Source organism: Neomonachus schauinslandi, chromosome 7 (genome assembly GCF_002201575.2).
Source record: "Neomonachus schauinslandi chromosome 7, ASM220157v2, whole genome shotgun sequence".
Taxonomy (NCBI): Eukaryota; Metazoa; Chordata; class Mammalia; order Carnivora; family Phocidae; genus Neomonachus; species Neomonachus schauinslandi.
The window spans coordinates 92567002-92639090 of NC_058409.1; the positions used below are offsets into that span (position 1 = coordinate 92567002).

Consider the following 72089-nt stretch of genomic DNA (forward strand, 5'->3'; position numbering starts at 1 on the left):
GCTCAGCCATAAGTCTGGGGTAGGGAGGCAGAAGGACATGACAAAGAGGTAGTGGGAGGAACCACCTTTCCCTAAGGGAAGTGCAGGTTGAACAGGAAAGGGAGGTAAAAGCAATTCCTAACCTTTTCAGTCCTGGGGCTTGTGAGGAAAAGCAGAGAGATAGAGGGAGAGGGATCAAGGAGAGTCATCAATGTTGCCATTTCTTTTTTATTTTATTTTATTTTATTTTATTTTATTTATTTTATTTATTTTAAAGATTTTAATTATTTATTTGACAGAGAGAGAGACAGCGAGAGAGGGAACACAAGCAGGGGGAGTGGGAGAGGGAGAAGCAGGCTCCCCACTGAGGGAACCTGATACAGGGCTCAATACCAGGACCCTGGGATCACGACCTGAGCTGAGGCAGATGTTTAACCACTAAGCCACCCCGGCACCCCTGTTGCCATTTCTTAACAACCAAGAATTTGATGATGAATGCTTGGGAAGTGGGGATTTGATTCTATTCTGCTTCACATTTCAGACTCTGAGTATATCTATTTGCCTTCATCAACTTGAATAAATTAAGGTTCATGAACAAAAATTCCTACATTGTCTTTATATTTCTCATTACATTGCAGAGTGCAAGTATTTATCTGTGGACTAGCTTCTGGAGATCTCTGACCTACACTATCACCACGTATGTGTTTCAGTCTCCTTCTATTTGGATTTTAATTTGTTTGATTAATTAGATTTTAAGGAAAAGAGATCTCCTCAAGTTGCTTCAAATAAAAGAATGGTATTTTGAAGATAGAATGGTTCTGTTAAGGGCTAGAAATCTTGGACACCACAGCAGTCCCGCGAACTGACACTTCTCTTGGAAACTATACTTCTCTCTGTCCATCTCCTTCCTTTCCTGTGGACCCGCTCTGGTTATCTATTGCTGCCCAAGCCACTCTGAAACTCAGTGACTTAACACTCATCATTATTTTTCATAGTTCTGTGAATTGACTACACTCTATATTTCTCACCTGAGGTGTTTCATGTAGTTGCAATCAGAAGGCCGCTGGAGATAAAATGATCTAAAGGCTCAACTGGGCTGGACTTCTAAAATGTCTCTCTCAGATGGCTGGCACTTGATTCTGGCTGCTGCTGGCAGTTCAGCTGAGGCTGTTGCCCAGAGGAACTACATGTGGCCTCCCCATGTGGCTTGGATTTCTCTTTGCATGGCATCTGGGTTTCTAAGAGAGACCATTTCAAGAGCCAGCATTCCAAGAGACCTAGGTGGAAGCTGCAAGGCTTCTTGTGGTCTATCCTTGGAAACTTCACTCTCTCACTTTCACCATATGTGACTGGTTATAGGGTCAGGCCAGATTCAAAAGGAAAAGACTACAATGAAACATGAATACCAAGTTGATATTGGGGTTGACTGGAAGGGCCATTTTTGGAGACCAGTTACCATAGGACCATTTATTTGCTTACCCACAGTTTCTGCTCCCTCATAACTTTAGTTTGCATGTAATGCCTCCCAACTGCTGCCCCTGGCCTCTCTAGACTTTTTCTATGACATTCTTTCAAGTTCCCGTCCTTACTCTCATGGGCTTAATCACCTTGTTCACAAATTCCAAATTTTTTATAATGGTTTTGTATTTTGCTTTATAGTTACAACACATTTTTTTATATTACTTTTTTGAATTATTGAAGTATAGTTGACATACAATGTTATTTAAGTTTCAGGTGTACAACAGTGATTTGACAGTTATAAACATTACTCAGTGCCCACCACAATAAGTATAGTCACCATCTGTCACCATGTAACATTATTATAATATTATTGACTGTATTCCCTATGTTTTATATTTCATCCTCATGACTTATTTATTTTATAACTGGAGGTTTGTACCTCTTAATCCCTTCACTAGTTTCTGGCATCCCACACACCCCATATCCCACACATACATTTATCACATCTTCTTTATCCATTCATCTATCAGTGGAAACTTAGGCAGTTTCCATAACTTGGCTATTATAAATAATGCTACTGTAAACATAAGGATGCATATATCTTTTTGAATTAGCTTTCTTTTTCTTTGGGTAAGTAACCAGTAGTGCAATTACTGGATCATATGGTATTTCTATTTTTAGTTTTTTGAAGAAACTCCATACTATTTTCCATAGTAATTGCACCAATTTACATTCCCACCAACAGTCCACGAGGGTTCCCTTTTCTCCACATACTCACCAACACTTGTTACTTCTTGTCTTTTTGATTCTAGCCATTCTTATTGGTGTGAGGTGGTATCTCGTTGTTTTTATTTTCATTTCCCTGATGATTTGCTACATTGACAATTGCAAGTTCTTGATGGGGCACTCTCTTCATAGTATCCCTGGACAACCTATGGATTGCTTGTTCAATTCCTGCCCTATCAATTATAGCCAGCTTTGTGTGGGGCCCAGTGGCACTAACATAACAACCCAGATTTGCCTTCTCATTAGGGTTATGAGTGGGATAATCACTCTAGAAGACATGTCTTATACAAATTGTTTTTGCTTTTCCTTTGCTCATAGGATTTGATAATTAACTTCTGTAACTATAAAGAGACCAAGAGTCCAGAGAGGTCAGTTCCAGAGCCTCTGTCTTATGTCTGACATACAGGTTGCAGCTCTTAAATTCTGCCACATAATTCTATTAGGATAACATCTACAAATCCTGGCATTAAACCTTGGCCTTTTTTGTCCATGAGTCAGAGAATACACTTCAGTGTCTTAGTGCTTGAATAAAACGTGTGGGCCCCTCATTTTAGAGATGAGGAAATAGTGACTTCAGAAGCATATTGATTATAAATTACCTAAGAACATAAAGGCAGAAACAGACCAAACTCATTTCCCAAGACTCCAAAACCAGCCTCCCCAGTGTACTCTGGTGTTTCCCTAGGAGGAACAAGTAACTCAAGGGACCAGCAAAAGTAGATACATAGAACAAAAATGATAGCAGGTGGGGCCTGTGTTGATCTCATCAAGCCCCATTCAGACAGAAAATACTACTCACTTTCTCACAACCAGGTTTCTACTCCTTGGTCGGCTGCTGGCATTTGCAGGTCCAAATGACCCTCACTACAAGTCAGTATGCAAGTTTTGCTTAGCTCAACTCTCTACCCATCCCAGTGACCAGTATTGGCTCTGAATCTCCCATCCCCATCCCTGCTTCTCAAAGAGAAAGAGGTCAGCATCTTGGCACATCTCTGTAAAGCTATTTTCACGTGCCACTATAGGCTCTCTGGGGATTTTGATAATATTCTGGGCTCAGTAACTTCAGCCTGTATAAACTCATGGAGTATTTACTTATATGGGATTTTTCAACCCCACTTTCCACTCTGGGCTGAAGAATTAGGCAAAATGCCTTGAATTTATCCTGGGAATCATAAAATGGATTCTGCAGAGCGGTATTGGTTAAAAAATAGTTCTCCATATGGAACATAGAAGAGTGCTGGAGAACAACCTTCCTTGAAGATTTTTAAGATAAAAACAACAATGTTTATAGTTTAGGGATAAATTAGGTGACAGGAGGAGCAAGTTTGTCAAGATTCTTTCCAGGTGCAGCTCTTAGGAAGTAGTATTTTTCTTAAATATAGTAAAGAAGAGGAAGATACTACATTTCTCAATTTGATATATTTTTAAGTCCTCGAGGCAGAGCTGTGGCATTAGTCAGTCAACTTTAGGGTCTACTTAGACAAAACTGTGGATTCAACTAATCTACTATCCCACCATTCTTTTAGGCACATTTTCACTCCCATCATGGAAATCCTTTTCTCCCCCTTCCAGTGGAATTCCACTCCTTTACTATGTTATCAAAACCTGCTAAATATTAAGCATAACCTAGTGTATATTGAGTGGTGATCATCATCTAATATATCAATTAACTTAAGAGAGGGACTTCTCTGGTATTTCCAAAATTATGACAGGCAGAAAGTGTCTTCTTCCACCTTATTTATGCATTAACCCTGGAACTCTTTGCCTGGTATGGTATCATGGAAATAGCCAGGCAGACCTTGAGTGAGTTTGAGCAGTCATTCATTCTTAAGCCTCAGTTTTCTCCTTTGTAAAACAATAGCTATTAGGGTGAACTCTATGAAATTGTCAGGTTAGTATCCCTTGACCTGCCAGGTTAGTACCTGATATTTCTCAGGGTTGTCATGAGTTTTAAATGAGATAATGTACACAAAATGTGTAGCACATAGCCAGTCACATGTCAGATGCTCCTCTGGTGTTAGTTTATTCCCCTGGCTTATTGAGTCTGTTCCAATGCCATGACAACGGTATTACTCTCTTCCTTTCTGAAAATGAAAAACAGGTCCCACCAATTTTCTGGAGAAAGTCCTTTTTTCTTTCACTTCTGTTTGTGGTTTACATATTGAAACATTGCTCATCTAAATAACAGAGAGCTACCGGACTTATAGAATTTCCTTTTATCCAGAATTTTCTTATAGTAACTGATGGCCTCCTCCCCTCCCTCCTGCCTTTTTTTTTTTCCTGTGAAATATGCTTTGCCCCAGAAACTGGCTATTTACAATACGTATGTTCCAGAAATCCCTTGTAATGAACCATACAAATCTATTTGTCCTGCTGCTACTATAATTGCCTCTATCTTATTATAACTTAATATGTAACAGATTTTTTTTGGCGAGGCCAGAAGCAACTGAGCATTCACTGAAAACGCAGACACTGAGGGTTGTTGAGGAGCCAGTGAACCCACTAATTGGATGAAGGGGGGGATGGTGTGGAAATTTAATTAAACTGACATTTGCTCTAGCTGCTGAAAATATTAATCAGAAAATGAGTTTTGCACAAAAAAAGTAAAAGGTGGGGGTGAGGGGCAACATGGAAAATGCCATAGGTGCCATTCTTCCTGGCATTGATGAGAAAGTGATTTTTTTTTTTCCATGAGGTGTGGGTCATCTGTCCAGTGAGCTCTGCCTACAGCTTATTTGGGCAGAGATCACAAAGAAAGGCGCTTGGAAAGCTGTGAGTTGGGAGGAGGAGTGTGAGATTCTTGATTTGGGGACCAGATGCATCTCTTGGCAGTCCTTGATACAAACATAAAGATAAAATATGTGTCTGGAAAAAAAAAAAGAAAAAGAAGAAAAAAGCCAATTTCCTCTTTTCTTCTAAAGAAACACTCCTCCCAACAAGAGATGAGCTGAACATCTGCATCCATTCAAGCAATAATGCTTAAACAATTGTCAAATTTGAGAGGGGTGGATGAGGATTTTGAACCAGGCATTTAAATACATTCCATAACCCAGGAGCCATTGGAAAGACATTGCCCTCCCTAGGCTTGCAAACAAGAGTGGAGGAGGGCAAACACAGATGGGGACTCTTGTGTTTGGTTTAAGAGCTGCTCTTATAGGTTTGTGTAAGTGCTTTGAGTGGCCCAGACAGTTGTTCCCCTAGAGACCATTGCCCCATCTCCACTGGGGACAGCTGGGCCCTGCAGGAAACTCAGGGTTAATGGACTTAGCTAAAGAGCCTGGAAGGCAGAGGAAGATAATTCTTCACTCAGAAGGCTAAAGGCCTCAGAGTTTTCTCCTCGGGCTTGACCATTTAGACTTCAGCTTCCAGAAGAGCCTTTCTGGGCAATGGGTGCTTCAGCTTATGGTTTAACCTTGCTCTAGGAACACCTATTATATGAAAATGAGAAGGTACAAATGCCCAAGGTTCTTGCTGCTTTTTCATGGTTGCTTTTTAATTTTTTTAATCAATTGGTAAAACTCTGATGACCAAAGCTGATCTGAGACAAAATGTGTGGCAATACTTTTATATAAATTTTTGACTATTTCTTGAGTGACCCTGAGAACCACTGCCCTCAAATGAGCAACTGCTAAATGGGGCACACTCTCCTATAGCCTCCGATGTCCAGATCCTCTGTCACCTCCCCTGCTCTCTCTTTGGCCATGTAGTAAGACAGCAGAGCCAAAAACTAGAAGAGGAGATATTTTTCCTTGGCTTCTTTCAGTTCACCCAGAATAGTCTCTATTAGTTTCCTAAGGTTGCTGTAACAAAGTACCACAAACTGTGCAATTTAAAACAACAGAAATTTATTGTCTCACAGGTCTGGAGGCCGAAAGTCCCAAATTAAGCTGTTGACAGGGCCAAGCTCCCTTTGAAGTCTCTGGGGGCAAATCCTTCCTTGCCTCTTCCTAGTCTCTGGTGGTTCCTGGCAATCCTTGGCATTTCTTGGTCTGCTTCCATCTTCGCATGGCCATCTTCCTCTATGCTTGTTTCTGTCTCTGTACTGCTCTCCTTCCTCTCATAAAGATACCAATCAGTGTACTAGAGTCCACCCTAAGCCATTATGACCTCATCATTACTTCATTACATCTGTAAAACTATTTCCAAATAAAGTCATATTCATCTGCACTAGGAGTTGGGACTTCAACATATTTCTTTGGGCGACACAATTCAATCTACCACAGTCTTTACTGAAAACAAACAAACAAACAGTATTAATAGTTATATTGCCATTTGTGTCCTCATGCCTGTCTCAACCTGGATTTTAAATAAAGTCCATGATAAATTTAAAAAAATGAATGTTTGAGCTCTAAATTGTGTTCTGCTGGTGAATGTATTTTCCTAACTTGACCTAACTTGTACCAAAATGAATTACATGCAAAATAACACCACAAATTTAAAATGTATCCTTCAGTTCTTCAACCTTTAAAAGGTTTTAAAGAATCATTATATTGGTTTTTTTTAAAGATTTTATTTATTTATTTATTTGTAAGAGAGACAGAGACAGAGAGAGGGCACAAGCAGGGGGAGAGGCAGGCTCCCCGCTGAGCAAGGAGCCCTATTCGGCACTCGATCCCAGGACCCTGGGATCATGACCTGAGCCGAAGGCAGACACTTAAATCAACTGAGCCACCCAGGTGTCCCAAGAATCATTATATTGTACACCCAAGTCTCATATAACACTGTATGTTAATCATACTTAAAAAAAATAAATAAATACATAAGTAAAATTTGAAGTAAAAAAAAATCTATTTAAAAATCAGTATACTACTGCCAACTGTTATTTCTTAATTTTTTTGTGGGATTATGGCTTTCTTGCATTTTGCTGTTCAGATGTCCCTCCTATAATGAAGTAATGGTGATTCTAAATGGTATTTATTGGGACTCCTGGGTGGCTCAGTCGGTTAAGCATCTGCCTTTGGCTCAGATCATGATCCCAGGGTCCTGGGATCGAGTCCCTCATCAGACTCCTTGCTCAGTGGGGAGTCTGCTTCTCCCTCTGCCTGCTCTGCCTGCTGCTCCCCCCTGCTTGTGCGCGCGCTCTCTCTCTCTGACAAATAAATAAATAAATAATTCTTTAAAAAAATGGTATTTATTTAAAAAATTTTAATAATGTCCTAACTTGGCAAACTAAAGTTTTAACACTCCTGTCAATTCCTAAAATACTTTGGGCCATTTTGTTTTAAATATATATTTATTTACTTTTTAAATTCCAGTATAATTTACATATAATGTTATATTATTTTCAGGTGTACAATATTAACAATTCTATACATTACTCAGTACTCATGATGACAAGTGTATTCTTAATCTCCTTCACCTATTTCACCCGTTCCCCCCACCCACCTCTCCTTTGGCAATCACCAGTTCTCTATATTTAAGAGTCTGTTTTTTTATTTGTCTCTTTTCTTCTTTGTTTTGCTTCTTAAATCCCACATATGAGTGAAATCATGTGGTATATTTCTTTCTCTGATTGACTTATTTCATGTAGCATTATACCCTTTAGGTCCATCCATGTTGTTGCAAATGGCAAGATCCCATTCTTTTTATGGCTGAATAATATTCCATTGTGTATATATACCACATCTTTTTATCCATCTATCAGTGGACACTTGGGTTGCTTCCACGTCTTGGCTATTGTAAATAATGCTGCAATAAACACAGGGATGAATATTTCTTTTTGAATTAGTGTTCTCATTTTCTCTGGGTAAATACCTAGTAGTGGAGCTACTGGATCATATGGTAATTCTATTTTTAACTTTGGGCCATTTTACAACCTAATAAAATCCAAAAGTATAGGAATCACTGTAATAGATTTCTATTTTCATCCCTTAATGACTAAAGAGTTACTTTATTAAAGTAATCTCTTAGAGACCATCACTAGTTCCTTAAAATTTGGGTTTTTATTGTTGTTGTTATCCATAAAATTAACTATTTGTCTAGGATGGGATGGGGTGGGAATTTAGAGATAAACCTAAGACTGACATACTGAATCAGAAATTAAGGATTGTTAAAATGTAGTTGACGATACATATGGAAAGTTAATTATGGTTTACAAAAATTCTGCATATTCCTGGCTTTTCAGAGGCTCTTCTTCTATATCAAATGTACTATGTCATTTTCAAATTGTGACGCTGATGCCTGAATGTGTGGCTGTGATTCAGTATGCCACAAGGCTCCCTCTAAGTGGTCTGAACATCTCTCCCAGTTAGTCATGAGACTGAAATTCCCAGCATAGTGATAATCTTGAATGGGCCAACAAATAAGTAGGTCACAGGTAAGATAGCTTAACTAATCATATAAAATGGATTTCTTGATTTTTTTTAATGTGGAAATTAGTTCAGATGTACACACTTCAGCAGCAACAGCTTTTCATCATGTGAAGGAGGTTAGGCAAGCATTAGACCTGATGATTAGACAAGATTGACTCTGGATATCATCACTTAACCTTATCAGAGATCTTTAGAACTCTCAAGAGAGGTTGATTAATTATTGACGGGCAGGATATGAAGAAATCCCACTGGATTGTGCTTACCTAGTGACAGAAATCAAAGCTAAGGAATGACTTAATAAAGTCTGTCCTATGACCTGTAGAAAGAAAATGAATTCCCACTGCAGTGGGGGTGGGGAGAGATAGGACAACTGGAAGAACTTTCTATCAGGACCTTGAAGAGTTTTCAAGTGCAACTGTGATGTTATTTCCCCAGAGATCTTTTAGATTCAGATGAAGTGACACGTGTCTGGGATGGGTGGAATAGTTTTCTCTTAAGTGGGCGGGGGAGTATTGCTGAGCTGTATTCCATTGTAATGACAGGTAAGGCTCAGAATTCTTTTCTGTCTTCTTCATGGTCCCTATTATGTGTTCCTGTGAATATAGGAAATGAGGACTTGGCTCTCTCCATCAGGGCTCTCTCTCTCAAGCTATATTCATCAACAGAGTAGGTGCACTTATGTGTAGACACATCCTCCCTCATCTATATACAACTCAGCATCAGTTTTAACTTCAGTGAATGATCTTTTCCAGATTAGGTCAGTTAAGTCATTTGCAAATGGCATAGGCTTGTTTGGGGCAGCCTAAATTAAGAAAAGGCCTTTGTATGGGGAAGGGAACTTTATCTTCTCTCCCTCCACAATTCTACCTAAGTCTAGAGGGGAAGAAACTGCATCCTTCTCCTCATCTCCACATACATTCTCTATTCTTCCCAAGGAAGTGCTGCTAACTCAATTGATTGAATAAAGAACATTCACTGGGCCACCTGATGCTAGTGGGTGAGTTAGCTGCATCAGGCCCCAGGTATGATCTTCCTTCTCTTTCTGCCTCCTTATGCTACTCACAGAGGGCCTTGCTCTTTTCAGGCAGGCTGGTCATTCTTGGCCACACAGATATGGGATTAAAAAATAATAAATGCCCTGCAGACCTAGCTGTATCTATTAAACAAGGAAGTAGACAAAGCCATATTTTCTAGCATCACCTATCAGGTATGTTACATGTTGTGGGAAAGAAGGAATGAAAGATAAGAACAAGGTGGCTTGGAAGTACTCTTCTACATTCCATCCACAACTTTGCAGTTAGTTGTTTTGTAAATAAACCTTTCTCAGTGAGTGTACCCCTGGGGTCCTAACTGATAGAATAGCCCTTGAATAGATGTCAGTGTTAGAAGATTAATTTTGTATATCACTAATTACTTTTCAAAGGAGATCTATCTTGAAATTTCAGTTTTCTTACATTTAGTAGCTTCAGAATTTCTCACCATTCTCTCGACCATTATCCTTGGATTACTGAATGGTGGAGGTATTACCTCCTAGGGTGGGTATGTTGTTTTAGAGAAGCCAGTTTTCAGTCTCCCCACCACTTGACTTTGGAACCTCTTGGGGAAATAAATGTAGAAGGCAGAAAGAAATCAAGATTTCAACTTTAGGGCGCCTGGGTGGCTCAGTCATTAAGCGTCTGCCTTCGGCTCAGGTCATGATCCCAGGGTCCTGGGATCGAATCCCACATCAGGCTCCCTGCTCAGTAGGAAGCCTGCTTCTCACTCTCCCACTTCCCCTGCTTGTGCTCCTGCTCTCACTGTCTCTCTCTGTCAAATAAACAAATAAAATCTTAAAAAAAAAAAAAGATTTCAACTTTGTTGCCTTATGAGAATGCATTTCCCCCTTTCCACCTGAAATTTAACTTATGTGCCCACCCATATTTATGGAAGAGAAGCCCTGCTCCGGGGAGTTTGCATTCCTTGGGACGGCGGGAAATGCAGAGAACACTCATGCTATGTGGACAGGTCCCAGGGAACCAACTCAGATGGGGCTGAGCCCTGCAGGTTTTGCTCTGTTTTCCATTTCATGAGTCAAACCATTCCTTCATCCTTGGCAAGGGGCAGAGAGGGACTTAAAAGGAAGGGAAACTCTTGTCTTTCAAGTATTATGGAAAAATGAGAAGTTTCTATTTTATGTAATAAGGTAAGAGTACTGGGAGTACTTCTATATAAAAACAGTCTTCTAAAATCAAAACCTTCATCTGGCTTGACCATAGGTTGGCAATGGTGTGACTTTCTTGATATTTTTAAAATGAAAGCTTCCTCCCTAGTCTGGTCCCCATATAATGGGGGAGAGAAGGGGATTGTATCCTGCCCTGGATTGCTATCATATTTTCGTATTTCTTTTCCTTGGGCACTTTTTGAATAAATTTAGTATTATCTTTCACTAAGAATGAATGAATGAAGTTCTCTTTAATTCGAGGAACTTTGTTGAGTGCCTGTCATATGTTAAGTTCTATACTAGATGGTGATACAGGAATAAAAGACAGGAACCCTATCTTGAAGATGTTCACAGTTGGGTGGGAAAGAAAGGTGCGTAAATATAAGGTGACAGTAACAAGTGATAAGAAATAATGGTAGCTCATATTTAGTGAGTGTTGAATGTGCCAGATATTGATGTAATAAGCACTTTATATGCATTATATAATTTAATCCTCATAACAGCCCTACAAGGTGCATGATTTTATTGTCCCCGTTTTACAGATGAGGAGCCTGAGACAGACTTATGAAACAACTTGTAGAAAATAATAGTAAATGGCAAAGTTGGGATTTGAATTCAAGCAGTTTGACTAATGGCCTGAGCTGCTGATTGATACAGATAGAGATAAGCATGGGTAACTCTGGGTATGCAGAGAAACGGGCCCTAATCAGGACCACAGAGGTTCAAGAGATTCTTTCAGGGGACTTTAGGGGTCACAACTTGTTTCCATAATCTTTGGGGGCAACAGGAGATTACCATGGAGAGAAGAGCTTTCCATTCATCCTAATGCAAGGTCTAGGGGAGTTAGAGTCTCCTCTGAGATCTGTTCAGCTTTGTCTTCACATTTTTCCCTTCTGGAGATGGGCCCAGGGACTGGGCCAGAGGAACCAAGCTCTCCTTCTTTCAAAACATCCCCAGGGGTTAAGTAAATATCTCTCTGTTAGGAATCCAGAAATGGGTCCTCTCTTTGCCAGCCTTTGTTACAAAGAACAGTTTCATGAGCAAATCTGGCTGCTTCCTGCCTAATGACAAACTTGTGAGCATCTCTCGGCTGCAGTCAAGTGTGACCTTTGTGTGATTAAATCAGCTTATACCATTGTAAGATCTTGGACATGCAGAGCACTCTGGAGAGTCTCTTATTGTTCCAAGATGCTTTGGAGACAGGTTGGGAATCCTATGAGGAATTCCATTCACATTTCCCCATGGACTGCAGAGTAAATGCTCTCTGTGCTGACACCCACTAAGTGACAGATGTGGTTAGCATCTGTGTAAGGTCTCTGTTTGCTCCCAGCTCAGCTTTTTGGAATCCCTGCAGGCAAAGGCTGTTGATTATCTCCAAGACACATTTTTTGTTCTCACACTTTGCTGTAACACGGAGGTGAAGAGAGTAGGATTCAGAGTCCTGGAGCCCAGGGCTTGAGCCCCCTTTTCTCCACTTATGTTGACTGGGGCACCATGTAAAACAAACCGATAGGATTGGTGGTTCAGTGAGCAAGGCAGGCTGTGCTTAGTATATTGTCGGTTCCCAATAACCAATGGCAAATATTATTACTGTTATTGTTATAGCTATTAAGTATTAACAAGTGATTGTACATAAATATCCTAAATTGAAGACACAACCTTATCCTCTGGAATCCCCTGAAGCCTGCCTTCCCCAGACTCATTTTTTCATGGCCATATGACAGGTAGGTAGGGACCAGGCTACCTAGGGCCCAGGTATAAGTGGGTGTTCTTGATGACAGCTCTATATCCCAAACATACTGCTTTTTACCTAGGAGTTTACCTAAATCATTTTTGGAGTTATTTGTAGTTATATTCAAAAGCTAAAGAAGATTCCTGTCTGCTTTGTAAAGTAGCATTTCAGCTGCCACTGATCTGACCCTGTAGGGTCTAGTTTTCTAAGATTTTGTAAACCTATCTCTGTTTGCTCTATCCATGGCCAGTATGGTTTTCTAACACCTGTCTTTGGTTCTTCCCTATAAAGAAGAATTTCTTCACAAGTACAGATGCCCATTTAAAGAGCCATTCACATATCTCTCTTCTAGTATCTTTGGTGTCCTATGAGAAGCAGAAAGATTACAATTTTGAGTTATCTTTCTTATGAATTTTAACTCCATGCTTGGCTGGGGTGCCTACATCCCAAAGGACAGGATAATTTAGTGGCCAAACATGTGCTTCACTATCTAGGTTCCCTCAAGTACCAGCAGTATTAATTCTTCAATCACACACCATTATCTGTAAATGGGGATGGTAATAATAATTTCTACTTTGTAAAGTTTTTATAGGATTTAAATGAAACAATTGAAGAACTTGTTACAGTACCTCACTCAGGGTAATCCTCAATAAATGGAATATTAGGATTAGCAATACCAATTGGAATTGAGATTAGAATTAGGATTAGTATTAGTATCTCTTGTCTATACATATTCTATGCCTCTGAGTGGCCCTTCCCAGGTGTTCTTTGTAGATACCAAATCATCCCTCAAAATCCACTTCAGATGACATCTCTTCTAGGATACCTCCCCTTTTCTCCCAGGTAGAATTTATTCATCCCCCCACATACTTTTTAATCTCCCTCCATTGTAATACTGATTCCTCTAAATGGCATTCATGTATTAATGTGGCCATCTCTCCTGCTAGACTGCTTCCTGAGTGGGCCCTGGGTCTAGGTCATGTCTGCATGACTTGTCACAAAATCTGCTAGTACTGTCCCTTCTTAAAGGCTCTATAATTTGAAAAAAACTGCAGAGGCTACTCAAGATATAAGCAGAAGGGAAGTACACAGAGATCTGATGACTAGAGGAAAATCAAGATGGAACCCTCCACCTCAGCTGCATTGTGCAACTTCCAGACGGTGTTTCTTTTCACAGGAACTATGCCAACTGTGCCAGTTTGGGGGCACATCGAGAAAGTTTCTAAAAGTTACCCAAGTCTCTGCCTTCCCAGAGAGACAAGAACTAGTGAATGACTCTGCCTTGTCATGCTGTCAGATGCAATGAAGACACCAGGGCATGTGACAGGGAGTGTGGAACGGAGGCACATCACTTTTCAGTTGTTGGCATTCTTTATTTATTTACTTTGTAGGAAGGCGAGTTGAGTGCTTCATGCCAGTCGCACTCCTTCCCTTTTATTCATGAAGCCTCCTTTTTTCTTGATATTTATTGCTATGAGTCACTTCTCTGTATGCCAGATGGAAGATGCAGAAGCTTGGGCTCCTGTGAAGAAGCGTGAGGTTTAGGGTGGGGGATCAGGCTGAGAGTGGGGTGTGGAAAGGGAGCTGGGATGGGGACATGCAGATTTGTTTTTAGATGGAATCAAGCTCCCAGTCTCCTCCCTCTAGTCCCACAGGGTTTGATCAATTCTCTAGAGATGGTTATTTGCATGTGTTTTCTCTCTTGCTCTTTGAGCTCATCTGCACATTGCAGGAGAAATTTAATCATTATGGATTCATTCATTAAACTTATTAAGCTATTGTTTAATGAGAACAAGTTTGTGACTGTGCATCCCTCAAAGTTGACTCCTAGCAGTTATTTCCTGTCTGTGAAGAACTTGAGCACTCAGGTCTGAGATGGGTGTTCCTTAGGCCTCTTGTTCTAGAAATGAGACCTCTCCATTCTAGAGAGGGCTGGAGAGCCTGTGTGTCCTGATTACCAGAAACAACATTGGCACCATATCTGTCTTTCTAGGTCAGGATGACCACATCTATCTAGACCGGGAAGACTTTAGAATCTCAAAAGCCATGGTCTTTTGGATTTATTACAGGTTACATTACATCTATGAAGCTTGCTCCAATAGCTGAACATGATCGCTTCCTTGGTTTGATTCTCTTTCTACCTCTCTTATATCACTGTTTATTTATTTCTTGTATTATAGGTATAACTGATGTGCTCCACTAGATAATAACAAACTTAGAGATAGTCCTTGAAAATACAGGTTTTGGGATCAGAGAGACCAGGGCTGTCTTAAGTTGATGGGTATCCCATCTTGGAAAACTCAGTTAAAATCGTTGAGCCTTCGTTTTCTATCTTCATTTAAAACCTCTTTTAAAACAGACAGAGAAAATATATAAACCATAAATATACGGCTTAATGAATTCTTATGAAATGTATGCACCCAGGTCATACCAATCTGGGCACGATACAGAACTTTATCAGGACCTTATAGGCCCTCTCTGTGCCCTTTTCCCATCACACTTCATCCCCCCCACCTAAATATAACTGTAATTTGAATTATGTAGTGATAACTTATTTGCATTTCTTCAGTTTCACCATATAAATACTGTAGTTTTTTTTTTTTCCTGGTTTGAATGTTGTTTAAATGGAAATCTATAGTATGTATTCTTGGGCCTGGCTTCTTTTCTTCAATGTTATATTTGGGTGGTTCAGCCACTTCATTGTATGTAGCTGTAATTCACTCATGTTTGTTGTTATTCAGTGTCCCATTGCATGAATATACCACAGTTTATATAGCCATTCTACTTGTGATGGACAGTTGGGTTATTCCCAGTTTGGGACCATGACAGGTAATGCTGCTGTGAACCTTTTTGCTTTTTACTTCTGGGGCACATGTGCATGAATCCTGTAATTACTGGGTCACAGGCATGGATTAGCTTCAAATTTAGTAGCTAATGCAAAAGTGTTTCCAAAGTGTACCAATTTATAATTCTATCAGCAGTGTATGAGAATTCCCATCACTTTCTATCCTCACCAACACTTAATATTGTCCATCTTTTTAAGTTTCAACTATTTGACTAGGTGTGTGATAATATTTCATTTTGGTTTTAATTTGCCTTTTCTTGATTATTGATAGATTGTGTACCTTTCTTTATGTTTATGGATTACTTGGATTTCCTTCTTTCTTTCCCTTCCTTCCTCCCTTCCTTCCTCCCTCCCTCCCTTCTTCCTTCCTTCCTTCCTTCATTCCTCCCTCCCTCCCTATCTCTCTCTCTCTCCCTTTGTTTCTTTCTTTCTTTCTTTTTCTTTCAGAATCTTAAGCAGGCTCCATGCCCAACATGCAGCCCAATGTGGGCTCAATCCCATGACCCTGAGACCATGACCTGAGCCAAAGTCAAGAGTCTGATACCCAACTGACTCAAGCACCTCCAGAGTTTCTCCCTTTTGAAGGATCTGTTAGAGTCTCTGTTCCATTTCCTTTTTTTTTTTTTTGACTTTTGTTTCTTTGTCTGTTTTTCTGCTGGATTGTCTGTATTATTTTTATCAATTTATAAGAATTCTTTACATCTTCTGAATATGTTCCTTTTGGGTTATGTTTGCTAATATCTATTCACACTCTGTGGCATGCCTTTTTATTTGCTTACTAGTACATCTTGAAGAAATGATGTTCTTAATTTGAATGTGGTCAAATTTATCAAGCTAGTGTTTTTTTATGTCATATTTAGAAATTTTGTCTCAAATTAAAGTCATAAAGATAATATTCTCTACTACAATCTAAAATATTATTGCTTTTCATATTTAGGTCTGTAATACACCTAGAATTGACTTTTTTTATGGTATTAAGATAGGATTCAAATTTATTTTTTCCCATATGCATACCTAATTATCCCAGCACTATTTATTGAAAAGACCATCCTTTCCTTCTCTACAGTGACATTTTTAGGATATTCAAGTGTCCCTCTATTGTGTAGATCTGCTTCTGTTGTGCATTATTGTTTGTGAAAACTGATAAAATATTACGTTATTATTGTAACTTTATAATAAATCTTGATATCCAATATAGCAAGTCTCCCCACCTTGTTTTCCCTATTTAAATTGCCTTTGCTATTCTTGCATACTTACATTTCTATTTACATTTTAAAATCATATTGAAAAATTCCACAGAAAAGATTTTAGGATTTTTTGAAGACAGAATCAATCTGGAGAGAATTGAACACTTTTGTAATAATGAATCTTCTACTTTATAATGAAGATATATCTCTGTCTATTTAGGACTTTTAAAATTTCTATCACTATATTTTATAATATTCTATTGGAAGTTTTTCACGGATTTTAGATTCATTCCTATGAATTTGTTTTTTTTTTTTTAAAGATTTTATTTATTTATTTGAGAGAGAGAGAATGAGAGACAGAGAGCATGAGAGGGAGGAGTGTCAGAGGGAGAAGCAGACTCCCTGCCGAGCAGGGAGCCCGATGCGGGACTCGATCCCGGGACTCCAGGATCACGACCTGAGCCGAAGGCAGTCGCTTAACCAACTGAGCCACCCAGGCGCCCTGAATTTGTTTTTTTTTTTAATCTATTGTGAATGGTATCTTTTTATAAAGCTTGTTTTCAAACTGCCACTTGAATTTAGAAATGCAATTGATTTTTATATGTATCAACCATGTTAATTTTATTTTGCTTAGTCATTTCATTTAGATTAATTCTCATATTTACCATTTTAATTGTTCCTTGTTCCTTCCTGCACCTCACTTTCCTTCTGCTTTAAGGGCATCCTTTAGTATGTCCTTTAGTGCAGACCTACTGGTAGCAAATTCTCTGTTTTTCATGGTCTGGAAATGACTGTATTTAATTTTTTACCAGTTTGTTTGAATTGGAATCCTAATAAAGTCTATATACATGGTAATTATGTAAGAAGATTTTCAATTATTTTAACCTATCGTTTCCCTCCATGTCTTCTTTTAATTGTCTGATTTGTCCTATAGAATTTCTCCATAAACTTAGTTTTGCTGACAGCATCCTTAGAGTGTCACTCAACATTTCCCTCTCTCCCGCTATTTCTCACAAATTGATAGTTAATGGATTTATTGCATACAGATTCAATTATTTGGCAAGACTATTCAAATAGGGTATTGAATCCTTTCCTCAGGAGGCACATAATACCTGATTGCCTTTTTTTTTTCTGCTAAGAGCAGTTATCCATCAAGTTTAACTGTATTATGTCAGTAACTCTCATATTATGTTAGACAACTCACTTTGGTTGTCTGAAGCCTTTCATCTAATACTTTTTTCCAAAAGTGCTAATGAGATAAATATTCTTAATGTTCAAGGTTTGTTTAGGCCTTTGTTCTGGAAAGATAGTGTGAATGACTAAATAATCAGCCCACATTTCCCTCCATGGGAATTTTATTTTATTTTAATTTTTATTTTTTAAGATCTTATTTATTTGACAGAGAGAGACACAGCGAGAGAGGGAACACAAGCAGGGGGAGTGGGAGAGGGAGAAGCGGGCCTCCCACTGAGCAGGGAGCCCGATGCGGGGCTTGATCCCAGGACCCTGGGATCATGACCTGAGCCTAAGGCAGACACTTAATGACTGAGCCACCCAGGCGCCTCTCCCTCCATGGGAATTTGAAATATGTTACATCATTGTCCTCTGGCATAAAGTATAGCTATTAAAAAATGAGATGGCTGTATAATTTTTTTTTCTTTATACGTGACTTAGTAATTGTGTCTGGATATCCAAATGATTTTTTTCATTTCTATAAAGTTCTGTTGCTTTTTCTAGAATGTATTTGGTGTTGGTTGTTCTGGTTTAATTTTTCTAGCCAAGTAGTGAGTACTTTCAATATGTACTTTCATGTTTTATTTTTTTTTCACATTCCACAAAATTTTTATTGAATTATAATTCAGTATTTGTTCTTGTTGCTTTGATTTACTTTTTTAGAGACTATGTGTTCAAAGATCTTTGCCTACCTTCTTCATTTTTTATTTTCTCTCAGCTAATTTTAGTCTCTTCATTTCAGTTTTTTCTTTCCCTTTCACTTTCTATTTCTTTTAAGTCATAATTTATTTTGTTTTTTCCTATGTTCCTTCTAGTTTAATCTTCATTTCTGAAATACATTTCTTTTTCTTTTCTTTCTCTTTCTTTCTTGAATTCCGTCACTTCATTTCTGAGTTTTTTGATTTCTGATGTATGCTATTTTTTTATATCTGTCAGTTTTCTTAATCTCTTTATTTTTTTTTAAAGATTTTATTTATTTATTCACAGAGAGAGACAGCGAGAGAGGGAACACAAGCAGGAGGACTGGGAGAGGGAGAAACAGGCCTCCTGTCAAGCAGGGAGCCCGATGTGGGGCTTGATCCCAGGACCCTGGGATCATGACCTGAGCTGAAGGCAGACGCTTAATGACTGAGCCACCCAGGCACCCCTTCTTAATCTTTTTAGCTTTGCAGTCTTCCTTTGCACTCTATATCTGTGGGTTAAAATCTTTATCTTTGTTTCTGGTGTAGTTTCATTGTCTGTAGAGATGTTACTCTGCCCCTCATTTTCTTTTTTTCATCATATTTTCCAATGGGTAATGAACAAGGTTCTTTTTCGTTTCTTTTCTTTACGCATCAAATTAGTGTTATTGGGCTTTCAGGAACGAGGGTGAATAGTTTTTCTAGCTTTGCTACTCAAGAGTTTCTGTTGTTTTTGTAAAGTGTTTAAAAATATGACTTTGGGGTGCCTGGTGGCTCAGTTGGTTAAGCGTCTGCCTTCAGCTCATGTCATGATTCCAGGTCCTGGGATCAAGCCCCACATCGGGCTCCTTGCTCAGTGGGAGGCCTGCTTCTCCCTCTCCCGCTCCCCCTGCTTGTGTTCCCTCTCTCGCTCTGTCTCTGTCCAATAAATAAATAAAGTCTTTAAAAAAATAAAAAATAAAAAAACAAAAATATGACCTCATATTTTATGAGACCTCCTGGCATTTTTCCCTTTCTCCACTTTTATCTGGCTCTTCTCTTTTCTTTGCCCCTACTGACCCTGTCCTACTCATCTTCAACTCTTTTCCAACCCTTTTCCTACAGTGGAGGGTTTCATGCTGGAAGAAAACTTGAGCAGTTTAGTTTTGAGAATTTGTAGGGCCCTGGCTGCTTCAGCCATTCACACTTCTTACAGATGCTTTGCCCTCTACTGTAAATAGCAATGTAAAAAATTCCTCCCAGTTTTGGCTTCTCAATCTCAGTTTGCACTCTTACACTTTTCAGAGAATAACTGTCAAGGATTTTGTGGTTCTTATTTCAGGACAATAAATGTTGCTTCCCTCTGCTGCCATTCCCATACATGCTGACACCATAAATGTCCAGTAGCTGGTGTCCACTGATTCATCCAAATCACTTATGTTTGGGGAGGTGGAGATACTGTAGTCTCTGTTTTTGTTGTAGATACTATTCTTGGTCTCTTAGTTTTTCGATCTTATTTGCTCTGGATATTTTTTACAGGGTGATTCAGAGAGATTAAAAAACACCATTGCCACCACTACAGCTATATTCCCAGAATTCTTTTCTCACCTTTATTATTGAAGAATATTTTTTGCTGACAATTGTTTTCTTAAAGTTAATAAAAGGCTGTCATTCCACTCTCTGCTCTCTTTCACTATTGATGTGTAAAGTCAGCTGTCATTCTTATTGTTACTCCTTTGAAGGTTATCTGCATTTTCCTTTAGCTACTTTAAGAGTATTTCCTTTTTAAACATTTCAATATGATGTTTTTAGGTGTGGGTTTATTTTTATGTTATGCTTGGGATTTATTAGGTTATCTCAAATCAATAGGTCAATATTTTCATCAATTTTGAACCATTCCCAGTCATCATCCCTTCTTCATTTTCTCTTTTCTCCTTCCAGTTCTCCAGTTACAGGTATGTTAGACCTCTTCATTGTATCTTCTGGGATCCTACCTGATCTACTCTGTTTTATATACATTTTTCTCCATATGATATTTCCTGAATAGTTTCTTCTGATCTCTCTTCTAGTTTACTTATTCTTTCTTCAGGTCTATTTAATAAACTATTGAATCCAACCAATGAATTCCCTTTTTAATTCTAGAATTTCTGGTTATTCTCTATATCTGCAAACCTAGATTTAATAATCTCCACTTCTTTGATAAAAATATTAAGTTCAGCTTTTGTATTTGTGAGAATAGTAAGCTAATTGTTTTCATAACTTATGCCTAGAATTTCCACTATTTGGAGCACTTGTCTATTTAAGTTATTTTTACTGGTTTTCTTTTCTATTGTCTTATCTCCTGTTAGCCTGGTTATCACTGATTCTGTACTGTCTATTATATATGAAAATTAATTTTTTAAAAATAATTTGATGGCTATCATGCTCTTATCTTTGTCAGTAAAGGGTTCTCATTTGCTTTTTCTAAATACCTGGGGTCATTAGCAACATAGGATCATCTGAATCAAATTTCAGGGCTTGAGATTTTTCTTGGTCACCCAGATAAATTAAAACTATTTCATATGAATGTGATTTCTTTATTATTTCTAGAATCTAGTTCTTCCAGGTTCTAGTCCTTAATGTAGCATGTTTTCTTAGGATCCCTAAGTTTGGCAAGCCCCAGATTTCAACTTTTATCTCCCTAAACCTGTATGATGCTGTGAAAAGTGTTGCTTAGCCTCTTATCTACTTCCTCTGCATTAATATAGGCATTAGTAATATTGGTAAATATCCTCTGGGTTAAAGTGGAACTAAATGTAGGCTCCCTTTTCTGAATGTATGTTTTCCCCCAGGTCTTTGCCTAATAATTCCACTCTAATTTGCTTGCTCTCTAATGCTTTTAGAGGAAGATGTTTTCATATTTTTTCTAGAATTTTTAAAATTCTCTTCAGCAGATATTCCTGCAAACCACCTAATTCCCCATTGCTCAAGACTTGATTTCTTCATCTGTAAAATAGAGTCCATAAATATTGATCTTATGGTTTTGTCATAAGACCCAAATGATACATTAATAAAATATTAAGCAAACTATTTGGCATATAATGAACTCTCAATTTAAAATAGCTATTATTATCATTGTGTCATTGGCAAAGACAATGTCTTACTAATTATTTCACCAAGGCAACAACTATTAAATCTCTCTGGCATGAGAGCAAATAGTCATATAATTAGCACATTATTGAGAATTTCAAAGTATGTAAATGGAAAGAAAATACTTTTCCTTTCCAGGCTTACCTTGTAACTAAGATAATCAGAAAGAGATTGAAAGAAATCAGTAAAGAATGGTTAGAATCCACTCATGTTTCTTAAACATTTCAACAAATTATCCATTGATTATGGAAGGGATAGATAAGATAAAAATAAAACAAGATAAAAATAACAATAAAAATATTTTATTCAATATCTTGCAGGAAAATAAGCTTCATTGGCCTTTCTAGTCTACATCACTTAACCCTCTGTAAGATTACATGGTAGGTAGGAGAGACAACAAAGTGCATTAATTTCTCAAAATATGGAATAAACAAAAGATAATGAAGCCTATTGGGTAATTTAATTTCATCCTCTGATATATTTGTGCTAAAAGTTGCTGATTGGCAGGAGTAACTGCTGAGTTTAGTAACAGTTGAAATGAGATGATTTCAGTTTGGAGATTCAGATGCCTGTCCTTCCTTATCCAGGGGCTCTAATGGCTTTTGGTTTCTTGGTCAAGAGAAATAAAAGGACACTGAGCTCCCTACACTGTTCCATCTTGGCCCATTTATGTGAGGCCAAGACCTCCTGAAAATGGCAGACCTGTGTTCCACTTTCAGACCCATTATTGAATACTATGCAATAATGACAGTTATAAAACTATTATAATCACTGAATGAATTACTAAGCACTTTACATGTTTTAACTCACTATGACCATCACAAGAACTCTAAGCATTGAATGTTATTATTATACCCATGAAGAAATGGAAGCAAAGAAAGTTTAATTAATCATCCAAAGTCCCATATTGAATAAGTTCTTACTAACCTTTCAGACTTTATACTTTCCACCTGCCAAATGGTAAATAGTAATTAGTCTTGATGGGATAATTGGATAAGGTAATATAATATACCTGGCTTGTGTAGGCACCCAGTATTGTTAGTTGCCTACAAAGGCAGAAATATGTCGTAGAATGATAGAATCCAATGAACTATTTTTTCCCTTGGGTGGGTTATTTTGATCATTATAGTATCTAAGTGCCTAATACAATATCAGGTACAGTTTTGGTACCCAATAAGTATTTGTGAAAATGTAAGCATGTAAATATTACAGTTAGAGGAGGACTTTAGAAGTGATCTAATCCAATCTGACTCATTAAAGAAATCCTCTATTAGGAAACCTCCAAAGAGAAAAGGCAACTAATTCACCATTTTCATTAGCCAATCACTCTGTTGTTGAGAAATCCTTTCTTAGAAAATTCTTTTTTTTATGTTAAGGCAAATGATTTGTAAATTTAGGGCATTCGCTCTGATTCTGCCTTCTGAAAGTATATGGAATAAGTTTGTTTCTTTCAAATTTTATCTTATTTTGCCTGAGTCTTCCTTAAGACACTGCACTACAGTTCATAGATCCACTTGGTATCTTCCAATACAGGCCAGATATGTCCAGTAACTTCCATTATTCCTCGTATAAACCAGAGCCAATTCAGGACAGTCTGTCCCTTGAGATTTAAATAAAATTGGCTAGAGTCTTCTATCCCACATCCTGTGGGAAATCCAGGGCCCAACCCAAGGTTTCTGTGAATTCCTGGGAATTTATGTTCTTAAGGTAACCTCTGGCTTTGAGTTTCTAGCTCTACAGAATTCTGTCTTACTCACGTTTCTTTGTCTTGGATTTTCTCACCTCTCTACCCAACCATGATCTTGACATAAGCTCATCTTCTGAACCCTTAAAACCACATACGTGTAGTATCTAGGTGCAAGACAGAGTTTACTCATGGTGATGATAGAGGCAATTTCCACTGTTAAACATGATTTGAAAGTAAATATTTGATAATACAGTTCTTTATAAATTTCTTATCCACTATGCCACTGAGAATTTATTATTTGTCCCCTTTTTCCTTGGATTATGTCTTCTAACATATTGCTCTAGCCCTCCTCTCTTCATTACTCTCCTCATTTCCTATTCTTTTTTTTCTAACAATATTCAGATTTCTGCTCATTATTTTGCAGAGCTCTCTCCTTCCACGCTATGCCCACGGGGTCTTCCACACCAAAGATATTTATAAAAATATTTTCCTAAACAACAAAATAATCTTCCTAAAAGGGCCCTTTTATACCCCTTCTTCTGTCTCCTAGATGTGCTCATTAAACAAGCTTTATTTGATATCTCTCCTGGAATAGAGCTCCCAGATGGGACATGTGAGGTCTGAGAAAATACCTTTATTATATAAAAACTGCACCTGATAGAGTTCCACAATGGTGCCTAGATAGGGCCTACATGTAATATAAATGCCAGACATGAATAACGTGGTGCCTGTTATTTCTTCTCTCTCAAGGTGTTCCAGCCAGCTGGAGATTTAATTTACCTATGCATACACTAGTAGAATCCTTTGTTGTTACTCCAGCAAATATTCTGCACCATGGATGGGATGCAGACACCCTGGGCACATGACTCCCATTCTGAATGATGGACATGTTTTCTTCTCTCTATGTATCTGGGGAAAGTTATATTAATGTCACATGCATCCTTTTAAATCTACATTTGATTGCTTATGGATGTCAAGATGTGACTTGGACTTCTTAAAGCATAAGAAAGCAATCAGAGAGATCCAGAATGATAATAACAACTTGGGAAAGCCCCAGTTTTGGTCCACCAGTCATCATGTCTATAAACAGTTTTGGAGTTCCCTAGAATGCTAAGTTGAAATTGCATTCATAATTGATGGCTTGAAGGACAGAGGAGCCTGGGATTCTTTCAGGTATAATTGTGCATATTTCCTAAGTACTTACTTTGGGCCAGGTACTGTGCTAAATGCATTATATCTATTATCTTATTTCTTCCCCCCTAAAGCCCTAGACTATAGGTAACTTTATTGTCCCCATTATGCAGATGAGGAGACTAAGGTATAGAGAGGTAAAACAGTATGCTGAAGGAGACACAGCTAAGGAGCAGGAGAGTGAGTTGCCAACTCAGCCTAGCTTAAAAGGCAGTGTTCTTAACCCCTGCACTCTTCTCCCACTCCTCCCACCCTAAGAAATGGGAGAAAAAGAGACCAGGTAGAACATTTCTCTTCTTAATTTTAATTTTTTTACAGGGTGCCTCAGCAGCCTCCTTTTGGGTCTTTGACATACCATTATTGGCAAATCTAAACCAGTGGCTGGTCGATTTTTTAAAGGAGACTGGAAGAGGAATTGCTTCTTTGTCTTTCCCTTTTGGGAGATGGAGCTGCACAAAAGTAATGGGAGAGTTCACTGAATTTTAAAGAGGAGAGAAGCAGTAGTTCAGAGCAGGCATGAAGAGGTTACCAGGGAGATGCAGGGGTCACAGCTATCAGAGATGAACTGGTCTTATTTCTGGTCTCTGTGGAAATATCAGTCCCTTTCAGAGAGGATTATTTTCCATCTTTATTAAAGTGTCTCAGGAGATGAACCTTATTAAATAGAACCAATGGGTTGAAAGCATGTAATTAAGCTAAACCATTTTTGTTCTTATTGCCTTAAATACCTGTTTGTGTGGAGGCCTGAACATCAAATAGCTTCCTCAGGCAAAAGACAGTGGGAGCCATAGATTTACAATAGTAAGAATTCTCTAGATGATTAAGAGTCATGTTTCCTCCAGTGCTGAGATCGCTTTCTAGAACTTATAACTCCTACTTCACAGAAAACATGTACATGAGGATACTCACAGTCTGGAATATCAGAATCAGAGATACTTCTTGGGACATCACCTACTTCATTGATTTGCTGATTGATTCATTCAATATTTAGTAAAGGCCTAATATGTATCAGGTACTAGGAACCCAGGAGTGATTAAGGCATGTTCCTGGTCTCAAGGAATGTATACTCTAGTATGAAACACAGCAGGCTTCTTTCAGTGTTCTGTAGGGATCCTTTCTGTATTCCTTTTCTTTTATTTCTGTTTTCACTTTATATTCTCATCTGGGTGATCTTGGCCATTCTCATGAAATCACACCATTTTAATGAAAATGATTCTCAAATATATATCACCCATCCAGTCTTCTCTTTGAACTTCACACCCATATACTTAACCATCTCTATGTTTTCTCAAGTTAAATGACTCCTATGAATCTTAACGGTCATATGACCAAAATTCAACTTTCAGTTATCCTCCAAAATCCTTCAACCTTCTACCATCTTGATAAATGGGCCCATAATCTACCTTACTTCAAATCAGAAACCTGAGAGACATGCTGAACTTTCTCTCCTTTTTTACCCTCCATCCAATGGATACACAAGACTTCTCTCTGCTCCTTTCAAAGCTAACCTCAATAGATTATGTCTCTTCATCCCTCTTGCCACTTCGCTACCCTAAATCTCTAGTATCTTTTACCAGGGTTATTATAATAGCCTCCTAACTAGTCTCCTTGCTTCCATTCTTATCCATCTCCAACCTGTTCCTCACACAGCAGCCAGAGTGGCCTTCTCAAAGTATAAATTGGACTATCCCTATTCTGCATAAATTAGCATAATGGTCACAATAATTGCAACGTTCTACAAGGCCTCTCAGATATGGCTCAGCCTAACCCCAACCACTTCTTAGAAATCTCAGCCCTTACAAGTCTGGTTTGGCTTGATAGTAGGTTACAGTGAGGGAGTATATGTGAGAGATTTAAAGTCCTTATAATAATAGCTACTATAAGCCCAACTCTGTACTAAATGGTTTACTTACAGAATTTATAATCTCAAACCACACTCCCCTGCAAGGAAGGCATTAATATACCCATTCTACAGATGAAGAAATATAGATGTGATGTCACTTAGCTGTTGACTGGAAGAACCTGGACTCAACCCTAGGTCTCTGTCACTTCAAGGTGGACCCTATATCTAATTTATCTCTGTGTGCTACTTAATGCCAAACAAATATGCTGCCTCAGAATCAGTAACTATTTGGGTTTTTTTTTTTTAGATTTGTTTACTTATTTGACAGAGAGATAGAGCCAGAGAGCACAAGTGGAGGGAATGGCAGAGGGAGAGGGAGAAGCAGGCTCTGCACTGAGCAGGGAGCCTGATGCAGGGCTCGATCCCAGGATCCTTGGGATCATGACCTGAGCTGAAGGCAGTTGCTTAACCATCTGAGTCACCCAGGTGCCCCCAGAATCAGTAACTATTTGAACCAGAATTTGAACCCAGAACTCCAAAGCCTGGGCTCTTTTAATGCTACTGTGATAACTCTTACTCTTCTACTGAGAAGTCTTCCATGGAGACCAGGAAGCCACAAGAATCATGCTGGCCACGCAGAAGAAATGTTAAATGTCTCTCTTAGTGATAGTCAACCCTGGCATCATAAGCTCATGGAGAACTTTCATAAAATAATGATGTGCAGGCCCTCTCTTCAGGGAGTCTGATTGAATTGGACTATGGTGGAACCTGGGCTCCAGATACATTTTTTAAAAGTGCTCCAAGTGATTCTAACTTGTATCCAGAATTGAGAAGCTGTTTTCATTTGGTTGGAAGGTGCCTGGTTCAAGTTGAGATGATCCTCATGGGCTGTTTCTCCCTTTTTAAGCCCACTGGCCTGGCCAGGTGAGGAGGCAGCCTCAGCACCTGGTTAACTAGAGTCTGATGGAGAGCCTATATCACTTCCTATATGGTACACTTGGACAAGGGAACACTTTGAGAGGCAAATATGATAAAGGGGGTCTCTAGAGACTATTTGGTTACACAGAATCATTTGAAAAATAGTTTCAGATCTCTTCCAAAAATTCACTTCATGCTGAGCTGGTTCTGAGGAAATGTAATCAATTCCTACCCTCTTCCAGCAATTTCTTTTCAAGTAGGTGAATGGCTCCTGAAGGTTGAGGCTCTCTTCATCCCTAGGGGCAACTTTGAAAGTTTGGTTAAGATCTGCAGGGAGTTTGGGGGAAGGATGAGGAATTAAGGATAAGACTTGGGTAGAAGGAGACATTAATAAACTCTCTCACTTTCCTATTCCACTGAACTGCCTTTGTACAGACTTGAGATGATCCATCAGCAGGTTAAACTGGGAGTTAAAATATACTACTTTTCATTTTAAGGAGGAATAGTAGTCACATTGTTTACAGTCTGCAAATCTTATCCTGTAATGCAAAGATTACCTCAACAATGGGCAACCTTCCTCCTCTTCGTTATCACATAATCCCTGAGTATTGTTAATAGCATCAAAATAACTGGAGTCTAAATTTACTCCCTTTATAATGGTAGAGCTATATGATTAAAAACCTGAACTCTGGAGCTTGATTCTTTAGCAGATTAGGTTCTTTAGATTCTGAGAATCTCTTCCTTACCGATGGAATATTTTAGGAAATTTACTTTGCCTCAGTTTCTCTGTCTATAAAATGGGAACTCTATGTGGATTAAAATAATCAATATGTGTGAGTACTTACAATAGTTCCTGGCACTTAGTAAATACTATATAAATATTTATCTTAAAATATTATAAAATACACCCCACAACCAAGTGGATTGACTGCTAGTTTGTCAAACTTCCATGAAAAATTTAGGATAAAGTTCAGTCTTTGAGTTTGGTGGTATTCCCTATCTTATATACATTTTAATATGAGGTAGAGAGTAGAGAAGACTTCTCTATAATATTCTTATCATCTTTCAGCTCATCAAAAAGCCTGGGTTATTAGCTATGGGCTTCTGGGGTACTCCATGTAGCATCACTAATGCCAGGAGAGACCCATAACATCCATCCTTGGGCACTATTTCATCTGCTTCCATGCTTTCTTAATCCTTTCAATTCCTTTGTTTCCCCCAAACTCCACTCCTTAGCTTCCACTAGGGTTCTGCCTGATCATCTGCTTAGGCTGGCATAATTTATCATTTATTCATGTCTCTTGCTTCCAACACTGTTTAAAGGTTGGAGGTTAGATCTTGAGAATGGATGTAGGAAGGCAAGAAGATGCTCTCACCATGGTTTGGTCACAGAATGAGTCTCTACATGATAATCAGACCTTTCATTCTATCACTATTAATTGTTTGCTGGTGTATCTTTTTAAATTCAGCATCATTATAAAATTTTTTCTCTGCCATTTATTTTCTTGGATTGTTATGTGTCGAATTTCATGTGAGGTATATCTATCTCACTGTGAAATCATAAATAATAACTGCCATTTACTGAGCACCTTACCTTGTACTATACACAAACTATATTGACACTGTATATACTAAGACCCCTCAAAAGTAAGCAGGTGTTATTATTCTTATTTAGAGTCAAAGAAATCTAGTATAGAGGGATTCCTTCATCTACATGATATTGATTTTCAAGACTTAAAAGGTGAATCACTTCAAGAACCACAGGCACCAAAATAAGTAAAGACTGCTTTAACCACATTTTAACATTTATTCTTGAAACCTCACAGTGAAGCATTCATTATCTTTCCCATTTTTTAAATAGGAAAACCAAATTTGAGAGGATTTAAAGGGCATGACGTAGGAGACATAGCTAGTACAAAACTGGACCCCAAAGCCGGGTCTTCTGACATGAATCCCACATCCTGCCCACTGTACCAGTTGTATATACAGCCCACATTTCTTTGTGGCTTTTCTTAGTGCAAAATTGGAACCTGACATGCAGTAGATTATCATCATATATTTTTTGAATAGATGAATGAGAAAGCGAAGACTGTCTTTAGTCTCTTCTTCACCTCTTTTCCATGCACCCCCCTAGATGGCTAATCTTAGTTGATACTTAGCAATTTCCCACCCTGTGGCTCTCGGGCAGCTTCCTGTTCCCTGTTCCCATTAAGAACTTAGCCATCTTTTATCCCATTCTTTCTAGTTTATAAGAATGTAAACTATAAAACCAGTTAACATTTATTAATTATGTACTATGCATTAGGTACTTATCATATTAAATCCTCATAGCAGATGTAAAGGTTGAGGATTATTATTTCCATTTACAGAAGAAAAAACCAAAACCTTAAAAATTACATGACTTACAGAGCTAGAAAGTGTGGGATCTGGCATCCTATCCCAGATTTATCTGACTCCTGAAGTTGAAGGCCATACTTGCTGAACTCTCCTGCCTCCACACAAAGCTGACAGTGACTGCCAAGAGTTTATTTTTTTACTCATCCCTCCCAGAAGACACTTGAATTTTAATAAGGTCTTTCAACACTTTAGCCCAACAATTCTCTAAGTGAAGTCCATGGGCCTCTGGAGTCTTTAAGAAACTTTTAGGAGGTCTTCAAAGTCACAACTATTTTCATAATAATACTAAGATGTCATCTGCCATTCTCACTAAGTTAACATTTGCACTGATGATGGAGAAGCAAATGTAGACATAACTGCTGCCACTTTAGAACAAATCAAGGCAGGATACCCAACTATCATTGCATACTTCAACACCACACACTCATGGGAAAAACAAAAAGGCAGTTTTCTTAAGATTATCTATGATGAAGCTGTATTATTAGTTTTATTAAAATCCCGACCCTTGAGTACACATATATTTTTTAAAAATTTATTGTTTATTTGAGAGAGAGAGAGCACACAAAGGGGAGGCAGAGGGAGAGAGAGAGAGAGAGAAACTTTAGCAGATTCCATTCTGAGTGCACAGCCCAACACAGGGCTCAATCCCATGACCCTGAGATCACCACCTGAGCTGAAACCAAGAGTCGAACGCTTAACCAACTGTGCCACCCAGGTGCCCTAAGTACACATATTTTTAGTACTTTCTGTGACAAAATGGGAAGCACACATAAAACACTTTTGAGGCACACCAAATTCTTAAGAAAAAGCACTTGTGAGATTTTTTGAGCTGTGAACTAAACCAGCCACTTTTGCCATGGAACACCATCTTTTCTTGAAAAATTGACTGACAGACAAACTGGTTATTCAGACTTGAGTATCTGGCAGACATTTTCTCAAAAATGAACAAAGTGAGTCTGTCATTTCAAGGAAAACCACTGACGCTATCTGATTTCAATGATAAAATTGGAACTTTTGGTGAAAATTAGAAATTTAAAAAATTTTACCTGCCACCATGAGCTTGACAAGTTTCCAATATTTAAAGATTTTTCTTTTAAGATCAGTGGTGATATTAATAGACATGAGATTTTTTTATATTGTATAATAAATGTATCAACATTTGGAAGGGGCGCCTAGGTGGCTTAGTCGTTCAGCGTCTGCCTTCAGCTCAGGTTATGATCCTAGGGTCCTGGGATCGAGCCCCACATCCGGCTCTCTGCTCAGCGGGAAGCCTGCTTCTCTCTCTCCACTCCCCCTGCTTGTGTTCCCTCTCTCGCTGTGTCTCTCTCTGTTAAATAAATAAAATCTTAAAAAAAAAATTTGAAAGATCTGCATAACTCAGTGAATCAATATTTCCTAGATGATTAATATATGATATTACAGAACCATGCATGGGTAAAAGATCCATTCAAAGTGCAGGACAGATCAATGGATTTTAATGTAATAGAGTATGAAAAGTTCATTGATATGGGGTCAGGTTCCATACTACAACTAACCTGTTTTGGTGTACTAAAAAAAATCACCACAGTTATCTAAAAAGTCTGGTGAAGTACTCCTCCCTTGCCTAATTACATACTATGTGAGGTGGGATTTTCTTCATAACCTTCAACCCAAATAACATATCACAACAGATTGAAAGCAGAAGCAGATCTTAGAATCCAGCTGCCTTCTATTAAGCCAGACATTAAAGAGATTTTCGAAAATGTAAAACAGCGACAGTCTTCTCAACCAAATATATTTGTTTTAGAAAATATATTTATTTTTCAGAAAAATATTATGTTAATATATGATGGTGTATTGTTTTTTTTTTTTTTTAAGATTTTTTTTTTTTAATTTGACAGGGGGCGACACAGTGAGAGAGGGAACACAAGCAGGGGGAGTGGGAGAGGGAGAAGCAGGCTTCCCGCCGAGCAGGGAGCCCAATGCGGGGTTCGATCCCAGGACCCTGGGATCATGACCTGAGCTGAAGGCAGACACTTAATGACTGAGCCACCCAGGCGCCCTGGTGTATTGTTATTTTAAAAGAAATTAATGAACTGAAGTTTTAAATTTTTCTCAGTTTTAATTTCCAATATGGCAAATATTGAGAGGTATAACTCACACAAACGAAAGCTCTTTGGGATCCCCCATTATTTTTAAGAGTATAAATGAGATTTGAGACCAAAATGTTTGTGAACCACTGCTTTAATGCAAGGAAGTGATAATTTGAGTAGTTCTGATAAACCAGTGGACTGGGCATTGAGCAAGAGGACTTTTTATCCTCTTTCTAAAAACCAAATGTACAATCTATGCATATTCCTCTGAGAAAACTTGCTCCCAGGAAACCCCCAATCAAGACTTTGGGTTGCATGCTCTCCCTACATTACCATTTCACAATGCTCAGACAAAAGCTCAGCATGGCATGCATTTATTCAGATTTTTTCATGGGTCATGACCTTTCAACTATAGGAGTCAGCAAAGGGAGGGGATTTCTATATAGTACCACTGGGAGGGTATCTTTCACCCCCAATGTGAATCTTAGTCCAAGAACATTTCTTGACAGGTTCTGAGAGTCTGTATCTAATTAATCACCTCTTCAGACACTTGAGTGGACAGCCCTTGGGGCAGGAAGGGAGAGGCCTGGGAGGCAAAGCAGAATAAACATCTTAATCCAAATCAAGACTGAGGCCAGCTGTCCAGGCTGCCTTGTGGCCACAGCTCACAGGGCTGCTGCTTCTACTTTATCCCTTGAAAGTGCCTCCTTCCCTCTCCTTCCCATGCAAGCAGCCAGTCCAGTGTATGAATTTGTGGGTTGGATTCTAATTGCTAGCTGTGCTGGGAAGCCCGCCTCCCTCTAATTCAGCCTTGACACAAATAGCTAGAAAGTTCACTTGCAAAGCCACAGCTCCCATAGCAATGCCCTTGGGGGTTCCCTTCTAGAGAGAGAACTTCTATTCCTTTCAAGTCAATAGCTACTTACCAAGCACCTGTTTGATACTTAGCACACCCTGTGAAAAATGAATCTGAAAAACAAATTTGACAGAATCATAGAGGCTTGGAGTTTCTAGGTTTCTCATCATAGCTCTACTCTCCCACAGGGCCCACCAGCCTCTACTTGGACCACTTCAGTGATGAAGACCTGGCTGCCTCTTCAAGCATTTTTAGAGTGCTTTAGTTGGTAGAAAATTCTTTCTGCTTCTCTAGGAGAGGCAGCATAGCACAGTGGTTAAGGCACATAAACCTGGGTTTTAATCCAATCTCAGTCACTTATGATCTTGAGCAAGTTGCTTTATCTATCTATGCCTCAGTGTCCTTATCTGTAAGAAGGGAATAACAATACCCATCACACGCTATTGTTGTGTTAAAATAAACTATACTTGTGAAATATATTGCCCAAGTCCTGGCACAAGTTAAGTGCTTATTAAGCCAGTTCTGTCATGTAGTCACCTTTGACCTTTAGCAAATTTGTTAATTCAGATCCTTTTGTAACTGAAATAATACCTACAACTTAGGGTTGTCAGGATGCATCCCTCATTAGGAACTTACTAGTTTTAGGACATTGGGCAAGTTATTTTAATCTTTTAAGCTAGATTTTTTTTTTTTATCTGTAAATAGAGGTAGCAGTGCTTGCTACCTAAAGGGGTTTTGTGAGAAATAGAGTATATAAGATACATTTTAACTCTGTGCTTGGTAAACAGTAGACTTAATTAGCATTCACTTCCATCCATTTGCCCTGAGAAATGTCTCCCTTGCATGGTCTTTTGTCCACTATTTGGATCTACACAGACTAAGTCAAATCTTTCTTCCAGTTGGATCCTTCATTATAATGTTTCCCGTGTGTCTTCTTTCCTCTGGTGTATACTTCTCCAGTATCTCCAAAGCATTTCTTGCATAATGTTTTGAGTTTTTTACCATCATGGGAATGTTTCCCAGATGACCTCTAGTTTGTCAAGGTTCTTTTCAAAATATGATGTTCAGAATTAAATGTGAAATTCCAGGTGAAGATTGACCAGCCCAGAACAGTTTGAAACCATCATCTTCATTGTGTATGATGCTGAATCTCTTTGAATGGGACCCAAGATTAAGTGGTAGACTTGCCATATTATTAATTCATATTGAGCTTGTAGTCAACTTAAGTCATAGTATTTAACTGCTGTTAAAACATGTCTCTCCTATTCCATACTCATGAAGTTTAATTTAAGAAAGAAAAAACATGGAATACCTCACAACTTTATGTGTCATTCTTGCACAGGAGCTAGGCTAAACTTCTCTCTATCATTCCAATATCAGTATATGTGCTGTTGAAGTGAGTATGTTTAATTTTTTTAATCATAAATATAGGATTTTTTTCTTGATCTCTGATAAAACTGGTTTCATTATTTTGACTCATTCTTCTTACCTATTTCTTTTCAAATAAATCTGGATTTTGATATCCAGCATATTGCCTACTTGTTGCATTCTCTGCTTACATATTTAATTAGAATGTCCTTTATTTAATTTAATTAAATTGTTGAAGAAGATAGGCCAAGTCAGAGCTCTGTATGGTGAAAGAGAATGCACTTCACCCCCATCCAGGTGGATTTTGATCAACATTATGAAGGTCTGGTCAGTTAAGTGCCTATAAACTTTCTGTATTGTAATACCATCCAGCTCTCAGTTCTTTACCATTTTACATACTCCATGCTTACAAAATGATGAAATGAAGTGATCTCCCTTCTCTATGGCCCAGGGGAAAGCATATAGCTGAGAACAGGGATTCAAATCTTTGTTCTTTAACACACTTATTGGGTGTCATGTGGAAAGTTACTTAAACTTACCCTTGATTTTCCCATATGCAAAAAAGACAGCACTATTACATTCCTCACTGTTTACTGAGAATATTAAGAATGGTGATAATTAGAATAAAGTCTCCATAAAATGTAGATATTGCTTGTTTCAGTAACTGGACTGGAACACAGATTATCTTTGTATATGTTTTAAACATACAGATGAAGAAAAGAGGCTCAGAGAAGTAAAGTAGCACCAAGATTCAAACTCATATCTGTTTTGCTTAAAAATACATTATCTTTCCACAATGTTATGCAACCTCACTGAGAATTATCTGTATAAAGTGCTTTCTGTTATAAAATCCCAGATTGATATGAATTGTTATAATTTAGTTTACCAGTTAGAAAAGACAATTAGGTTCATTTAGCATAATTTGTCCTCCATGAATGCAAGTGGCTACTGGTGATTACAAATTCTCCTTTTTATATACTCACAAATCACCTTTCAATAATCTTTTTGCTAGTTTTTCTTTTCTTTTCTTTCTTTCTTTTTTTTTTTTTTTACTTTAGATACAATAGGTTTATAAATTCTAGAATTATCCCTTCTTTCTTAGAAAAACTCTAAATATTTATCCTTCTCTGGGTTTCTGGTACTTTTCACATTGAGAAATAGGCCATGTTATTTTGTGTGGGTTTTTTGTTTGTTTTTGCCTACAAAATGCTTACATATAACTGTGAGAAACTAGACAATAGGGTAAAGAGTTACACAAAATATAGTCAGGTATTAAAATGAATGACAGAAATCAAGAATTGTCCTAGATGGTCAAGAAAGTGATCAAATATGAGCTACAGGTATCAGCAAAGACCTCATGGTAAGGACTGTAATTCTAGACTCCAAAAGATCAGTACTTGATTTTTGAATTTTCCGTAATCAAGCAAGGAAGCACTAATTGTGTTCCTTGAAGATTCCAGGAATCTGTTTTCACTTTCCTATGCTTACTTGGGCTCCTTCTATCTGCATTGGTACCAAGTAGCAGTGCCAACTGTGAGAGCTAACTAGTTCACTCCTGTTGACCTGTGGTCCATGAACTCAGATACACTTTGCTGAGAGAATCATCAGAAGAGCCTGGGGGGAAACCTGTATTGACTAAAAGCACATGGAGTAGTTACTGCCCAGAATTCCTGAAAAAAAAATGGAGCTACAAAAATTCCAGGCACTTATGCCCAAAGTCTGTAGGTTTTTATTTATTTATATATTACAAACATGTATTCAACACTTACTCAATATTGGGCACTGGGCTAAATGTTGGAGATAAAAAGTCAAACTCAACATGTCCTCTAGGAAGTTTCTCATAGAAGATGAAAACTCAACTTTTAGTTGAATTTTGAGGAGCCACCTGCTATTAGTTGGATGAAAATGTGAACAGGTAAGTTATACCAGAGAGTGGAAACAGGTAAGGGAAAGGAAGCAGAGAAGCATGAAAAACCTGTCCAATTTGGGAAACTAAAAATGCTTTTAGGTGATTAGACAGTACATTGACTGTGAGGGAGGGATGGGGGCAAAGGTAGAGGAGTGGTCAGGAGCCAGACGGTGAAGAATTTTGGTTGCTAAGATAGGGAGTTTGAACTCTTATCCTGGAAGTTGTGGTAGCCCACTGAAGGAATTTAATTGGCAAAATGAAATGATTATAACTATGCTTTATTTTTTTATTATGTTATGTTAGTCACCATACAGTACATCATTAGTTTTTGATGTAGTGCTCTATGATTCATTGTTTGCATATAACACCCAGTGCTTTAAAAAGATGGCTTTTATTAGAGGTGTGTAGAGTAAATGGGAAAAGAACCATTCTGAAACCCAGAGATTTCAGTTAGGAGGCTGTGGCAGTAATCAGGTTAGAAGCAATGGCTACTGGCTAGAGCAGTGACCATTAGTGGGAATCAAATAGAGGGAACAAATGCAGATGATATTAAAGGAGGTAGAATTCAAGTCCTCTGTGACAAGAAGAATGACATGGGAAGAAAGGGGTAATAGTTAAGAGTCTAGGACAATTCTCACATTTCTTATATGGCTCACTGCATTGCTTATGGTTCCTTTCATTGAGATGGGGCATGAAGTGGGAAGATCAATTTTTGGGTGGTAAGATGATGAGTTCAATCTTTGACATATTAAGGTTTGGGGAGGGAGGAAAAGATGGCGGAGGAGTAGGGGACCCTATTCCAAACAGTCCCCAGAATTGAGCTGGATATCTACTAGACCACTCTGAACACCCACGAAATCAGCCTGAGATGTAAGAAGATATATCTGGATCTCTACAAACAGAATATCACAGGCAGTTGGCTTCAAGGTAAGAAGCAGGGAGCTGTGATTCCACGGGCAGATATCAGCAGATAAACAGAAGGGGGAGGGAGCCTTCAGGATCCTGCACTGCCAGAGCGCGAAAGCCTCCTGCGCTGGGGAACGGGCACAGACTCGCTGACCGGTAGCGATGGGGAAAGGACTTTAGGGCAGCCCCCTGGGCTGAAACCTGGAGCGATGGGGCCGCACGTGTGAACTGGGGGCAGCTGGTGGTTTTAGAAGCACAAAGGGAAAAGACATGCCCCAACCTGGAGGCGAGGACTAGGAGTGTTGCTGAGGGGCACACAACCCAGGACACTGCAGTTTTTAGCAGCACAGACAGAAACAGAGATAGTGTGGCCTGGAGAGCTCACTGAAGAACAGACTCCAATTTCTCTGTTCTGAGGCAGAGGGTTGGAAACAGTCTCTTCTGCTCCGACTCTCGGAAGAGACGCAGAAAGCCACCAGGGAAAGCTGCCGGAGAACAAAAGCCCCCCAAAAACGGTTTTCACTGAGCCCATCCCCCCACACACAGGGGGCAGGGCAACTCTGCCTGAACAGGGTTGCCTGAGTAACAGCGCGGCAGGCCCCTCCCACAGAAGACAGGCTGGGAGAACAAGAGGCCGGCAACCCTTGGGTTATAAACAGATGCATCTTGCTTGGGTTATAGTCAATAATTTGGACTCTGTACATTCCCTCAACCACCCCTCAACAGAATGACTAGGAGGAGGAACCCCCAAACTAGGAAAGACTCAGAGACTGTGACTTCTGTCCCAGATTTACAAATGGATACAGATATAACCAAAATGTGGGAAATGGACTTCAGGATAACAGTTATGAAGACGATAGCTAGAATGGAGAAATTGATTAATGGCAACATAGAGTCTCTAAGGGCAGAAATGAAAGCTGAACTGGCAGCACTTAAAAATGCTATCAATGAGATCCACTCTAATCTAGATACTCTAACGAGTAGAGTAAACGAGACAGAAGAACGAATTAGTGATCTAGAAGACAAACTGGTAGAAGAGAAGGGAAAAGAGGAGGCCTGGGAGAAACACCTTAAAATTCATGAAAACAGAATTAGAGACATAAGTGACACCATGAAACTTTCCAATGTCAGAATTATTGGGATCCCTGAGGGGGTGGAGAGAGAAGACTAGAAGATACATTTGAGCAAATCATAGCTGAGAACTTCCCTAATCAGGGGAATGAAATAAACATTCGTGTTCTAGAGGCAGAGAGGACCCCTCCCATGATCAAGGAAAACGGACCAATGCCCTGGCATGTAATAGTAAAATTCACAAATCTTAGAACCAAGGAAACCATCTTAAGGGCAGTTGGGGGAAGAGATTCCTTACTTACAGAGGGAGGAACATCAGGATAACGTCAGACCTCTCCACAGAGACCTGGCTAGCCAGAAAAGCCTGGCAAGACATATTCAGGGTACTAAACGAGAAGAACATGCAGCCAAGAATACTTTATCCGGCAAGGCTGCATTTAGAATGGATGGAGAAATGCAGAGCTTCGAAGACCAGCAGAAACTGAAAGAATATGTGACCACTAAGCCAGCCCTGCAAGAAATATTAAGGGGGTTTCTGTAAAAGGAGAAAGACCCCAAGAGTGATATAGAACAGAAATTTACAGAGGCAATCTACAGAAACAAGGACTTCACAGGCAACATGATGACAATTAATTCATATCTTTCAATAATCAGTCTCAACATGAATGGCCTAAATGCTCCCATAAAATAGCACAAGGTTGCAGATTGGATAAAAAGACAGGACCCATCCATATGCTGTCTACAAGAGACTCATTTTGAACCTAAAGATACATCCAGACTGAAAGTGAAGGGATGGAGTTCCATCTTCCATGCCAATGGACCTCAAAAGAAAGCTGGGATAGCAATTCTTATATCAGGCAAATTAGATTTTAAGCTAAAGACTGTAGTTAGAGACACAGAAGGACACTATATCATTCTTAAATGGCCTGTCCAACCAGAAGATCTAACAATTGTAAATATTGATGCCCCCAACATGGGAGCAGCCAACCACATAAGCCAACTGTTAACCAAAATTAAGAGTCATATTGATAATAATACGTTAATTGTAGGAGACCTCAATACTGCACTGTCAGCAATAGACAGACCATCTAAGCAGAAAATCAACAAAGAAACAGGAGCTTTGAATGACACACTGGACCAGATGGACCTCATAAATATGTACAGAACATTCTACCCTAAAACAACAGAATACTCATTCCCCTCGAGCACACATGGAACTTTCTCCAGAATAGACCACATACTGGGTCACAAATCAGGTCTCAACCGATACCAAAAGACTGAGATTATTCCCTGCGTATTCTCAGACCATAATGCTTTAAAACTGGAACTCAATCACGAGAAAAAATTTGGCAGAAATTCAAACACTTGGAAGCTAAAGACCACTCTGCTTAAGAATGTTTGGGTCAACCAGGAAATCAAAGAAGAACTTAAACAATTCATGGAAAACAATGAGAACGAAAACACATTGGCCCAAAACCTGTGGGATACTGCAAAGGCGGTCCTAAGGGGGAAATACATAGCCATCCAAGCCTCACTCAAAAAAATAAAAAAATCCCGAATTCACCAACTAACTCTACACCTTAAAGAACTAGAGAAAAAGCAACAAACGATGCCTAAGCCACGCATTAGAAGAGAAATAATTAAGATTAGAGCAGAGATCAATGAATTAGAAACCAGAAACACAGTAGATCAGGTCAATGAAACCAGAAGCTCATTCTTTAAAAGAATGAATAAGATCGATAAGCCACTGGCCCGACTTATCCAAAAGAAAAGAGAAAGGACCCAAATTAAAATTATGAATGAAAAGGGAGAGATCACAACACCAAGGATATAGAAACAATTATTAGAAATTTTTTTTATAAATTTATTTATTTGAGAGAGCGAGAATGAGAGAGAGAGAGAGAGTACATGAGAGGGGGGAGGGTCAGAGGGAGAAGCAGGCTCCCTGCTGAGCAGGGAGCCCGATGCAGGACTCGATCCCAGGACTCCAGGATCATGACCTGAGCCAAAGGTAGTCACCTAACCAACTGAGCCACCCAGGCGCCCCAATTACTAGAAATTATTATCAACAACTATATGCCAATAAATTAAGCAACCTGGAAGAAATGGATGCCTTCCTGGAAACCTATAAACTACCAAGACTGAAACAGGAAGAAATTGACAACCTGAATAGGCCAATAACCAGGAATGAGATTGAAGCAGTGATCAAAAACCTCCCAAAATACGAGAGTCCAGCGCCTGATGGATTCTATGGGGAATTCTACCAAACATTCAAAGAAGAAATAATACCTATTCTCCTGAAGCTGTTTCAAAAAATAGAAACAGAAGTAAAGCTTCCAGACTCATTCTATGAGGCCAGCATTACCTTAATCCCCACCCTATCAAAAAGGAGAATTTCAGACTGATATCCCTGATGAATATGGATTCCAAAATTCTCAACAAAATCCTAGCTAATAGGTTCCAAAAATACATTAAAAGGATCCTCCACCACCACCAAATGGGATTTATCCCCAGGATGCAAGGGTGATTCAACATTCACAAATCAAATCAATCAATGTGATAGAATACATTAATAAGTGGAGAGAGAAGAACCACATGGTCCTCTCAATTGATGCAGAAAAAGCATTTAACAAAATACAGCATCCTTTCCTGATTAAAACTCTTCAGAGCATAGGGATAGAGGGAACATTCCTCAATTTCATAAAATCCATCTATGAAAAACCCACATCAAGTATCACCCTCAATGGGGAAAAGCTGAGAGCCTTTGCCTTAAGTCAGGAACACGACAAGGATGCCCACTCTCACCACTGTTGTTCAACATAGTGCTAGAAGTCCTAGCAACAGCAATCAGACAACAAAAAGAAAAGGCATCCGAATCGGCAAAGAAGAAGTCAAACTCTCTCTCTTCGCAGATGACATGATACTTTACGTGGAAAATTCAAAAGACTCCACCCCCAAATTACTAGAACTCATACAGCAATTCAGTAATGTGGCAGGATACAAAATCAATGCACAGAAATCAGTTGCTTTCTTATACACTAACAATGCAACCATAGAAAGAGAAATTAGAGAATCGATTTCATTTACAATAACACCAAAAACCATAAGATACCTCGGAATAAACCTAACCAAAGAGGTAAAGAATCTATACTCTAGGAACTATAGAACACTCATGATGAAATTGAAGACTAAAAGATGGAAAAACTTTCCATGCTCATGGATCAGAAGAATAAACGTTAAAATGTCTATCCCACCCAGAGCAATCTATACCTTCAATGCCATCCCGATGAAAATTCCAATGACATTTTTCAAAGTGCTGGAACAAACAATCCTAAAATCTGTATGGAATCAGAAAAGACCCTGAATTGCCACGGAAATGTTGAAAAGAAAAACAAAGCTGGGGACATCGTGTTGCCTGATTTCAAGCTATATTACAAAGCCGTGATCACTGAGACAGCATGGTACTGGAACAGAAACAGACATATAGACCAATGGAACAGAATAGAGAGCCCAGATACGGACCCTCAACTCTATGGTCAAATAATCTTCGACAAAGCAGGAAAAAATATGCAGTGGAAAGAAGACAGTCTCTTCAATAAATGGTGCTGGGAAAATTGGGCAGCTATATACAGAAGAATGAAACTCGACCATTCTCTAACACCATACACAAAGATAAACTCAAAATGGATGAAAGACCTCAATGTGAGACAGGAATCCATCAAAATCCTAGAGGAGAACATAGGCAGTAACCTCTTCGACATTGGCCACAGCAACTTCTTTCAAGATACATCTCCAAAGGCAAGTGAAACAAAAACGAAAATGAACTTTTGGGACTTCATCAAGATAAAAAGCTTCTGCACAGCAAAGGAAACAGTCAACAAAACAAAGAGGCCACCTACAGAATGGGAGAAGATATTTGCAAATGACACTACAGACAAAGGGCTGATATCCAAGATCTACAAAGAACTTCTCAAACTCAACACCCAAAAACCAAATAATCCAGTCAAAAAATGGACAGAAGACATGAACAGACACGTCTCAAAAGAAGACATACAAATGGCTAACAGACACATGAAAAAATGTTCATCATCATTAGCCATCAGGGAAATTCAAATCAAAACCACATTGACATACCACCTTACACCAGTTAGAATGGCAAAAATTGACAAGGCAAGAAACAACAAATGTTGGAGAGGTTGTGGAGAAAGGGGAAGCCTCCTACACTGTTGGTGGGAATGCAAGTTGGTACAGCCACTTTGGAAAACAGTGTGGAGTTTCCTCAAAAAATTAAAAATAGAGCTACCCTATGACCCAGCAATTTCACTACTGGGTATTTACCCCAAAGACACAGATGTAGTGAAAAGAAGGGCCATATGCACCCCAATGTTCATAGCAGCAATGTCCGCAATAGCCAAACTGTGGAAAGAGCCGAGATGCTCTTCAACAGATGAATGGATAAAAAAGATGTGGTCCATATATACAATGAAATATTACTCAGCCATCAGGAAGGATAAATACCCAACTTTTACATCAACATGGATGGGACTGGAGGAGATCATGCTAAGTGAAATAAGTCAAGCAGAGAAAGTCAATTATCACTTATCACTTATTTGTGGAACATAAGGAATAGCATGGAGGACATTAGGAGAAAGAAGGGAAAAGTGAAGGGGGGGAAATCAGAGGGGGAGATGAACCATGAGAGACTATGGACTCTGAGAAACAAACTGATGGTTTTAGAGGGTAGAGGGGTGGGGGAATGTGTTAGCCTGGTGATGGATATTAAGGAGGGCACGTATTGCATGGAGCATTGGGTGTTATATGAAAACAATGAATCATGGAACACTACATCAAAAACTAATGATGTACTGTATGATGACTAACATAACAAAATAAAATTAAAAAAAAATATTGAGGTTCGGGTCTACAGGATTTCTAAGGGAATATTTTAGTTGGCGGTTTTATATAAGAGTCTGAAACTCATTTGAAAGAAGGGAGGAGAGAGAGATTCATCAATGTATAAAAATGATGGTTTGAAACCATGGACTGACATGGTAGGAGGAGATACCAATAACAATTATTTTGGAAGGTCTGTCCAAAACATTTACTTTTTCTCTAAGAACTCTCCCTCACCTGATCCACAGGTAGACATATTTGAATGGTGTGACTTTGCCATACTGTCCTAATTGTCATAACTAGTTTGTTCATATGGGACTAATCAGAATATATCAACTAGGGGATCTGATATTGAAACGTCCTTGCACAATATCTCTGTAAGTTGTTTGGCTGTGGAAATGTAAATTCAGGAAGTATGGGGCAACCATATTTGGCTATGAAAAAGCTAAACAAATTAAGATGAGAGGAATGGAGGCAAACCTGGAGAGAGAAGAGAGAGAAAAGCTCTAAATTGCCTAATAGTTTTTTTGACTCTGATAGCCTTTCACAAAGCCTTCGTTCTTTGGGGAACCCCCCCTCCCCGCAGTTCTTCCAATAAATCCCAATCCTTCCCCTCAAACATCCCATTTTTTTTTCCTTAATGTTGTATGGAATGAAAATATTACTTACAAACAGAGGGAGAATTAGAATATAACTACTTTGAAAGCCTTAATAAAAGTATGAATCCAGGCAGTAAGTAATAATAGCTGCTAACAAAACAAAAACTAAGCAATCAATTATTACATGTCTCCTAGGTGGAGTTGGACAGTATCACCTACGGTGAATCACTGCCAGAAAATCAAACTTGGGTCTGATCAAGTCTCTAAATCTAACTAACAGTTTATAGGAAACACAGGGTCCAGAAGAGCATGTTAAACTTCACCTTGGGGATAAAATCAGTAATATCCAGACTGTGACAAGCATTACCAGACAAATTACCTTATTTTTTTCATGCAAAAAAAGAGATGGGAGGAGGTTGGAGGGTGATTCAAAAAGTTAAATGAGAGTTAAGGGACACATGAATCAATTTTAACATTTAGACCTTATTTTGACCTTGGGTCAAATTTGTTAAAAGGTATGCTATATGCAAACAATGAATCATGGAACACTACATCAAAAACTAATGATGTACTATATGGTGATTAACATAACATACTAATAATAAAAAAAAGTATGAGATAACTAAAGAAATGTGTTCCCTGACTGGACATTTTATGATATTAAGGAATTATTGCTTTTAAATATGATAATGATGCTATGACTATTTTTTAAAATAGTCTTTTACCCTTTGAGATACATACATCAGTAGTAACAGATGAAAAATATAATTTCTGGGATTTCCTTCAAAATTATTAGAATGTGGCAGAGCAAAGCAAGGAATATAGATGAACTAAATTGGCCCTGGAATTGATAATAATTGAAGCTGAGGGTTTATTATATTATTCTCTCTACTTTTTATGTGTTTAGAATTTTCCATTATAACAAGTTGGTTGTTTTTAATAACAGCTTGACATACCCAGGAAATGGCATCTGAATATCAATGTAATATACCATGTCAATAAAGGATAAAACCCACATGATCATTTCAATAGATGCAGAAAATACATTTGACATTTGTCCAGCTAGAAATAGAAAGGAACTTTCGCAACCTGATAAAGGTCGTCTACAAAAAAAACAAAACAAAACAAAACAAAACAAAAACCCAACAGTAAATGAGGTACTTAATTGTGAAAGACTCAGTGCTTTCCCTTTAAGAACCAGGATGCCTGCTTTTGTTATGTCTGCCAGACATAATATTCTGCCAGAAGTTCTAGCCAGCACAATTAGGCAAGAAAATTAAATAAAAGACATTTAAGTTTTAAAGGGAGAAGTAAAACAATCTCTATTTGTAGATGATATGACCTTGTATATAGGAAATCCTAAAAAATCCACTAAAAAACAATTAGAATAATAAATGAGTTCAGTAGTTTTCAAGACATAAGATCAATATACAAAAATCAATTGCATTTCTATACATTAGCAATGAACAATCTGAAAATGAAATTAAGAAAACAATTGCATTATATTAGGATCAAAAAGAATAAATATAACACAAAAATAAAACAAGAATTAACAAAATTTATAATCTGAAAACCATGAAACATTGATGAAAGAAACTAAAGACCTAAATAAGTGGAAAGAAATGTCATGTTCATTAATCAGAAGGCTTAATATTGTTACGATAACAACTTGCCCCAAATGATTGACAGATTCAATGCAATCACTATTCAGATCCTAACCTGCATCTTTTTAGAAATTAACAAGCCAATTCTAAAATACATACGGAAGTGCAAGGGAATAAGAATGGCCAAAACAATCTTGAAAAAGTACAGTGTTGGAGGACTGACACTTTCTGATTTTAAAACTTAGTACAAATCTACACTAATCAAAACAGTATATACTAGCATAAGGATAGATATATAACTGAGTGGAATAGAACCAAAAGTCCTGAAATAAAACTTTCACTTGCAAGAATGGAAAGTGCTCTTTCCACTAAACAGTGATGACTGAGAGAAAAGAAAAACATCTTTTTACCAAGGAAGAGGGAGATGTAGGCCCGTTGGCCATACTTAATTTTGATGGCTTTAATATATATCTCATTAGAAAAAAAGTAAGTTCTTGTCCATACGTAAAAGAGTCCATGAAAATCAGAACACACAGAGAAAAGGAAAGAGGAAAAAGGACACTAATTACAACTACAGTGATGAGGACAATAAAAGCCAACATTTATACAACATTTACTAAATGCTGGGCCTATTTCTAAATATTTTCAACTCACTGAGTCATTGAATACTCCAAAAATCATAAGTACCACAAAAATCATAAGTACCATTATTATTATTCTCATTATATAATGAGAAAACTATAACACTAAGAGTTTATGTAACTTACAATCAGGTTGTTTGGAAGTGTTAAGACAGGGGTTCTCAACACTAACTGCACATGAGAATCATGTCAGTAGCTTGTAAAACAGCTAGTGATCAGTTCATATCTCAGACCAATTAAATCAGACTCTGTGGTGGGGTTTTAAATCTCCCCAGGTGATTTCAATATGCAATCAAAGCTAAAAACCACTATATTAAGGCCCAGTTCTTACTCAGTGATTGGAGTAAGAGGCCTCCTCACCTAATAGTACAGTGTCCTCTGGTTTAAAGACAGTGATTTTTCAGAAAGTGGTTCCCAGAGTCATTGCATGAATATTGAAATGAAAGTGAATTAAAATTGTCAGGTCTCCATTAAGACCCTGGATCTGTGTTTTAACCACCCTACAAGGCAACTCTGATGCTAGTTCTAGTTTGGGAACCAGTAATACAAGGATTAGGGCAACTTCCTCTTCTCTTGTATCATGGCCTAGGAGACTAGAGATGTGCATTTTTAGTACAAAGTTCCGTCTCTAGATTATCCACTGGCAAGTGTTTTGCCTATGAAGTCCTTAGATTCTTCAGTTGTAAAGTGAGGAGAAAAACAAAAATCTCTCAGATGTTCTCTAAGGTTAAAACTCTGCTTTTGGATAATTCTTCCCTGATTTTCAGAACTGATTCAAATTCCCTGATAGAAGGAGATTTTCCTAAACCATAAATAAGTGCATTCTAATTTCCAGACACGAGAAGTCAGTATAGCAAAGTGATTAAGAGCATGGGCTCCTCGCTCTATCTAGGTTTGAATCCCATTTCCACCTCCTCCTATCTGATCTTAGAAAAGTTTTTAATTTTGTGGGCCTCAGTCTTTATTATAAAATTGGATTCCTATTCATACCTACATCTTAGGCTTATAGCAAGGGTTAAAAAAAAAGTGGTTATAGAGCACTTAACATTAACTCAGGCACACACTGAGCTCTCAATAAATGAAAGCTGTATTTATAATTATTAGTATTGTTTTTACACACTGGATATTGCACAAAATTTGAATTTCAATATTGCCCCATTTTCAGGCATACCTCAAAGGCAGGTATGAATGAGAAAGTTTTGGAAATTAGAAGAGAAAGTGACTATAGAGGACATTGGGCTGTGAGCAGAGATTATATGACAAGAATGAAATCCTAGGATCATTCTATCTTAGAGCTGGCGGGGACCTTAATTACCTTCTAGGTCAACCCTCCATCCTTGTGGATCTGGAGAAAGGGGCCATGTTGGGGTAGAGTCTTGGCCTTGAGGGGCAGCAACTTATGAAGCATTAATGGGTGGGGTCCTATTAATGGATGTGACTGGGGTTGGGCTACTCCAGAGGCTTTCCACCTACAAATAGACTACTATTAATTCAGAGTGAAAATAAAAGCCAATTTAGGAGAGAGAAGATTTGGGATGGAGGAAGTCCCACATTGTCTTAACCATCAAACCAAATGTTAAATGCCCTCCAATTCACTGGAATCGCTCCTGAAAGTAATCCATCTTGCATACTGACAGGTGTTTCACCCACTGGAAAGTTCTGTGTCAGACACCCACAAGATTTATCTCCTGTGCTACAAAATCCCCCATCCCTTTCCAGTGCCAAATACTGATTTTTAAAATACACGTGAGATGAAGGCCAATGAGAGGGGAGGATGCAGAATGGACTTAAGGTTGAGAGAGTAACACAGTGCCCCCTGAGGAGGGCACTGGAAGGTATTCTTGGCTATGGGAAGGCAAAGTGGGGTGCTGGTACCTGAGGCCAGAGACATGAGAAGTAATTGCCAGGTATAGAAAGCAGATGGGGGAGAGTGTTGAGGACAAACTGTACTCTCTTAACAATTTTATGTATTTCCAAACCCTGGTCTGTAATAATCTGCTACTTTCTCAGAAGCAGAGGAGAATGCTAAGAAAAAGACCCTGAATCACTGTAGTAATACAATTGTCTCAGGAAACAGCCATAGTAATTTTCTGGGGCTGGTGAAACAAAATTCGGAGGCTACAAGTCCAAAATCAAGGTGTTAGCAGGGTTGGTACCTTCTGAGGGCAGTGAGAGAGAATCTGTTTCATGCCTCTCCTAGCTTCTGTTGGCCTCAGGCATTCCTTGGCTTACAGATGGTGTTTACCCTGTGACTTCACGTTATGTCCTTCTGTATGTGTCTGTCTCCCTGTCCAAATTTCTCCTTTTCATAAGGACACAGTCATATTGGGTTAAGGCCCACCCAAATGACCTTATCTTAATTTGATCATTTGCAGAGACCCTATTTCCAAATAAGGTCATATCCACAGTTATTAAGAATTAGGACATTATTACCTTTTGGAAGGGAACACAGTTCAATCCATAATATAGCCCTTGCTTTGCTCTCATCTCTGGCTAACATGAGGCCTATGTAAACTTTCCTTGGTTACTCAATTTCTTGTGTCTTCAGTGTTCTGTCTCTAATTCAGAGCTGTATGGCTTCCAGGCACATTCCTTACTGCCTTCCACCTGGAGAAGTATGGGTGGGGATCCCGGTACCTCTCTGCAAGGCACTCTGTCTAGCAGAGAAAAGCCTCAAAGTCCTCTTCCTAGAGCTGTTGACAGGCAACTGTTGCACAGAGAAAATGTAGATCTGGGGGAAACCTCAGGGGTCATGTGGTCATACAATAGAAGAGTGGACTGGGACACAAAAAGTCACTCTTGTTCAGGTGCATGGCAGAACCAGTTACAAACTCAGTGTCCGTATTTGAAAGGCAGCACTCTTTCTATTCGGCTTTTGACCAGTTCAGTATTATATCAGGCACTGTAAAAGAGTCAAAGGAAGTATAATATTCCATTGAGTTAAAGATGTGCATTATTAAACATTTTTAAATCTTTGGAATAGAGATGCTATTTATAATCAATGGTGAGTCTAATTGGAAACATTTTCTTTTTTTTAGTGGAATACTACAGTAAACACACATCTTATTGGGTGTCTTAAATCCAATAAAATATAATTTAAGAAATAACCCCAACCTTCCAGGTATCTCTCCTCTAATTAGGAAGATAATATTTTGTTATTTGATGTCATAATAAGCATTATTAAGACAGAATATAATTGAGAAGTTTGCACTAACAACTTTGGCTATAGAAGGCAAAAAAATTAAGAAGGAGAAGGAGGAGGAGAAGGAGAAGAAAAGAAGGAGGAGGAGGAGGAGGAGGTAGTAGAGGAGGAGGTAATAGAGGAGGAGGAAGAATTATTGATTGAAAATGCAAAACCATCATCCCTACCACTCCCTTTCTAAATCCTTCCAGTGTCTTCTTCTTGCTCTTAGGATAAAGGCAAACTCCTAAATTCCTTACATGGAACACGCAGCTGGGTATGTCCCAGCACTTCCTAAGTTCCCATCCTCATCTTGCACCACACTTCACTTTCTCCACAGCAGTCCTCTTTTTTTTTCAGTCCATCATATTTCCATGCCCCTTCCTTCCCACCACAGGAATTTTCCAATGCTGTTCCCTCTTCTTGGAGTGCTTTCCTTACATTCTTCAACCAGGTAACTCTTAATCCTTCTTCTGATTTCTTTAAAAGAATCACTTCTTTGGAAAAACCTCTAATTCCCTGAATAGGTCAAATTGGTTCCTTATATGCTCTCAAAGCAACATTTATCTTTTTCTTCGTAGCCCTTGCTATGGATACATATTTTTATACATTAATTTGATCATTTGAATAATACCAGTTTCTTCTATTAGACTTGAAGCTCCTTGAGGCTGGATTCCTGTCCATTATGTCCCAGGACCTAGCATAAAGCCTGGTACATAGATGATGCCAATAAATATTTGTTTTTGAATGAATGAATGATGAATCTGTACTTGTTCATAGAAGATGTCATGGTAGCTTTACGATTTGACCTTCATCTTGAAAAATGATGGGCAGTGAGCATAAAGAATATCCCAGTCATTGGGTCACACAAACATGAAGTAAAAGCCCAATTCTGCCTTCAATGGAATTATTGAGATCATTAAATTAAATAATATATAAAACACCTGTGCAGTCTGGAATGTGGATAACACTTAATAAATCACAGTCTTTGTTGTTGGTATTACTTGCTTATCTCTAAGAGGCTGTTTGGAGGTAAGGGTCATGCCTAAATCGGTACTTTTGTACATTTGTAGTACCTTCTGCCTGCCACGTGTCCATAAACGTCCATTAACTGAATGCATGGCATTGAAGTTAAAGAAACGTTTCTGGGGCAAGTACAGGAATGACTGAATTTGCTTTGTGCCTAGATCTACATCTAAATAATAACTGTAAAAGCCGCCTTTATGCTTTTCAAGAAATCATTTATGAATGGTAGGGAATCTTTCAGAATGGTAGGAAACTTTATCCCGTCTCTCTCTCAGTGTTGATGTTCCTCATGCAGCATCTGTGGTTCAGCAGCATTTTCAGATTTGTCACCAGTTCATGGTTTAAGTGGGGAAAGGAATCCCTAAATCAAATCATGGGGCTGGGATTATTAATGCCATTGGCTTATGAATTTCCACTATACCCCCCAGGGCTATTCACAAGCTCTTGGCTCCTAGCTACTTTATCTGACTATCATTTTTGGCTACAAGCCTCTTAATATATAAAATTTGACACAGTGTGTTTAAGAATAAATTTCTTTTCTCTCATTATCCCTAAATTTTGATGAGTCTTTTAAATCCATGAATATTAACATTTTTTCAGCATAGAAACATTTTAATCTCTTCTTTACCTTTGATTATTGCTTTTAGTTCTGTTTTATAGTACTATTTGTCTGTGTATTAGATAGAGAATTGTCTCTAATTCTCTAAATGTCCTTATAGTTTTGTTCTTTTTTGGTGAATTAACTTTTACTTTGAGATCATTGTAGATTCACATGCAGGTGTAAGAAATAATACAGAGAGATCCCATACACCTATTGTTCAGTTTTCTCCTGTGGTAATATCTTGCAAAATTATAATACAGCATCACAGATAGGATATTGACGTTTCTACAATTTACCAATCTTATTCAGATTTCCCCAGTTTTACTTGTACTCATTTGTCTGTATATGCGTACTTAGTTATATATAATTTTAGTACATGCATTGGTCCATTTTCCACCTCCACAGTCAAGACACAGAAGAGTTCCATCACCACAAATGTCCCTGATGTTGCCCTTTTATAATCACACCCAACTCCTTCTTGCCCCAGTCCTCACTTTGCTCTTTTTCTCTACATTACTTTCATATTTGTCTACCACATTACTGATTGGATTTTCTGCAATATCAATCCTGCTCTTCACTGCTTCCAGTATAAATAGTAATTCTACAGACATACTCTTTTTTCCTTATAGTCCTTTTAAAAAATTTTATTCATATCTCCTGCTTTATTATTCCCTTTACCTTTTGTAGCTCTTTTCACATGAGCGTAAAATTGGGTAGCAGCCTGGGGAGTCATCTAACCCAGGGAGGCAAATTCTTGGAAAATATGCTGATAGATACTTCTGTAGTTCATATACTGCAAGCTTATGGCTTGCAGTTCTCTGAGGCACATATGACTAATCAATTGGATGTGGCCTACAAAAGCAAATCTGTTTGCCATTCCTGGCCTTTTCCAATCTAACATTTCACAAATGAAGAAACTAAGGACAAATATAAGAGAGTCTGTACCAAATTGTACAGGTAAGACTAGGAAATAGATCCATATCTGAAAATGAAATGGAAAACCAATGCCATTTGCATTCTTTTAGTTCCAAGTCTTTGCTTGGCCTCAGGGATGTTTTGCATCTAGGCTGGATGTATGGTACTTCTGGATGACAAAGAGCTCCCAGGAGGGATCTGCTGATAAAGCTATTTTTCAAAAGTGTTCTCTGCCTGAAGAATTTCCTGCCTAAATAAGGCAAAAGAAGGAAAGACTGTGGATCCCACCTTAATTTTATTTATGTTATTTGAGACTTCTCTCCCCACCTTTCTCTTAATGTAGTCAAATCAATCTTTAAAAGCAAGTAGGATTCAGTCTGGCTGTATGTAACTAACAATGCAAAACAGCACTAGTAAAATTGGATAATGAAAGACAGTTTTCTATCTTAATCACAAAGAATATGGCCATGTATTGTAAACCTCACTTCAGAAGAGAGGCAGTATTATTTAGTGGCTAGCACCATACATACTGGATCCAGCGTCTGGCGTTTGAAGCCTATCTCCAGCACTTTTTGACTGGTGACTTTGAGCAAGTTACTTAATCTTTTATTGCCTCAGCTTCTTCATCTGTAAAATGGGGATTATAATAGCAGTACCTACCTTACAACAATGTTGTAAAGATTAAATAAGTCAACATATACAAAGCACTTGGAAGGGTTCCTAGCATATAGTAAGTGATATATAAGTGTTTGCAATGGTTATTTCACCACATCCAGACATAATGTTCATAATGATCTTATGAAGTAGATACTGCTTTTCCCATGAGGGAAATAAAAACTCAGGAAGTTACATAATAAAAACAAGTAAGTACCAATTTTAAATAGAGGAGAAAAAGCTAATATTTCCAGTTTGGGGAAGTCATGGAACATTTCTTAGAAGACTAGGCAGATGAGTACATAGGGAAGGAAGGAGACCATTAAAATACGAATGGTTGAAAAAAAAAAGAACAAAACATGTCATACTCTGGGTGTCAGGTCTCCTGGGGGAGGATACCAGATGCCAAAGACTTAGACCAGCAATGCCATTTCATTCCTTACCTATTTATTGGGCATCAGTTAAATACCCACCATGATGTAATTATGATGAGGAACGTAAGACAGTAAAGAAAATATAACCCCAGCCTCAAATGTAAGTACTATGTATTTTTCTGGGAGAGAAGAAGTGGAGGGTAGAGATTGGTCATTTTCATGCCCTTTTATTATATTATTTTCTAATAAATTTCTCAGCACTGAGCAGGTGAAATTTTCTAAAGTGATAATATTTTGAGGTACATTCCTATTACTGAAAATGTCATGAGAGTTTGTCCTCTTAATGATGGTGTCAGAATAGGGGTTGCAAACTGAAATCCTGCAGGAGCCAAAAGGGATAATAAACCAATGAAGCATTCTAGGTATAAGTGCAAGAACACTAGGAATGTAAAAGTTGAGGTGTAGACCCATGGAAACCTGGGGAGTATACAGCCTATATAAAGGGCACCCACTCTTTACTTGTAGTGGGCTATTGCCAGGTCTTTTAAATCTTTGAGAGAATCCAGAAATTTGAGAATTTAATGTGAAAGCTCTTTATTTTTAAATACTGCTTCAAATATTATAAACAAAACTAGGTGTGCCAAACAAAACCTGTTTGAGTATCATTTTTTAGCACTTGGCAGCCAGCTGGGGAGCTCAAGCAATGACATACAGTGGGTGCTATTGTCATTCCAGCTTTCTGAGAAAACCCAAAATTCCTGCTCCAAAGCCCTCCTCCCAGATACCCTCTACTCTATCCTCTCATGCCCACTGGCTCCCCAGACAATAAGCTGGACAACTTAAACCAAGAGTCTTACTGCCAAGGTATTGCTGCTGAGATTTTCAAGTTTCAAGTCCCTGGTTTAGAGTGAGTCATCTCAGATTCAATTAGTGGAGAGTTCCTCTGGGTTTGTCACTATTGGCAGAGGGGAAATGACTCAGACAGTGGAGTATGCAGTGCCTAATGGGTCCAGCATGTGAGGGCTTTTGAGATTGCTGGGTATAGTGCTCATGGTGCCCAAAGGGAGCACAGAGGAGGGCTAGAGGTTGCAACATGCTCTCAGCTAAACTCACTGCTGGCTCTTTTTGACTAAAAAGAATTTCAGATATTTGCATCTGACCTCAAACATAAAGTAGGTCCAGCACCTCAAGGATATGTATTATTACAAGCATTCTGGTTCCTTCCCCAGACTTGTTTCCTTCTGTCTGCCCAAACTGTGCACTTTGCATTTGGTATCACCAAACTTTGCAGTTCTCCCAACCCCTTTTCTTGCTTCTATACCTTTGTAAATGCCATTTTGTCTTCCTGGAATGCCTTTGGCTTTAGATTTATATTTTGCCTTTGTATTTCACAGTACCTTGTGCATACACAGGCAGTCAGTAGGGTTTATACAGAACTGTATTGAATTGGAATACTACACAGCCCTGAAGTGATCACACTGTGACCTATCTCAATCTTGTGGGCCAGACCTAAAATGTCATTGACTCAGGCTCTGCCATCTAAGCCCTTCAGAGTTATTGGTGGGCATGAGTGCAGTGATTAGAGCAGAGAAAACAGGAATGCACAGATGATTGAAAAGCCAGTAGTTTCACCCTAGTGCTATCATTCACTCAAATCAGTAAACATTTTTTGAAAAAATACTTTGTCAGGCATTGTTCTAAGCACTTGGGATGTAGCAGTCAGGAAGAGGAATCTGTTCCCTGCTCTTCTAAAGCTTATATGTGGTAGGGGAGGAGAAGTAAATCAGTAAATATAAACATGAGAATACCAGGTAACATTAAATTCAATGAAGAAAATCCCACAAGATAATCTGATAGAGATAGAATAGGTGGGGTGGAGTTTCAGACAAAGTAGCAGGGTTGGTCTTTCTAGGAAAGCATTGTTTGTGCTGAGACGTAAGCGATGAGGACTCAACAATGCTAAGACACAAGGAAAGAAAGAGCATTCCCATAGAGGAAACAGGAAATGCTTGGAGCTGAGAATGAACTTGGTGTGTTCCAGAAAGAAAAGGGCCAGAATGGCTGGAGAAGCATTACAGAGGGCAAGAAATAAATTTTAAGAAGTAGTCAGGTGCCAGAGAATGAAGGGCCCTATGAGACCACAGTAAGGAATCTGAACTATTCTGAATGTGGTAGCAAACCAGTTTTCTACAACTTTCTTCATGTTATGACTTTCCTCCCCTTGGCACGGAATGCCCCATTGAAAGGAGGAGAAACAATAGAACGGAATAACTGAGGCTGAGAAGGCGCACTGGATGGCCCTTTGCTTATGAACCCAATTTCAGACCAAAAGGCCTTTATTGTTAGGGATCAAGGCCCTGGCAGTGCTATTAGGAGCTTGTAGACTCCATGACCTGCACTGCTTTTGAAACAATTAGACACGGGCAATGTCCTTTCTGATGCAAACAGGGATCCTTGTGGGCCTATATTCTTCCTTTGCATATAAAATCTATGAATATGTTATTTCTCAAACCTTAACATACATATGAAACACCTGCGGATCATGTTAATTTGGTAAATTTGGGGTGCCGCATTTCCCTTTTTTTTTAGCTGCTTGATGAATAAGTTTATTATCTTTATCTGAAAAATCTTCATAGAAAAATGTGGTTTGGTTTACTAGCTCTCAGCAGCCTGCTCCTGAGTGCTAAGGAAGCTCGCCTTCTTCTGAACTACCCAGTCTTTCTTCTGGGCAAGAGACATTTTGGGATGGCTCCACCTTTTCTTTTTTACTTCTTTCTTAGGCTTCTTCTCATAGACTAGATTCTCTCATCTAACAGTGTGAGCTTTCTTAAACATGTCATCCACCATGTCTGGAGTTATATCGTTTATGTATTGAGAGAATTGTTTCTTATAAGCATCTTCATCTTCTTCCATTAGGTAACACATATAATCTGCAACATTCTGACCCATGATGTGCTTCTGATGTACTTCTGCATTGAATTCCTTGCTTTCTCAATCATAACCAGGGAATAATTTGGTACTGTGAGGGGTAGACAAGCCTCCATCCACAGCTCCCTCGAGGGCCACAAAAACTTTATTTCCAGTAGCAGTTCTGGCAAGCCTTGCATCCAAATAGAGGGTGAAGGCAACAGGTTGACCATCAATGCTTTCCATATTGTATTCATCTCTGGTTACCTCCAGTTGGCCTTCATAGATCTTGTCCATGCCAAACCTGTTGAGAAGCCAGCAGACCAGCACCATGCCAATACAATTGCTGCATCATAATTTGTTAGGCCAACCTTCATATCATAATTTGGGAGTTCATAAGCATAAGCTGCACAAACTATCACATCTTCTGTATAGGCATAAGCAATCTGACAAATGATATTTCCATTGGTTACATGAACTATCATCCTGTATTTAGGTGTGTTGTGCTTATTTTTATCCTGAATTACCAAGCATTTCTGAGTATAGTAATCAGTTTTACCCTCTCATCATTTTCTAAATTTCACTTGGTATCTCTTGAAGTAAGCCTTATTCTTGACAACTTTTAACAAACCCCATCCTGCAGAACAAAACTGGTGTCTGCAGCTTGCTACAGACCAGCCAGGGTGTTGCATTTCCAGTAATCTCACAGGTGATGCTGAGGCATCATATAGTCAGATCATGCAGTCTGAGGACTATATTTTAAGAAGCTAGAACTAAGACCCCTTTGAGCAGGATGCAGTTAGATTCCTTCACCTTTCTCCAGTTTACCTGTTCAGATTCAATTCCCTTGGTTCCAGAGCTGGAGTGACCTGATATAAAGGGAAGTAGAAGATGAAAATGGATCAGATACAATTTGAAATCATACCTAGGGCCATGGGATCCTGAATTAAATAGTAAGGCCAGATGGACCATGTCAAATCAAAATCATATACATGTTAAGTAGTCACTCTAGGTGCCCCTCCTAAGCACTAGGGCCATTTGTTCCAGACTCTCTTAGAAGACAGAAGACAATTTGAAACCAAACCTGAGCCCTGAGCACCTAGGACTAGCCAGTGGGGCCAGCTGACCCTGATCAAATGGCACCCCATTTCTGTCTCCAGAAACACCACGCTCCCTAGCCTGCTCCTGCCAGGAAAGCTCTCTTTGTATTTCTTCAAAGTCTTGCACAGGATATTAGCCACTTCCTTCTCTATAATTCATCCTTCCACTTTGCCATCTGGAATATTTCTCTTTTACAAGTGCCTAAGTTGTAACAGTTTGAGGCAGTTGAATCTTAAATTTGCCATTTTGGGTAATTTATTGTTTTTAATGCTTTCTTCCCTAAATTCAGATTCTGTGGTTTGAAACAGACTCCAGCCAGGATTTCTGCTTCCTAGTTGGATATCTGGTGGTCTGCCCTTTCCAGGTCTTTTCTGGGTTTATTTTTCAGCTTCCCACTGGTGCCTACCAAGGGTTTCTTCAAATCACTCCTCCCACTGCATCCATTAGTTTCCTCCATCCCATCACTGTCCTGAATGCCTTGGTCAGACCCCTTATGGTGGGAGCTAAGAGAAGGCTACTGGGGACCAGTAGGCTGTAATTTCGATTGTAACACAAAGGTCTTGCTATGCCTAAAACATCTTCCTACTGATACTCTAAATCCTACCTTTAAAAACCCTTTGGGCTATGGTCATATAAACAATAGGTAGAAATAAGTGCAAAATAAACAATGAGATTTGAGGGGAAAGAGACCTCACAATTGTTGGATATTTCTATGTGTAAAACTCTGGACTGATAGAATAAGAAATATCATCCCTACTCTGCAGATGAAGAAACCAAGGCTCCAAATAATTTTCCCAAGGAATCCTGAGTTACAGAGTGGTGGGGTCAAGACTTGAACTAGATCTAACTCAAAGTCCATGTGTTTGTCATCAGGTTAGTATTGGAGGGTTAGATGAGGAACAGGACACCAGGCAGAGGATGAAAACCAGGTTCTGGGGGTATTCAAGGGTGGGATAATCAAGCATAATCAAGCCAGGAGGCAGAATGGGCACAGAATTTCCAGAACAAGGTACCAGCTACTAGATAGAAGCTTCATATTGAACTAACCTTGGCATTATTTCAAGATTTTATGAGCTTCTTATTTATGGAAAGAGCTGTACTACCAGGTGGTTACCTGAAGCTTGCAAATAAAAGTGAATGGCAATAATCTGTTTTACCGAAAATTTGAGTAGGAGTGAGACAAGATTAGTTGATCCCTGGAAATTTTTCCATGATTCTCTTTGAAGAGGTATGTTTAGGTAACAGTACCCTAGTGGTTCTCAACCCGTGGGAGCTTTGGAACAGTTAGTATACCTGGGCCCCATCCAAGACCAATTGTTGGGTTTCTAGCTGTGGGACCCTGGCATTTATGCTCTCTGCAGCTATCCAGGACTGATAGGATGCCAGGGTTAAAACAACAGCCTCAGGATAAACGAGCTTACTATTTTTCCTTGCTCTGAGAAGGACAGAGTTAAAACACTGCACAATTCTAGGGGGCAGAGGAGAATAGGGAAAGCTTTCTAGTACTAAAAGTTGGAAAACTGAACTTTTGTCATTTGGAAGAAGAAAAAGACAAATTTTAACCACTTTACAATTTTGTCAAAGGACCATCCACCCAGAAATTCCCTTTATCCCATGTTTTGATGAGTCCAATTTCCAAAGTTTAACCTTCATGGAATCAAGGTCAGGAGTGAGTTTGGTAGTATCTGACACCCACCTGAAAAGCTCAATTTTAAAACTCACTGCACTACATACAGGATCTCCTATTTATCTAAAGTACTGCAGCTAGGGAAGATGCTGCTTCATTGATTTTAGACCCAGATAATCTAAGGGACACAGTAGTTATTTGTCCTGACCAAGATTGCTTACTAAGTCATCAGGGAGCCAGAGCTAGGCCCTGCCATCCTAGAGCTAGCTGTCTTCTTTAAGTGGAGCAGCATTTAAGATGCTCCTGGAATGTGATGAGAAATACAATCATCCCTATAAAATTAACAGGGGATGCTGAGAGGAAACAGTCTGTGTACCCAGCTCAATCCAGGCTCATAATGGTGGCCAGAGGATCTATGGGGCATCATGGTTATAGTTCCAACTTTTTAGCGGGTCTCTCTCTTTTTTTTTTTTTTTTTAAGATTTTATTTATTTAACAGAGTGAGAGACACAGTGAGAGAGGGAACACAAGCAGGGGGAGTGGGAGAGAGATAAGCAGGCTTCCCACCGAGCAGGGAGCCCGATGCGGGGCTCGATCCCAGGACCCTGGGATCATGACCTGAGCCGAAGGCAGACGCTTAACGACTGAGCCACCCAGGCGCCCCGCGGGTCTCTCTCTTTTTGGAATTGCTACAAGACCCCAAGATGACCTATGTCCCACTGAATCAGAAATGAAATGTAGAAGATGATGGAAATTTCAGAGCAAGAAGACACCCAGCTAGCATTTACTCTTTCCTGATTTGACCTGGGTCTATTTCTTGGGATGTATTACAACTTAGAAAAAAATAAATAAATGAACTAGATAGATAGCTAAATGAGATTTTGCCTAAGAAAAGGTATGGCCAAGAGAGAAAACATAAAAATCCCATTGAGTTGAACTAGATTTTTAGAGATCATCTAGGTTAGTGTATCTGTCAGGATTGGGCAAGAAATGAAAATGTCTTCCCCGTCTCATATGAGTTCATTTTATTGGTAGGATGTAATCCAGATGCAAAACCCTAGCTGCAGGAAGTCTGAGAAATATAGTTTTTGTTCCCAACCACTCTAAATAGAAGGATGGTAAAAAAAAAAAAAAGTTTAGAGAGCCAATCCGAGTATTGGCCAAAACCAGCAGTTTTCAACCTGTATACCATAGAATAGTGAGATGTAGCTACATGTTATTTTTTTAAAGATTTACTTATTTGAGAGAGAGAGAGAGAGAGCACATGCACAGGAGGAGGGGCAGAGGAAGGAGTGAGAATTTCAGTCAGACTCCTCAGTGAGTGTGGAGCCCAACATGGGGTTCAATCCCAGGACCCTGAGATCACGACCTGAGCCAAAAACAAGAGTTGGACGCTGAAGGGACTGCACCACCCAGGTGTCCCCATGTTATTTTTTTTTAAAGAGATTTTGTTCTCAGATGAATTTGAGCCATGCTTGACAAAACAAAGTTGAATATGATTCTTTACTGAAATATGTGTCAGGGTCTTCAATATCCATGCATGCAGCCCAGTTCTTCATATTTTGGGAATCATGAATTGAGTAAACACTTATCTAAGCCCTTTTGCAGATGAGAAAACTGGAGTCCAGAGAGATTAAATAAGATGCCTGAAGTTGAATAGCCAGTTCTGGACCAGGATCTGTGTCACTTAAGCAGCCAGGTGTGTTCTTTCTGCTGGGAGAGAATGAAAAGGAGGTAGGGATGGCAGACAAGCCAAAAAGAAGAAAGATGAAACTTACAGGAAGGTGAGAAGGGCTAGAAATCTAGAGGAAGACTATGCATCTCTGTCTCTCCTAGTTACTGAGAGTAAAAAGTACAAAACACTCTGCATGTGTCCTGACCCAGATGCAGAGTGAATTCATTAAAGAGGTCAGAGCCCTAAACCCACATCTCATCCCTTCCCACATGTGCCTGGAATATGTTGATGCTTTGGCCTCGATTAGTAACAGGGAAAACTGGATCTGTGGAACATGTCATCTTTATAAATAAAACCAGAGTCCAGTGGATTCTTTTTTTTTTTTTTTAAAGATTTTATTTATTTATTTGAGACAGAGAGAATGAGAGACAGAGAGCATGAGAGGGAAGAGGGTCAGAGGGAGAAGCAGACTCCCCGCCGAGCAGGGAGCCCGATGCGGGACTCAATCCCGGGACTCCAGGATCATGACCTGAGCTGAAGACAGTCGCTTAACCAACTGAGCCACCCAGGCGCCCCAAGAGTCCAGTGGCTTCTAAATAGTCAGGAGATGCTCTGTCTTCTGGTGTCAGCTATTTATTTGTATTTCCGTTTCATAAAATGTACCTTCTCTGGTTCTAGGCTTTGCCCCATTAGACATCTGCTCTCCTGCCCCAGATGTGCTACACAGATTCCTGGCCTCTTGACTCAAACCCCTGGGAATAGGGCCAGTGGGCACTTTCTCCTCTGATCCCTGCCAAGGTTGTCACTGTGGTGAGGATGTCTGTGTTTGATAGTAATTCCTCCTTTAGATGGTGCACTTAGGGGAAAGAAGGAAAAGAAAAATATCTTTTTCAGCCACTATGCCTCAGTGTCCACATCCCTTTCTCTCAGCCAACCTGCACATTTGTTAATTCTTTTTAATAAAAATTTTAGTATGTTAGTCCTCTCTGGTTTGGGTATATTTTGTCACTCACAAGAAGTAAATAGTAATTCTGAAATGATGCTGGGCAATCTGGTGATGTTATCGTGCAGTCTCTCCTCCACTCTTGTCTTTCTCTCTCTCTTTCTCTTTCTCTCTATCTCTATCTCTCTCTTTCACAAGCACTCTCTTCCTCAGGTAACAGAGAGAAACCCGGCCTCAATCAGCAAGGCTGAAAAGGACATAGGGTTCTCCAGTAATGCAGCATTTCCTTTTCTGATAGACTTGATTTTACATGAACCATTCTGGGAATGGGGAACTCAATAATTTGTGAAGCAATTTATACTGTAGATAGCTATTTATCTCTATTAGTCAACACATGTTTGGTCACAATTAATAGAAGAGCCAATTAAAACTGGCTTAAACCCCACCTCACACACACACACCCCAAAAAGGTAATTTAATGATCACCCAAAGAACAGTTAAGGAGTAGACCTACTTCTTATACTGCTGGATCCAGAAGCTAAAACAATGTTACCAGGACCCAGTTTCTCTCTTACTACCTCTCAGTCCTGCTTTCTCTATGGAACTTCATCCTCAGCAGACTTCTCTCAACCGAGATGCCCCCAGATGCCCCAGAATGACAACTTCACAGCTGCCAGTCAGCAAAAAGAGAGATTCTATCCTCCGATTGCTCAAGAAGGTCCTGAAATGAGTCTCACTCTACCAAGTTCAACCATGTCCAGTCTCCTGAACCAGTCACTGGCCAGAGCTGTTCATTATTTCATTTCCAAGGCCTGGGTCATGGGCCCACTTCTGGAGCCAGGAGTGAGGTGCTGTTACCAGGATGCAGGGCAATAGATGCTGATCAGGAAAAAATTTAGTTACACTCTATCTATCATTCATTCATTCATTTTGCAGAGATGAATTGAGGACTTGTTTTGTGCTAGAAACTAGGGATAAAATCCTGGATAACTTCTACTTGTCCTTCATGATGCAGCTGAAGAGTCATCAATTTTATGATGAATTTCCTTCACTGACACCCCCTCAGCAGAGTTAGGTATTCCCTCCTGATGCTCCTGCTTTTCTCAGTAAATACCTCCACTATAGCACACACTATTTGGAACTATATTGATGTCTCATCATCTTTCTCCCTAATTTACTGTGAGCTCCTGGAGGACAGGTTTTGTGTCTTATTTATCTTGGCCTCCCCAGATACCAACAGCAGGCACAAAGCACTCAAAAAAACCTTTGTTGAATAAACATATGAGCGATGAGTTATTTATGTAATTAATGAATTAATACATGTGTTCCTTGGGGATTTTGGAAACTCTCAGGGGAGAAGAAATCCATAAATAACTAAGTGGAATACAGTGTGATCAATGGGACAACAGCTGTATGAGCAAAGAGCTAGGAAGCACAATGGAAGATGATGTGTAACAGAATTATTTAATTTAAGATTTTTTTGGTATTTCAAATCTAAATCTATCTCCCTATGACTTCTACCTGTATTTTTTAGTTCTTCATTCTTGAATAACTCCAAATATGTCTATCTATGTTTCTAACATCTGGGACAATTCCTGACAACACATAAGGCACTTAATCAATATTTCTAACAGAATTAATTGCATTTTCTCAGCTACATAACAGTATCAGTTGTGTAAAGATAGATATCTTCCCCTACTCTTGGATATTCTCTGATAATGGCTATATCATTGTAAGAGTGAAAATACTCTCTTCTTGACAGTCCCCTGTGTTGGTATACCTGCAACCCCAAAATCAAATTGAAAATTGGTTATTTGAAACCTGAATCACATTTTCTTTTAGGTAAAATATGGTCAATGGTGCTTGCTTTCCAAGCTATTACTCACTAGCTGATTTGGTGGATGTTGGTGCTCACCTGGGACTCAGGAGTCAGAAGCCTCTAAGTAGTCCCAACCCTCATTTGAGGTGCAAGTTGGGTTCTGGGCAGAAGTGGGTCAAATCAGTCTTGGCCTCCTTTAATTGCTGATATCCCTCTTCCTTTCTCTACTGTCCTATTCACCCATGGCCTTCTCCTGCACTAAGGCTTCCATAGCTGTGGTGACCTTGAAGATGCACCACTCAAAATTCCTGCTGTGTCATTGTGACCATAATTGATAAACAGCCCCAGATACTGTGTTCCAAATCCACCATGCCATTTGCTCTGAGGCTTCGCGTCCCTTGGGCTACTCTCAGCTGATGATTGATCACAAGAGGGTTACTAAGGCAGGCCCATACCTGTGAGGTGCTAAATACATTGGCTCTAGGACTCTCCTTCAGCTTGGCCAAAAATTTCCTAGCACTGTGCTGCAGTCTGAGACTCTGCCATCTCAGCTGCCTGTCCTTCCTTCCCTCTGGCCTACACAGGGTCAGCACTGCACTGTGGTCAGACAGCTCTTCTTACCTTCTCAAACTCCTCCTCTGCTTCTCTTACAGACATTTTCCAGTGGATCTCTTGCATATCTAATTCTGTCTTGGCCTCTGCTTCTTGCAGGACCAGGAGTAACACATTTGTGACCTTGAGATTGCACACAGGAAGCATGCAGCAGGGAGACTTCTTCAACCCCAATAACTGATGAGCATTTTCTTGCTTGGGGTACAGGAGAGAGTGATTGGCCAGTGCATTAAGGAAGTATTAATTCAAACAAGAGGAGTTGGACTTACCTAATGGAGCTGAAAAAGATCTGAGACTCATACATGCAGTTAGCACCCAGTCTTCCTCAAAACCCTAAGGTCAAATAGATGATCTGGTCTTCCCCATTTCCTGACTTATATTTCAGACTGTTTCTTATTTTTACTTGATTTATACTTTAAAATTACTTTGAAGATTCATTTTGATCTGATTTTATATGGAAATATGTGGGAGTAGAAAGAAAAGGTTTCCAGTGCAATTTTTTTATTTAAGTTCAGTTAGCCAACATATAGTACATCATTAGCTTTGTTATAATGTTCAGTGATTCATTAGTTGCATATAACACCCAGTGCTCATCACATTCACGTGCCCTCCTTAATGCCCATCACCCAGTTACCCCACCCCCCTGCCCACCTCCCTTTCTGCAGCCCTTAGTTTGTTTCCCGGAGCCAAGAGTCTTTCATGGTTTGGCTCCCTCTCTGATTTCTTCCCATTCAGTTTTCCCTCTCTTCCCCTATGAAATTCTGTGCTATTTCCATATTCCACATATAAGTGAAACCATATGATAATTGGCTTTCTCTCCTTGACTTATTTCACTTAGCATAACACCTTCCAGTTCTATCCAAGCCAATGTGAATGGTAGGTATTCATCCTTTCTAATAGCTGAGTAATATTCCATTGTATATATGAACCACATCTTCTTTACCCATTCATCTGTTGAAAGACATCTTGGCTCCTTCCACAGTTTGGCTATTGTGGACATTGCTGCTATGAAGATTGGGGTGCATGTGCCCCTTCTTTTCACTACATCTGTATCTTTGAGGTAAACACCTAGTAGTGCAATTGTTGGGTCATAGGGTAGCTCTATTTTTAACTTCTTGAGGACCCTCCATGCTGTTTTCCAGAGTGGCTGTACCAACTTGCTTTCCCACCAACAGTGTAAGAGGGATCCCCTTTTCCACATCCTCGCCAATATTTGTTGTTTCCTGTCTTGTTAATTTTAGCCATTCTAACTAGTGTAAGGTGGTATCTCAATTGCACCAAAAACCATAAGATACCTAGGAATAAACCTAACCAGAGAGGTAAAGGATCTGTACTCTAGAAACTACAGAACACTTATGAAAGAAATTGAGGAAGACACAAAAAGATGGAAAAACATTCCATACTCATGGATTGGAAGAATAAACATTATTAAAATATCTATGCTGCTTAGAGAAACCTACACATTCAATGCAATCCCTATCAAAATACCATTGACATTTTTTACAGAGCTGGAACAAACAATCTTAAAATTTATATGGAACCAGAAAAGATTCCAAATCGCCAAGGGAATGTTGAAGAAGAATACCAAAGCTGGGGGCATCACAATGCCTGACTTCAAGCTATATTACAAAGCTGTGATCATCAAGACAGCATGGTACTGGCATAAAAACAGACACATAGATCAGTGGAACAGAACAGAGAGCCCAGAAATGGACCCTCAACTCTATGGTCAACTAATCTTCCACAAAGCAGGAAAGAATATCCAATGGAAAAAAGACAGTCTCTTCAATAAATGATGCTGGGAAAATTGGACAGCCACATGCAGAAGAATGAAACTGGACCATTTTCTTACACCATACACAAAGATAAACTCAAAATGGATGAAAGACCTAAATGTGAGACAGGAATCCATCAAAATCCTAGAGGAGAATACAGGCAATAACCTCTTTGATATCGGCCACAGCAACTTCTTGCAAGACACATGTCTAAAGGCAAGGGAAACAAAAGCAAGTTGCATATAACACCCAGTGCTCATCACGTTCACATGCCCTCCTTAATGCCCATCACCCAGTTACCCCACCCCCCTACCCACCTCCCTTTCTGCTCTTCCTCCCTTTCTGCAGCCCTTTTTGGACTTCATCAAGATGAAAAGCTTCTACACAACAAAGGAAACAGTCAACAAAACTAAAAGGCCACCTACGGAATAGGAGAAGATATTTGCAAATGACAGTACAGATAAAGGGCTGCTATCCAAGATCTATAAAGAACTTACCAAACTCAACACCCAAAAAACAAATAATCCAGTCAAGAAATGGGCAGAAGACATGAACAGACACTTCTCCAAAGAAGACATACAAATGGCAAACAGACACATGAAAAAATGCTCCACATCACTTGCCTTCAGGGAAATAGAAATTCAGTGTAATTTTTGTGAGTTTCTGTCCCTTCACCTCCCAGCAACACTATGCATGCATCCGCGTCAGACTGAGACATTGGACATGTCAGGTGAGTAACTTGGATCCTTTTTACATAATTTTGTCCATTCCTTATATATCTGATCAGCATTTAATAGGAATGGAAAAAATAATAAAAGTAAATGCTTTTTTATGTTCAAAATAAAGATATATTTTCCATATACATACTACACATGATTTTCTGAACTAGACAATTTCTTGAGAGGCATATTAAACTATGTAAATGTAGACATTCTAATAAATCATCCCCAGAAAAGAGCACATACAGCATCATGAATTTTTCAGTTTCAGAATTTCAGCAGGCTGGTTGGTTACGGGGAAATCTCAGAGGGCTGGTCCCAAAGTTAGTGTTAAGGCTTTATACACACCATGTACTGCCACAAAAAAATATCAACAGAGAGAGGTTGGCAGCAATAGGGAGTGTTTAATTGCAGCCAAACCAGTTTATGCCTCATCAGTTTTGTTAGCAGTCATGTGTGGAGACCTGAGTTAACTGGTTCCCTACTCTAGTTTTATGCCAGTAACATTTTGGTAGCCCCTATTGACTGGTGCTCTGGGCAGCTGCCTAGTGGCTCACCCATTAATCTGGCCTGTATCATCCTTAACCTGGGATATAGAATAGACTCAGCCTGAAACACCATGTCATGTCTATGAAATGCCCCCTGGAGAGCCTGAGTGCCATCTGGCCAGAGGAAGACTGGGGAGAGGGGAACCTGGTGGAGATAGATGAAAGGATTTGGTGCTGGTCATGCACCTGGAAGGGTGAAGGAAAACTGTGGCAGGAAGCCGCAGATTTTTCTCACCATCTGAGAGGCAATGTCTTCAGAGAAAAAGGGAGGGCGTAGTGGTTTTCAGTTTTACCATTCCTCCCACCCCCAAGAACATTGGCAAAGTCTGGAGACTTTTGGGGGGTTGTCACAACTGGTGGCTAAGTGCTATTGGCATCTAGGGGGTAGAGGCCAGAGATGCTGCTAAACATCCTATAATGCATGGAACAGCCCCCACAACAAAGAATTATCTGGTCCAAAATATCAATAGTGCTGAGTCTGAGAAATCCTGCTAGACCCAGGCTTAGCTCTAGTCCTGGGCTAGGATAACTTACAGGTGTTTTATTTCCTATCTAGGATAACAGCTTTCCTACAAAGTCCACATCTTCCTTTGCTCAACCTTGGTTTACCTTCTTGTCTGAGTCCTGTAGCATCTAGAGTCTGTTCCACACCTTCACTCCATACTGGTGGAGAGCGTGCGTGGCCAGAAGCTGGGAGGGAGAGGCAGAGAGCTTTGATGTAAGGTACTCCCCATCTTCCCTGGCTGTGCCTTTTATTTGTACCCTGAGGCATTCACAGGAGGGGAAGGCCTTACAGACTAACAAGGAGACTGGGCTCAAGAATTAGTGAGGTCCAGATTTGTGCAGAGGAGGGAGAGTTTCCAGGAAAGAGGTTCCTTATTAACACTTATGGGGGAAAGGGAATGTGTGTGGTATGCTTATGTTCTGTTTATCTAAATATTATTTTCATGAAGTCAGAAACCTTACCCTATGTTCTGACTATCCATAAATGCACAACAAACCACCCCTAAATTAGCAGCTTAGAGCAATTTATTAGTATCTCTCACAGTTCTTGAGTTGGCTGGGCTCATCCAGGTAGTTCTTGCTTGGACATCTCACATGTGGTTATAGTCAGATGGTGGTTGGGGCTACAGTCATCTGAAGGTTCGACTGATCTGGATGTCCAAGACAGCTCACTAATATGGGTTGCATTTATTTTTGGCTCTTGGCTTTGAACTCAGCTGAGGTTGCACCTGGAATGTCTACATGTGGCCTCTCCATGTGGCTCAGGCTTCTTACAGCATGGCAGCTGTCTTCTAAGAGGGGGCATATGGAAGAGCAAGCTGCAAATCTTTTTGTGACCTAGCCTCAGAAATCTCAGATTTCAGATGGTTAGAATAAAGTCACTGAGGCAGATTCAAGAAGAGGGAAATTAAACAACTTTGTTTGATGCAAAGAGTAGCATGCACACACAGGGAGGGGAAGGATTGATTGTTGTCATCTTTGACTGTTTACCACTTCCTACTCTTTGATGTCTCAAACTTTCCCTCCCAACCCCAATACCCCAAACAAGAGGGCCCAGCATAATGCTGTGCCAGGTAGGTGAGAACCAGTATGGAGTAGTGGTTAAGACCATAGATGTTTAGAGGCAGGGAGACCTGGGTTTGAGTCTGGGGTTTTCCACTTACCATCTGTGGATCTTGGGCAATTTGTCTAACCTGTCTGAGTCTCATTTGGCTCATTTGTAAAAGGGTGTTAATATATATGTACCTTCCTTCTTTGTACCTGTTTGGGGTGTGGGGAAGGATGCTGATCTCAATGGATTCCTTTGGCTTTCTGGCTTCTGTTTAGGTTCAGTCAATGAAGGATCCAGCAGGAGACTAGAGGGCACAAGGCAAGAGAGTTTGAAATATTTATTCCCACTGGAATGCTGCAGTTCTGTTGTTATCTGTGATATTCCATGACTACAGCTTCTGCAGGGCAGCTCACCTTCCTAGCTCCAGCTCTCACTGCTTCCTCCCCTTGCCTTTTCAGGCCTAGAGGTAAAAAATGGCTTCTCGTTGCTTTGCCTGGGTGCCTCAGCATCTTTGCTTGGTCCCTTTAACTCCACCCATGCCCAGGAAAAGAATTTCTTCTGTAAATTATCTCAACATTTCACTGAAGTATGATTCAAGGAAACCAGCAGTTACTCCCTGAGGTCCTAAGGGCTACATCCACCAATGGCTTCCTGTTGGTGTCAGGGTGGAGTCCAAGCTCCTCTTCACAAGGCCCTCCACAGCCCTGCTAGATCTAGACCCTGCCTTCCTCTCCAGCCCCATTGGGCTGTTTGTCTCCTTCTCCGCATCTGGTGCCCTGCCCTTAAGTCAGTTCTTAAAATGCTCATTCCCACCTCTCAGACTTTGAATATGCCTTTATGCCTTCCTGGAAATCCTGTTCTCATTATCCCTCTTCCCTTGCAGAGTTCACTCAACTTACCCTCAGCTCAAATGTGGCTTTCTTAGGAAAATCTCCATAAATCACTAGATTGGGCATTTTATTTGTTCTTTAGATTTCCTTCATACTTATATCACAATTTATGCATTTGTTTGATCAGTCTGCCTCTCCTACTAGACTGTAAGAGGCAGGGGATTGAACTCATAGAAACAGAAAATAAAAAAGTAGTTGCCAGGGGCTGGGAAGTGGAGGAAATAGGGAGAGCTAGTAAAAGGGTACAAATCTGAGGTATAAGATGAATAAGGTCTGAAGATGGAACATGTAACATAGTTGCTCTAGTTGATAACACTATGTTACATAATTGAAATTTGCTAAGAGAGTAGAATTTGAATGTTCTCACACACACAAAAAAAGACGGGGGAGGAGGGATAAATACATGAGGTGATGGATATGTTAATTAACTCACTGGGGGGAATCCTTTCACAGTGTGTGTTTATAACATCACATTGTACACCTTAAATATCTTACAATTTTATTTGTCAATTATACCTCAGTAAAGCTGGGGGTGGGGAGAGGCAGGGAATAGATACCTTGTCAATTTTGGCTCACTTTTATATCTTCAACATCTAGCATGGTACCCTGGCACATTTAGAATTTTTTAATCAATACATATAATCCAAAATCCCAGATCTTATCACAGGAAGTTAGAAAAAATGAGTTGGTACTTGCAAGGTCATTTCAAGAAATTAGATGCCGTGTTGAGGACTTGAGTCACCAGATTTCCTACAACTTAAATTGCCCCTCTGCACCTTCAATTCCTTTTGGATATTTTTAGAAACCATGTGTCCAAACAAAGCTCTGCAAGGAAAATTTATACCCCCACCACCACCATGTGTGTGGTATGCAGCAGAGCAGAAAAACAATCAGAAATGCACATGATGAAGGAGAAAACAGCAGAACGTGAGTCCCTGGGTAGAGCATCTTGGAGAAGCCAGCCCAACAGCTGCTTGCATTAAAAATGATTGCTTTATATTTATGGCGGACAAGCAACAATAAGCAGTTTATAGCCTATAATCTAACACAAATGACTTGGGAAAATAGTCTTAATAGATAGTTCAGCTGAGTGTCCCAGGGCGTTAGGAAGCCCAGCGGGAACACTCAGAGTTTGGCCTTTATTGATCTGACAAAACCTCACTGACTGGCTGCATGTTAAACCATTTCTCTATACAATTTTATATTCTCCCACTTAAGGAGACTCTGCAGATGACCCATCAAACTCTGAGGGCACAGACTGTACTAGATACTGAGCCCCCAGAGTTCCCACTGGCTTCTTAGAAACTAAACTCTCCTCCCTGGGCTGCATCAAGCCAGGGAAAATGAAGCATGACCTTGTAAAATATCAGTTCTTAGGTATTTTTCCCCCTAATTGTGGGGATGTTATCATGGCAGAAGAAAAATATCATTTTCTGCACTCCATTATGGAAAATAATATCCATCTGTGGGAATGCTGAGCAGGGACGATTGCCGTGGTCAGGCATGGTATCAGACTGACAGGCTGAGTGAGAGTTTGGTTTTTATGAGGGGTAAGCTGGAAGAAAGGAAGTAGGTTCTGGGGAAATTGTGTTCTCAATGCCCTTTCTTCTGGCCCTCTCACCGGTGCCTTGGGCCTTCTTGCTGTTCAGTGATGCCCATTTGAGCCCAGAACACCATCTTATATCATTGGTTCCTATATTGTACACACATATTCCTAACTAGACTGCATGTTCTTCAAGGTCAGGTCCATGCCTCAGAACTCTTCTTCTCTCCTGGACCTCATTAAGACAAACTTTTTACTAGAAAGCATCTACTTTCTACTAGAAAATAGTAGTTCCATCTACAAGAAAGAGCATAGCCTCCCACCCCCTAACCACGGGTAATATTTTGTGTTAAATTACGTTAAATTTATCTGACCTATGCTCCCATTTCTCTTTCCTCTTAATAATTAAGAACTTAAGATCCAGTGCCAGGGAATTAGGGGCCAGCATTCCAGCTCACTCACAGGGATGTGATCTCTAGGGAGTTATTTAGCCTCTCAGAGTCTCAGTATTCATATCTGTAAAATGTGGATAACAATGATACTTACCTCACAGGGTTGTTGTAAAGACTGAGTGTGATGTGTACAGCCTGTTAATGTTGTTTGCACAGTGCATGCACATAGTTAGCATTCAATCAGTGTTAGCTTCTTGCTATAGTCTGGATGTTTGTGTCCCTTCAAAATTCAATTTTTCAAATCCTAATGGCCAATGTAATGGTATTTGGAGGTGGGGCCTTTGGGAGGTGATAGGGTCCTGAGGGTAGAGCCCTCTATGAATGGGGTTAATGCTGTTATAAGAGACTCCACAGGGGTGCCTGGGTGGCTCAGTTGGTTGAACATCCAGCCCTTGGTTCTTGGTTTTGACTCAGGTCATGATCTCATGAATCATGGGATTGAGTAGTATCGAGCTCTCTGCTCAGTGGGGAGTCTGCTTAAGGAGTCTCTCCTTCTGCCCCTCCCCCACCTCTCAAATAAATAAATCTTTAAAAATATATAAATAAGAAAATAAATAAAAGAGACTCCACAGAGCTCCCTTATCCCTTCCAACATGTGAGGACACAGTGAGAAGTTGATAGCTATGAACCAGAGAGCCCTCACAAGAGTGTGAGCATGCAGGTGCCTTGCTTGATCTTGGGCTTCCTAGTCTCCAGAACTGTGAGAAATAAATTTCTGTTTATAATCTACCCATTCTGTGTTATTTTGTTATAGCAGCCAAATGGGCTAAAATATTAATTCTCTCCCTTTCCTTCTTTTTCTTCTTTTTTATAAGGGTATTCTCATCTTGGCCTACGAATACTTACAGAATTTTTTTTAAGAAGTAGATGTTTTCTACTAGGAAGGATTGTCCTGATGAGGTCCAAGAAAGACAAGGAGGTCTGAGACATGGACCTGACCTTGAGGAGCTTGTAGTTCAGTTAGTGATAAATGTGTGCAATGCAGGAGCCAACAATATAAGACAATGAGCTCTGAGTTCACAGCGAAAAGAGCAAATACTTTGAGCAAATAAAGAATGAGCTTCATAAGTTTGAGAAATCTTATCAGAGAAGCAGGGTCTTTAAGTTCTCAGAAAAATTAGTAGGAGGAGAAGTACTCTGGACAGGAAAATGACATCAATAAAAATCTTTAGGTAAGAAATAGAATAGTAAGTTCAAAGGACAACAAATAGACCATATGACTGAATTGTCCTGCATATGTTTGGCCAGTAGTGAAACATATGACTATAGGAAGCCTTTGCTCCAGGAACCATAGCCCCATGGGTGTTTCTACATATGAACTTGGGCTATTCAAAGTCACAGGATAAACATAGTATCTCTTCCCAGAGCTTTAACTTACTTGAAAATTAAATTTCAAATGCATCATGTTTTCATTAAAACAAATCCAGATGTAATGTGCAGTAGACTAAAAATTCACATGAAATTTTAGGATAAAGAATGAGAATTTATGAATACGTTGCATGTTAGTAGGCTTCTTAGAGCTATGCCACAGATCTTATGGAGACTCTTCATTAGAGTACTTGGTAGTCAAAGTTTGAGATTTACAACTAAACCAGAGAATTGTTTCTAGTAATAGAAATTGCATGGGTAAGAGGAAAAAAGAATGGTAAAATTTTAGATACCAAATCCCTTTTCCTAATTTTGCATATAGAGAGA

The 72089-nt window shown here is 39.2% G+C and overlaps 1 non-coding gene and 1 pseudogene across 1 annotated transcript; both read right to left on the reverse strand.

Moving 5' to 3' along the window:
• Positions 1–33783: 33783 nt before the first annotated feature.
• LOC123325377 lies at positions 33784–33890 on the reverse strand. The gene has a single exon (XR_006540392.1). It is a non-coding gene; the product is annotated as a U6 spliceosomal RNA (small nuclear RNA).
• A 20993-nt stretch (positions 33891–54883) lies between these two features.
• On the reverse strand, positions 54884–55827 carry LOC110585444 (annotated as a pseudogene).
• Between the last annotated feature and the right edge of the window lie 16262 nt (positions 55828–72089).